A 69,969-nucleotide genomic window follows, 5' to 3' on the forward strand; every position below is an offset into this window, starting at 1 on the left:
CTTTGTCTCGGTCACGGCCATTTCCCAAATATGGCATAGCACTTGTTTTTAGTTGATGCCAAAACAACAGTAGTGACAGTCCATCCATACTTTATGGGTATGTTTGATTTTTTGTACGAGGTTTTGTAGAGATGTATCGTATAAATAAACTATGGTAAAAATAGGCTGAACGAAGTTATATTTGTAAATATTTGGTTGATTATATCTGTTTAGATAGGCTAAGCTGAGTTTATATTTAGTTGATAAGACCTTATGAGTAGATGGAAAAATTGATATTGTAATTAGTTACTCTTATAAAGATAGTTTTATGACAATAATACGTGGGCTCACTACATAAGTAGATACAAAGCACATATCTAGCGAGCCAAGATGAGATCGTATATTTATATTTATTGAGTCAGATTAGAACAATAAATACAAACAACTAAACATATTTTTTTCTAAAATTATAGATATCCACTAAATCAAAATAAAAAAATTTGAATAACCAAACACACCTTATACAAACATAACACGTCACGCAGACACCGCACACTTCTGCGTTTTGTTGCGTGATATATGGCCCCATCACACAAGCTACCAGTCGGGCCTTGTGGTGACGTCACGCTACGTTCGCATGCCAGGCCCGGCCCGGCCCAGCCCGGCCCGGCCCCGTCTCATCAGCCTACACCTCCTCTCCCCCGCCTCCTCCTCGGCTGCTCCTCCTCCCCCCGTTTCCTCCGCCCCTCGCCGCGGCAACTTCCACCGCCACAGCTCCACTCCCCTCACCTCGCTGCTGTCCGTCCCCTCGCTGCTGTGCGTCCCGCCTCCCTCGCTGCTCCCCACTCCAAACGACTCGATCGCGCCGTGCCGCTTTAAACCCTAGATCTGCCGCCCTCCCCCACTCCCCGCTGGCCGTTCGCCGCGCTTCAACCGATCCCAGGTAACGTGCAGTTGCTTGCTTTGTACTAGTCGTCGCGCCACTTAGTTCAACCTTGCCCCGCTTCTCCCAGAAGCCTCGTGTGCCTAACAACTGATTGCTCTATATGCACTGTTTCCATCCATTCTGCTGTTACCGATTGAGTTTGATTTGATCGTGCTGGGCTCGCTACTCGGGCTCACGTGGGAGTGGAATTGCCAGCTCCCTAGTGGTGCAACGATTGCGAATTTTTTACCTGCTTCTTATCGTGAGTGGAAGCGTTATGGGCATAGACTTAGATTGGTGGAGCCTTTTGAGTTGAACTGTTCATCCACTGGATGGTACCGTTTCTATTGTTTTCGGTGATGTTACAGTATTTCATCTGGCTTGCTCGGATACATATGGTATCTTTAAATTTTTGGTTGACGAATTTTAGGAAACCTTTGATTTTGACATTAACTCTTCTATCAATTATTGGAGGGGACACAGTGGCACCCTTCCCGTGTTTTGATCTCCGAATTGCCTGTGTTTAACGTGAGGGGTGTGTGTGATTGGTTTGGAGGGTTACCAGATGCTGGACCTTTAGGCACAAAATCGCCAAGAATATATTTGCAGAGTTATTTCTACTTGTGCTATGCTGAAGCTTACTGGCATAATTGATATTTTGTGATCCCAATTCCTTATGAAATGTTTATCACTAGTTTGTAGGTTTAGCTGCTCCCAGTTTAGATAGGCACCCTTCAATGCATCGTGTGGGAAGTGCTGGTAACACGGCCTGCTCAAGTCGACCGAGAAAGGAGAAGCGCTTCACATATGTACTCAATGATGCTGATGATAAAAAGGTATGTTGTACTTAAAATAAACCATTGTTCTTAGGTGTTCTCTGTAGGTTTGACACAATCCATGTTCCACTGAATGGTCTTGCTGATGCATTTCCTTTGGTTTGTTTTTCAGCATTGTGTGGGGATCAATTGCTTGACGTATCTAAATGGTTCTGCATTTGGTACAAGTGATTATCTTTTTAGTGGGAGTCGTGATGGTACCTTGAAAAGATGGGAACTAAATAACGGGGATGCAAGCTTCTCAGCAACTTTTGAGTCACATGTTGATTGGGTATGCCTTTGTCTGTTTTTATTGTAGCTGATTTTGCTGTTTGAAATAGCAATCAGTGCATGGAATTGAATTGCCCCTTGGCCATTATGTTTATGAAAGGGCCCCTCTAAGATTAAGCTTATCACATCCATTATTGTGTCTATATATTAAATTTAGCATGGCATCATCAGAGGTTTACTATTTGGGGCCAAAGGCTTATTGCAGTCGTTCTCGTGTCTCAATATAAATTCCAGCATGAAATCATCTGAGGCTTACTATTTAGGACCAATATGGTTCACATTTTGGGTACATTTTATCAACATGTATTTAGATTGATGTATTCAAGTTGGTTTGCATTTATTTCTGTTCATTCTTATGCCCATTTCCTAACTGTAGTGTTTAAAACAGAAAACTATTGTGCTGCTTGTATAGGGTGAGAGGTCACATGGGACATAAGTGCTGTGATCCTTGGTGTATTTGCTAGATTCTTTGTTTCTTTATTTGGATAAAACAACATAAGCTAGAAAGAGACTGACTGCATGTTTTATTTATGTTTGTAAAGTAGAATGGAGGCTGGATATTTGGATAAAACACTGTGCTTGAAAGTTAGGAAATGGATTTTGGCAGTTGATGGTGGATGCTTCAGGAGCTTGAAACTAACGCTTAATTTCTGTTAGTAAAGTGGAATATCATGCAGTAATGTTGGATTGTTTAGTGTTGTTCAAGCTGTTCTTTATTGTGCAGGTTAATGATGCCATTATTGTTGGCCAGAAGCTCGTTTCCTGTTCCTCAGACACCACCCTAAAGGTTTGTTGTTTCAGCATTTTTTCTTTTCAATCATTATTTACTGAGCCTACATGCCTTCTAATTTCTAGTTTTACAGGTGTGGAATTGCTTCTCCGACGGTGCTTGTACCAGGACTCTCCGCCAGCATTCTGATTACGTGATTTGTCTTGCCGCCGCTGAAAAGAATGTAATATTACCATGGTTTTGCTTTTCTGTAGGACTATTAACTTTTTGTCAATTTTGGTTTTACATGGTTTTTGCACCTCTGTATTGCAGAGTGATATTGTAGCCTCTGGTGGGCTTGGTGGTGAGGTCTTCATATGGGACCTTGATGCTGCTCTTGCTCCTGTAGCCAAATCTGTAGATGCAAAAGAGGATGAGGTTCCTAATGGGAACTCTGGACCTGCTTTGACAATGTTGTGCAATGTTAATTCTAGTAGCAACATTTCTTCCTCCAACGGACAATCACATGGGTACAGTCCAATTACCGCCAAAGGTCACAAAGATTCAGTTTATGCACTGGCTATGAATGATACAGGAACCCTTCTTGTCTCTGGTGGCACTGAAAAGGTATTGCACTTTTCATCTTTGAGAAGCATGGGGTTTTTCCTTGTGATCTGGAGACCAGATAAACCGTCAGTTTCTGTAGACTTTTGCTAAAAGACCTCTTTTAGAATGTTTTCTTATATTAATTGGTTTTATGTAGGTCGTCCGTGTTTGGGATCCCAGGACAGGTTCGAAAAACATGAAATTGAGAGGGCACACTGACAATATCAGGGCTTTACTTCTTGATTCTACAGGAAGGTTAGTGTCTAGGGATCATGAAATGAGCTTTTTTAGATTCATCTAATCTATACTGTTCCAGTTCCTTGACAGCATCACTTGAAAATTGCATTTCACCTTTCCTATTTCACCACACACTTCACTGTCACCAAACCTATTGCTCACTGTTTGCCATAGTAATGTATCAGTGATTTTTCAGTTTCCCGAAGTTACTTTTTTCATCTGGTTGCAATTAGTACACATAAGTTTACATCTGTTGCAATAACAAGAGATTTGTGTATCCTGGTCTGCTATGCTTATACTTGGATTACCAAGTTACTGTTCACTGTTAAAGATTTTGGCCTTCTATTACATTGTTCGTCCAGAAACATTCTTTTGTGTCGGTCAGCACTCTTCACCAACTGTTTAATTTCATCAGTCAAGTCATCAGTAGTTCAAATCAGGGATTTAACTGTTAAGATTATTGATTAGTGTTAATTTGACATTAATTGGCAGTCATTGTTCCAGTTACCATCCTAGTCAGGGTATTGTGCCATGTAACTGTAAGTGAGTTGATGACATGGAAATGGCTTATGTGACACAAGAAATGACTGGGATGGTGATGCCATAGTGGTGGGCCTGGAGGCACCTGATTTGTCTCATTTAACTGGAATACGTTATTGTGGATTAAGTTGTTATTTTTTATGAATTAAATTGCTGATTTTGGTTATATTAACTACCAAAAAGCTGGTTTTAGTAAACAAAAAGCGCTCTCTCTCTCTCGCTCTCTCTCGGGTGGAGGCTAGGGGTACCATTTGAAACTGTTTAAATCCTGTCTGTTTTCATTGAACCACTTGCTAATCCTTTTTGTAACATTGTTTTCAGGTATTGCCTATCAGGATCATCTGATTCGATGATAAGGTAAATACACAGCAACATTCCTGCTCTCTCTCTCTCTCTCTCACACACACACACACATATTTCTGACATAGAGGCCGTGAGTAGTTTTTGACATCTTAGATGCATATCTCTATATACTTTGCAGACTATGGGATCTAGGACAGCAGCGTTGTGTTCATTCTTATGCTGTGCATACTGATTCAGTTTGGGCACTTGCAAGCACACCTTCATTTGCTCATGTGTATAGTGGTGGAAGAGATCAATCTGTGAGTAAAATAATCTCTCATGCATTGAGTAGTCACTTTACTTCTGTGTTATGAACTTTCCTGTTTTCCTGTATTTGTAGGTTTACCTGACAGATTTGTCCACAAGAGAGAGCATCTTACTCTGCACAAATGAGAATCCGATTCTACAGTTGTCACTGCAAGATGACACAATATGGGTTGCAACAACTGATTCTTCTGTTTATGGATGGCCAGCTGAAGGGCGCACACCCCAAAAGGTTTTCCAAAAGGGTGGCTCATTTTTAGCTGGGAATTTGTCATTCTCAAGAGCAAGAGCTTCTTTAGAAGGATCTGCACCTGTAAGCATGATAGTTGTCTTCTTTTGTCAATTAAGTTTCTTTGTTGAAGACTGTTTTGAGCAATGATTCTGCATGCTGTATAATAACTTTATTCAATATTCACGTAATATGTGGTCCACAACTAGAGTTTCAGCTGCCATAGTTTATGCCATACTTGCACATATGGAAATTAACTTATCTATGCCATTTTTTGGAGAGTAAATTTCATAAACCTACAACTATTTGCACCAAAGTATCACAAAACTACAACTTTTGAGTCATATTTCACAAAACTACAACTATTTGTGCCCTGAGTAACACAAAACTACAACTTCTCGCTTCGGGTCCACCCGTCAGCCAGACATTTTCACAAAACTACAACATTTTCAGCTCGTGTGGCTGACGGGTGGGCCCAGAGTGAAAAGTTGTAGTTTTACGTTACTCAGGGCACAAATAGTTGTAGTTTTGTGAAATATAACTCAAAAGCTGTAGTTTTGTGATACTTTGGTGCAAATAGTTGTAGGTTTGAGAAATTTACTCTTTTTTGGAAGACTTATTAGTGTTGGAACTAAGGTGTTCTGTAACAGAAATCTTGTAAGCTTAACCTTGAGATCAACCGGTTTTTCTTAAACTGCCCGCTAAGTCTTTCTTCTCAGTTTGGTATTCCCAGGATCTCACCTATCTTCTTTCTCTTCTTCGATACTATTGATACTTGATGCCTGATACAGTCAAATTTCTTTTTGACCCTTTGTTCTATTATCCTCATCTTTTGAGTCTTCTTTACTCATGAATCTTCTTCCCAGCATCTTTTCACTTATCTGCATAATGCTGTAATTATTTCACTGCCTGATCAACAGCAGTTTTGTCCACTCAGTTCTCATCTGCTAGTGAAATGTTAACTAATTGTGATTAATAAGTACTTGTGCCTTGTGGTCTATTCCATGTTAGGTCCCTGTATACAAAGAGCCATCTTCCGTTATTCCAGGAGTTCCAGCAATAATTCAGCATGAGATCATGAATAATAGAAGGCATGTGCTGACTAAGGTGATCACAAGATTTTTTTTTTTTTTTGGGTGTCCTGCTGTTACTAAACTACAATGAGTGGCATCATGATATATGCACACATCTCCTTTTCTACAGGATACTGCTGGTTCAGTCAAACTATGGGAGATTACCCGAGGAGCTGTCATTGAAGACTTTGGCAAGGTTCTTGTTTCTTCTCAATTTCTTGGATTTTTTTTCCTCTCATAAAGATATATATGCACACGTTAAGAATTAACATTTCTTATTTGAAACCCGTTTCAAAAGCACACAGTTCATACTGGATGCTCGAACAATCTAGATTTTGTTATAATGTTAAGCCACTTCATTTTGTTTATGCAGGTTTCATTTGAGGATAAGAAAAAGGAGTTGTTTGAGATGGTACTACCATGTTACTGATGAAGTTGTGATTCTACATTTTCTAAGAAAATTACTACCTATTACTATTTATTTTGTTTCGTAATTATTAGGTAAGCATACCTGCCTGGTTTACTATGGATGCTCGATTGGGATGCCTATCTGTCCACCTGGATACTCCACAATGCTTTTCTGCAGAAATATATGCGGTTGACTTAAATGTTGCTGGAGCACAGGAAGATCTTAAGGTTTGCACAGGAACATATGATTATGTGTACTAGTTACATCTGTTTTAACTCTTATTCATTCTTAAGAATTTGGTTGAGCTAATAGTTCAGTTCTGTTGTTAAGTTGCACTGGAAAGATCCTTTTCTTTATTGATGAGATTTTAATTCTTGTTATTGCTGAAAAGCATTCATGATACTTATCAGTAGTCACTTTGCCAAAATATGATTGCTTCGACCTGCAAGCGACTGTGCCCAAGCTCATCTTCTGAATGATTCTCCCAATAATTGTGCAGATTAATTTAGCCCAGGAGACCCTTCGTGGTTTGTTAGTTCATTGGAGCAAACGAAAGCAGAGGTCTAGTTCACACAGCTTGTCGAATGGTGACAGTTCAACAGTGAAAGATGTTCCATTGAAAGACTTACCCCATCCAAGATCTGAGGTGGATGATGGAACGGAAAACCATGCAACTCATGTGCTTCCTTCATTTGAGTTTTCTACGGTTTCACCTCCGTCAATCATCACGGAAGGTTCTAGTGGAGGACCATGGAGAAAGAGAATTACTGATTTGGATGGAACCGAGGGTGATCTCCCATGGTGGTGTGTGGACTGTGTCACACACAATCGATATCCAAAAGAGAATACAAAGTAATTGCTCACTTCAACCCCCTCTTTCTCCTGAAATGATATTTTCCCCTTGATATATCTTGAGACTTTCTTTGCTTTCAGTGGGAGATAGATTAACATGGAATAGAATAGCATCTTAGAGGGTCAAGCAACATTTAATAGCTTTGGCTAGTAAGACAAAACCTCTATGATCATCTGTTTCTAAATTTTAAGCTACTGCAGTTTCCAAGTTCTTCATGGTGCTTGATATGTCTCGGAACAGTTCAGTTATGGTATACTTTCATATTTTTTCCATCTAGCAGTGTTCTATCGAGTATGCTAGTTCACGCTAAGCTTCTATTTTTGAATGATTATTTATCCTTGAGTTCTGGTGAGCATATATTACCTTATTTCCCGCTGTTAGTTTTTTCCTTCACTATATCTTAGTAGGGAGAATCACATACAGACTTGCAGCAGAGCCAAATTTTATTGCAAAGTCCAAACAGGAGGGGCTACTGAAAAAATGCACTGAAAAAAGAAGTGTGCACGCATGTTGCATCAGCATGCATCAGTCTTAGTCTTACTGGAAAGAAGATATGAGCAAATGGAAATTTATGTATAATGCTTTCTGCATATATTAATGTGATAGTGCCCTAGGTAGCATAATTTTCATGAGGTAATTTTTGTCCTGATGTTTTCTTTTATTCAATGCAGATGTGGCTTTTATTTGCATCCTGCTGAAGGCTCACCTGCACCAAACATAACTCAAGGGAAACTCAGTGCTCCACGGATATTGCGGATTCACAAAGTAAGATGTCCTCAAAACCATTGATCCACAACAAATGCAAGATATTAAGTGTCGAATGGTGAATCCTCCATCACATAATGAATGATACAAGCAGCTATGTGGCGATGGATGGAAGAATCAGCTCTGCACGGGGTGCAACGTGAAAACTTCTAACTACTTACCTGTTTGCATGTCACGTTAAAACAGTTAACTAGATACTATTTTGCATGCGACCTTAAAATAGCAATCCTTTGGGATCCTGGATTTGCATGACTCGATAGCGTAGAGTTATATTATCGTTATGAAGAAATTTTGTTATTGTATAGATCACCTTTTATTCTCTCAAAGTTTACATCTATTCCATTTCGTTGTACAGGTAGGTAACTACGTGGTTGAGAAGCTCGTTCTCGACAAACCATTGGATGGAGGCTCTGACAGCACATTTGCTATGGGATTGACTTCTGGTCAATCACAACTCTCGGTGCTAGATAGTTCATCACGGCTTGGACTAAAACCATGGCAAAAACTGAAGCCATGTGTAGAGATATTGTGCAACAACCAGGCAAGCACTTTTATATATAGCCAGTGCATTCTATATTTAGATGTACCTTTCACCTACGTTAGGAACAAACGGAACAAAGACCCTGTTTCTGTGGGAAAATATTACAGAGAATATTTACAAAAAGCTTGTATTGCAACATATAAAAAGGCATCCATAAATAATTTTGTCAGGATCTTTTCCAGTTTTGTCCACTCTTTCATGCTACACCTACAAAAGGTACTACAAAAAATCTACTTACAGCTGACGTGGATGGCAATAACCTTGTCCAATGTGTCCACGTGAAACCTTTTAATTGATCATTTCAAATCAGCATGTAAAGTTTTTATCATCCACATCAGCAAGTAAAATTTTTGTAGACATTTTATGTAGGTGTAGCGGTACTCCCCCCTCCCCCCATCAATAGCTTCCTATGATTATGGTTTTACTTTTAGTTCCCCATTTTTTTTCAGTTCCATATTTAAAAAAAAAGTTGGCTGCAGTATACAAACAAATCATACAAATGCTCCTTTTGAACAGAATCCACAACCTCTCTGGTCAAACTATTTAGGGTTATTAGTTATAAGTTCTGCCATATACATATATGCTCTCATAATTGAAAAATCTTCCATTCCAGTTTGACCACATTAGTAATACAGACTTTCCTGGTACTTTATTTTGCGCATCATCAACATCTTCTGCTTGATTCTGTTCTTCACCTATAATTTTACCTTCATAAAGATAGTTACTATAATGTTTGAGGTTTTACTCAACTAAAGGGAAAGGCGCATGCTAAAATCTTGATTATGTTTGTGGCCTTCGTGTTCTAGAGCAAAGTGTTGTATAGTCTGAGTCTGTCTTGCTCAGTTTGCGCTAAACAGTACTCTGTGAAGCAGGTTCTATCGCCTGAGATGAGTTTGGCCACAGTGAGAACATATATTTGGAAGAAGCCGGAAGACTTGATTCTTCATTATAGAGTGGTCCAGTTGAGATGATTGCGGCTTCAAATGTACATGCTTACTTGGTTCACCAGATGTGTTCAGCATGTCTGTGCTGCGCAGATGGCGTTGTTGAAGATATGCATGGCTTAGAGAGGAAAACCATCATCTTACAGAAGGAAATATTTCGCTCATGTGCCGCCTTTCCCGGAAGTTTGCTTCTTTGTAAAGTAACTGATTTTGCTCTGCTAGTGAGATGTATCATATAGCACAGGTATAAGGTTCTCTGCTGGCTGCCAAGCTTGTAAATGTAGGGACTGGGTGCTTAATAATTTTTTCCTTTTCTTTTACATATAAGTTTTGTAAGAAAAGCATCAGATGCTCTGCTCAAACCGTTCCGCCGTCAATGATTGGATTTCACCCTGTTGCATCGTCTTGGACCTGTTTGGTCCAGACGGAAAGAAAACGGGAACAATAAATTGGTTTCGGAAATTTTCTAGGGGGTGCAGAGGGTAATTTGTTTTGAGTATTCTGTTCTTTTGATGCTAGCCTAGCCTGCTTGTAGTGGCGGATTTGGAAGCAGTGCTGAGGAGCATGTCTAGAGTTGTCCTGACACTTTGCTGTCTGAAGATATTTTTCAAACAAAGTACAGAATCATACGAGGCATGTACAGCGATGTAAGTTTTTCCTAAAAAAGAGTTGAAGACAGGTCCTCCTGTGAGTATACAATATATTTAATTCCCTCTAAACTAATCTCAATCTATGAGCATCCATAAGTTGTATAATTGCTGCCTATAATATACGTAATAAAGCTTGTCCACTCCACTACATTATGGCTGTGTTTAGTTGGGTTTCTACCGGCTTGTGCTTGTGAGGAAGTTTAACTAAATAACTAGCTGTTGAGTTGATTTTTAAAAAATTGAAAAGCTGGTTTATAAGAAAATGAACTAAAAGTTGATTTAGAAATTTTTCTGATTTTTATTATGCTCAAAAACTACCATTTTATTAAAAAAACCATCAGCCAAAAGTTAAAAACAAGAAGTCAACTTTTCAATCCACCCAACATTCGTGGTGCGGGTCCTCTCCACCCAAATCCCGTGGCCACCCTCTTTCTTTGGCCTTTTGTCACTGGAACTGGGGCCCGCGGCGGAAACGCTGTCAGCTAGGGCCCACCGAGAATGGGGATTCCGCTTTGCAGGTTTACCGCTCGACGGTCGCTTACAGGTGGGCCCTGCGTAACAGCCCGCCCGCCTGTACCAATTATAGTATTAATTAATTCCCCTGGCACCACGTGCTAGCCACAGCGCTCAGACCCACTGACGAGTGGGACCGAAAGAGTAACGGTGCTGGCCCACTCCGCTGCGGTGCCACCTGTCAGAGAGACGAGCCCGCCATTAGAACCCGTCTCCTTCCTCCTCTCGCCTGCCGCTTTCCCGCTCCGCCTCCGATCTCCGCACCCGAGGCCCACCGGCCATACTCCAGAGAGCGGGGCCCACCCCCCTCCTTCCTCCGCCGCCTCCCGATCTGCCAACTAGCGAAGCCCGCTGACGAGTGGGCCCGTCCCGCCGCTCCGGCACCCACGTGTCATCCTCGCGCCGCCGTAGGGCAAGTGGTGAACTCCCCGCGCTTCTCCGCCGCCGCATCCTACTACCGCGAGTCCACGGAAGCTCCCAAACCCTAAGGGTTGGAGAGAGATGGAGGGAGCAAAGCGCTCGCCGGCCGCGGGGATCGAGGGAGAGATGCGCGGATCGGCGCGCCGCGGATGTTCCGCCGCATGAGGTGCCTCGTCGTCGGCGGCGGCGTCCAGGACAGCACGCGCGCAGCGGCCAAGAGGGTCTCGCCGGCGTCGTGGCGGGTGGACAACGCCGCCGCCGCAGCTGCAGCCGCTGGTGAAGGGGAGAAGGGAGCGATCTGCTTCAGGCCGCCGGACGTGATGGAGACGGTGCACGAGGTGGCCATTTACATCCACCGCTTCCACAACCTTGATCTTTTCCAGCAAGGGTATGGAGGCGCGACAATTCTCGCTTTTGGTCATTGTTTTTTTCTGTCAAAGTATTCTCGGGTTTTTGTTGCTTTTTTTAGTGAAAGCATGAAAAGTTCCAAGTGGTTTGAGGCAAAGGTTACATTCTTTTAGTGGCAGATGAGAAAAAAAAATCGTGAAATTTGTGGTAGATTTCGATTCTGGTACAACCACTATGCATCTCTTGGCGAAGATTTCTGCTTTTTTATTTTTTGTTAGCTCGCATTTGGCTTGTTGTTAATGTTACGGACATTTTTTTCTCGCAGCTGAGGAATTCTTATTTCGCCCATATATTCGTTCACCTCACTGCAAACTTTGTCCTTGAAGTGCAGTATTTATCTGCAGACCATTCTCGCTAGATACCTCATTTGAAGCTTTTGTCTGTGTGAAGTGTAAACCTTTACTCGTTGTTTTTTTATTTTTTGTGAGACGAGTTTCGGATTATGTGCAGATGGTATCAGATGAAGATTAGTGCAATGTGGGAGGACGGTGGCAACAAAACACCGGCTTCACCTGCCAGGGTCGTGCAGTATGAAGGTGCGCGGGCATCTCTCTGGGCACTGAATATAGTGATTTCTGATTTGACCTTCTTCTTATATCTTGCATTTTCAAGATGTTTGTAGTGGAAGTGAATGTTTAAATTGGTACGTCTACTAGCACTGAATTGGTAACTGTTTGGTTGTTGTCAGTAGTAGTACCTGATAATATCCACAGCGTATGATACTGACAATAGAAACCTACCTATCTACATGGGAGTATTCATTATGATTTTCAGTGGCACCTTGTTGTGAATAAACTACAATGCCATCTTGTTTTCATCTAATTCTACTTAGATAATGCCAAGAAATATGTTGTGTGCCTGGAAACGGAACATAGTTGTGGGAATAAATACAGCAGGGGCCAGACACACAAAAAAACCAATGGATTATGTACAAATTAGCTGGCTATTTTCAAGCCTAACCAAGTAATAATTCATACACCTAATGGGCATCAAGAGGGGGGGGGGGGGGATACTTGCCACGTGTCACTTAGAGCATACCTATCAATCTACGTGGAAATGCTTATATTCCTTTCTATGTCAACTCAATAGTCAAATTGTGCCAGCTCAGGAATGCACCTCCCTATCGTGTTAGAATGGATGATGAAAGGCTGAAAACACAAGTAAAGGATTACCATGAGTGAGCTCATGTCAAACTTTTTTCTATAGTGCTCGTGGAGAATTTTACACATTTGTACTGGATCATCTCTTTAAGTTGTATGATAATTTTGTAGTGATTATACTTCTGCTCTCTCCAGATTGTTTATATATCGTGCTCTCTTGTAAGCTAAAGAAGTATCTCAGGGTGTTTTTGGTTGCCGTTGATTGTGAGATTCTTTTGTAAAGTCCTCTTAGTTGCCAATCTTTTAGCTAATAGATAATGACATGGTAGGTGGATTGTGCAGCTCCTGATGTTGGTGCGGACGATGGGTTAGGCATTTGGAAAATAGATGATGTTGATAATAGCTTCTACACACAGCCGTTTCGAATCAAGTATGCTAGACAAGATATTTATCTATCGGTTATGGTGTCTTTCAGCATATTCAACAGTGAAGAGGAGGTTGGCATTATGACATATCCCTTTTGTATTTGAATCAACATTACTGTGCCCTTATCAGAGCACCTACTTTATTTGTTCAAGGGCCCAGCAGCTTCCGCTGTGATGTTGAAGTTTGAGCTGATATATGCCCCAACACTGGACAATGGGTGAGTAAATATTATTTTCGATCCTATTTGTGCCGTCTCTTCCGAGAATTTGCACATACTTACGTGCACGTCTATCTAAAGATTTCATTTAGCAATACTGATGATGATGTTGCCTTTCTGAGTTCTAGGTCTGAGCTTCAAGCTTCTAGTGTCACATCGTCAGCAGCTGTGCATGAATTTAGGATCCCACGCAGAGCACTCCTGGGTCTACACTCATATTTTCCAGTTTACTTTGATGCGTTCCACTCTGTGCTTGTTGATCTGACATTACATCTAGTGTACCTGAAAGCTGGTGCAACTAAATCATCATTGAAGGTACACAGGTTTGTGAAGCTTTAGCTTTAAATTTCTTTGAAAATGGCGGTCCAATGAATGCTTCTTTGACGTGTGTACTAAGTACAGAAAAAGTTTGACATTCGCTCCAGTAGTTATGTTTATGGTGCATCATTAGTCATGTAAATCCTGTCGTCTTTCTATACTGAAAGGACCAGCATTGATTTCTCATTAATTGGCTCCTGCAGCATGAAGTAGTCTGATTGATTGTTATATTTTTATTCTTTTTTTTTGGTCGAACGTTTGAGTAAAATGGCACCTAACTTGCAGATACCAGACCAAGGTTTAGGTCCAACATCATATCACATTGTAAAGGCACTATTAACTTCAAGGAAAATGTTGCTTGAAGAACTGAAGAAAATCAGTGATTCTATTGGTAAGACAATCGAAGATTTAGATGGTACTGAATTAAATCTTGGTAAATACGAATCAGTTAATCCATCAAAATCAGGACTATCTAATTCTAGTAAAGTGTTCCCTACAACTGGCAAGGGTGTCGGACACTTGGCTGGAATTTTACATGACTTCTTGGAGGTATGCTTCATTATCTGCTTATGATGATCTAGGAATGTCTTAATTATTTGCTGATTTGAAATATTTGTGTTCAACTTCTGCAGAGACCCAACGATGTGGTTAATGGTACAGGAAATTCTATGCTGTATACTCTTTCAAAGGAAGAGCTGTTAGAACTGTTTCTAACTGTGAGCGGCCAACTTTCACTTCTATGGAATGCATTCTTGAAATTTCATAGGTGACTGTTCTATTGATTTTATCCTGTATCTACAGTGTCTATAGAGGCTATGGCCATGGGCATGATTATCTCAGTTGCTCCTATTTTATCATGACACCGTATCCATTAATGATTTCTTGGTCTATTCAGGATAAATAAAACAAAGATATTGGACTACTTGCGCGAGATTTGGGCTATTGATCGGAAAGCAGAATGGTCAATATGGACTGTTCACTCAAAAATCGAGATCCCGCATCGCTATTTGCGTAGTATGAGTGATGACTCATCTCACCGCCATTCCCTTCTTCGAGTTTCTGGTTCAAGGAAGTTCCACGATGATGTAATTGTCCTCTCTTGAATGTCTACAGTGAATTGTCAGGCATTTTAGGCCAAGAAATTCTATTTATAACTAGTACTTATCACTTTTTATCTCGATTTAATAGTCTATATGTATGTGCAGCCTGTACAGAATTCTGCTTCACGTGCTGAACTACACAGGAAAAGCATAGCACAAATGAAGGTTTGACACTCTGTTTTTTAGGGAATAGTTTACAAGTGCAGACTTGTTTGAAACATTGTTACTGATTTGAAGCATTATACAGATCAACACACAGTCTGTTCAAGATATGCACATATATGCTGATCCTTCACGTGTTCCTGTTGTTCTTATAGAACAACATGTCATGGTTGTTCCGCAACATGGTTCTAGCAAGGATCTGGCTTCAAATGCTTATGAACAAAAGGATACTATTGTGCTACCTAAACTACAAGGAGAATCTTTGGCACTAAAAAGTAGTGTTGGTAAAAAAAGTGGACGCATCTTGCGGGCTGTCATTTTTGTGCATGGTTTTCAGGCAAGCCCCATTCATCTGGTTTAAGTTTGATTGCTGTTGAAAGTATAGTTATCTGAAACTTACTCGGATTTAAATAAACAGGGCCACCATTTGGATTTACGTCTTGTTAGAAATCAATGGCTTCTATTGGATCCTGGAGCTGATTGCCTAATGTCTGAGGCTAATGAAGATAAAACATCTGAGGACTTCAAAGAAATGGGTAGCAGGCTTGCTGGGGAAGTAGTTGCCTTCCTGAAAAGGAAAGTGGATAAACTTTCAAGATATGGAGGGTGCAAAGAGTTGAAATTAAGTTTTGTCGGTCATTCCATTGGGAACATTATCATTAGAAGTGCACTGGCAGGTCTTTTCCAACTTTCCTGACAAATTCATTTTAAGCAGTTTATCTATATCTGACTGATCCCCCCCCCCACCCCCATGTTAATAGAACCTGCAGTACAACCATACTTGAAGAACCTATACACGTACATATCGATATCAGGGCCTCACTTGGGTTACTGGTACAGCTCAAATTCTTTGTTCAATTCTGGCCTCTGGCTTCTTAAAAAGCTCAAGGGAGCACAGTGCATCCATCAACTCACTTTTAGTGATGATCAAGACCCACAGAATACGTATTTTTATAAGCTTTGCAAGGTACAGCATCAGCCTGCTTTGTTCTAGAGTAACTTTGGATTGACTTTGGCAATCCAACTTTTTGTGAATTTATGTCAGATTTTATTTACATTAAGAATTTATCATGAAATATGTTTTTATCCTTTTCAGTTGAAGACACTGGAGAACTTCAAAAATATCATATTGTTATCATCACCACAGGTTACCCTTTCTCATTTCTAATAATCCAAATTACTTGTGGATTGGAATGATCAGTTGCCGCAAATCATTCAGCCTTTGTAATCCTGCGTTGCATGTCATGAGTAATGACACATTTTATTGCTCTGCTAGGATGGCTATGTACCATATCATTCAGCGAGAATCGAACTCTGCCCAGCTGCGTCATCCGACACCTCAAAGAAGGGGCAAGTCTTCACAGAAATGCTCAACAACTGCTTAGATCAGATCCGTGCACCCTCCTCTGAAACCCGGATATTCATGCGTTGTGATGTGAACTTTGACCAGTCCAACCAAGGACGAAGCCTAAACACCATGATTGGCAGAGCAGCTCACATAGAGTTCCTGGAGACTGACATTTATGCCAAGTTCATCATGTGGTCCTTCCCTGAACTGTTCCGATGACGATGCTGCTCCTTTGTGATGCCTTCACATACCAAACCAATAGTGCACACTACTGAGTACTGACCAAGCAAAGAAAATTAAGCTTGCATAAAGGTTCCGCCAGAATTGAACATCAGGATGGGTAGCGCTGTAAAGCTCCTAGCAGTAATGATTTTCCAGCTTGCAAAATTCCATTGTATAAGTAGTTGATTTTTTGCATTTTTATTCATAGTGCTGTAGATGTTCACCATTGCTGTGAATTTATAATCCCTGTTGTCTGGTGTATTTAACACTTGAGTTTAGGAGCTCCTAACAAACAGTGAGCAATGTCCAAATAAGCGTCCTGTGCTTGATTTTAAATCATCTTCATTCTGTGCTGGAACCTGCTAAGGTGCAGATGGACAGCCAGTCCGATAGAACAGATGGTCCCAGGGTTCTGTTTCTGTTTGGTGAAATTGTTTGTTCTGGCAGCTCGTTGGCATGCCGTCCTTTCCTGATACAGTCATGCGCACATCAATGTTGCATATGCTCATGACATGCTGGCTTTTCAGTGGCAGTGGAGACCACTATGCTCTGGTGATGTTGGCTGCACCTCCAGAACCGGTGGACCAATTTCGGTAAGCAGTTGGACTGTTCAAAAGCGAATTGATCCTTTCAACACCGGGTCAAGGCAGCAGAGCCTGGTCGTCGTGCCGACCTACGGTGATGTGAGAGGACTGGCCCGTCTCCCGCCGACGCAAACGTTACGCTAGGGACGGCGGGGGACGGCCTGTTGCTGTTGTTGCAGCTGAAACAAGCTCTGACCTAGACAGTTCTGAATGGGCCCATACAGCTCAGGCAGCACAGGTTCACAACTCTAGAGCTGGATGCTGATGCCCAAACAAAACAGAAACTTCTCCATCCTCCTCTCTGGCAGGAAAAGCGATTAGGGAGTGGCCAGGGTGTCGCAGAGAGGCAATATTAGGTGGAGAAGGCTTTCTGCATTAGCAGATGATGGTAGAATCTTTAGCTGCATTTCAATTAGTTACAAAAGGTGTGGCAATTAAGCAGGAAGCGGCCACACTAGCATGCTGTCATTTCTTCCAGTTTGCTCCAAGCATTGTGCCAAGGAAAATGAATTTACAACAACACACATCTTATTGGATCCATGCTACGGTGCACAACCGAGGATCATACGACATTTCTACTCTCCCTGGTTATTGTTTCGCAACCAAAGCAAAGCTGCAATGTTTTCTTTAATCTTCGGAAAGCAATATACGAGAACAATCCCAAACTGCAACTGGCCAGTTCAATTAGAAAAGAAAGTCAGGGTTCCTCATTTTCCCTGACTAGATCAAACAATCACATCTCTCAAGTGATCTTAGAGTATAGTTTTGTTAACGTTCTTTGCAAAGCAAGTTCCCCATTCAATGGCATCCCATGCTCGTGTGATAGTGTGTGATCTTTGCAAAGCAAAACACACCAACAATCATAGTTTAATAATAGAAGGAAGTTTTTCCCCCTCTTTTTAAATAGACCAAAGACAACATTCCTGAAGTGATCTTGGAGAACTCTGGAACATAGTAACAAGTCAATCATAAATTAGTCACCACGGCTAACAAAAATTCGATGAAATATATACCAAATGCAGCATCAAAACATGGGAACTAAGCAGCCATCTTTACATCATGATGGCCTCTTTGAAATCCCTTCTTTACACGAAGATACACATTTATACTCAGGGTATACGATCAGAAGGTAAACAAGCAAAAACCAAGAGTAAGAAAGCTACCTAGGATCACCACATTGCCCAATGGAAGGCGGAATTTTGATGGACAGATCAATCGGCATTGTGCATGGACGAATCGAGGCCGTCCACACGGCTGCGCACAATGCGGTGGAACACCTCACGCACCTGCCTTTCCAGTGGCTCGAGACCGTCCCTCATGGCTGTGCACACGGCAGCGAGCTCCGCCGCAGCCTCCCGCACATCAGCTTCCCTGTCACCGAAGAGCGGGATGGGGGCTGCGTCAATTGCCTCGGCGAGCTTCTGCGTGGACTTCTCAAGCGAATGGATCTCCTTGAGCAGGCCGCTCGAATGGCGCCTGTCCTTGCGCTTTCCCTCCTCGGCTAGGCGTTCTTGCAGGGTGAGGAGAGGCGGCGCCCAGGGGAACGCGGCGCGCGGCGGCGCGGCGGGCAGGTGGTGCGCCTGGAGCGCGCTGGCACGGTCGGGGCACGGGACGGCGGCGACGAGAGCCCACGCGGCGAGGTGGAGGACGCAGCCCATGGAGTACACCGGCGCCGCGAGGCCCGCCTCGTGCGCGCGCGGCGCAGCCAGGCCCGCCCCGATGGCCTGCAGCTGCCGCGCCGCGGACCACGTGCGGGACACGCTCCACGAGAGGGAGCGGAAGTGGGAGGAGGAGGCGGAGGAGCCAGCGACCGCGGAGCGGGACGGGGACGCGCGCGCGCGGCCGAAGGAGCGGTTGCGATGGGAGGCGAGGAAGGACGCGACGCCGCCGCTGGCCGAGGCGACTGTGTCATCGACGAGGAGGACGGAGAGGTCGGACAGCGCCTTGCGCGCGCGCCGGAGCTGTCCCTCGTGGATCTCCCTGGGCGCGAGCAGCACGGACGCCGCGATGTCGGCGAGGCGCTCCCAGCGGCGCACCTGGTCGACGCCGTCGCGGGCGGCGTTGCAGACGTCGAGCGCCTTGACGGCGCGCTCGTGGAACTCGGCGACGAGCCTCTCCGCGGTCGCCGTGAGAGCCCCGCGGCGGCGCGCCTGGGCCACGACGACCCGGAACTCCTCCTGGCACAGGATGAACGCCTCGAGGAGCCGTCGGATCCACGCGACGGAGAGGATCTCCTCGCCCCCTCCCCCCTCCCCAGGGAGCAGGTCGGCGAGGTTGGCCGCCACGTGGCGCTGGAACGCCTCGAGGTCGGCCTCCTCCCCGGACGGCATGGCGGTGGTGTCCCTGCGGAGCGAGAGCAGCGAGCGGCCGAAGGAGGAGAAGTGCGAGGGCGAGGAGGACGAGCCCTGGTAGTCCATCAGCGGCATGGCCTGGGCTCCGGCGATCTCGCCGAAGCGGATCTTGTTGGGTTGGCGGAGCGGAGTTTGCGATGGGGGACCGCCCCCTGGAGGACTTTTATATGAGGTCGTCAGATTAGGGGGCTCATTAGTTAAATTAAGGTATAATTAACTAGACTAGTTATTTTTTTGCAGTAATTAGACTAGTTAATTTTAGGAGGCTGGCAATGACCCGGTCGGTGCGGGTGCGAGCGTAAATCTGTGCCTATGGGTATGACAGGTCAGATCAAGGGTGGGTTTAAGTTTTGATCTGTGAGTGTCCATCAGGATCCCAAACAAAGCAATTGGTCCACTCTAAATATCACTCCCTCTCGAGCTCTCTCTCCCCACTGGCTCCCCCTCCCATTCCCCCTCTGCCGAGCTGCACGGTGAGTTAAGTATAGCACCACCGCCCACTAGATCCAACACATCGTCATCAAAACTCATTACACATTTCTCAGATCTGACGCACCTGAGCCCTAGGGAGAAGGGGCAAAGTTGCACTGAGCTTCTTCGAGCTCATCTCACTGTTTCCCCCTACCGAGTCGAGCACGTCGTCACAATCTTCTCCAAGTCTAGTGGCTTCCTCGCCACCTTACCAATGCACCACCACCTCCAAGTCCTCTCCGTCCAATTCCTCACGTTATTGGCCGCGTCGCCTCTTCACTCTTTCACGCTCGGCGTCGTTGCATCCTCCATGCCCGACCGCACCGGCCCCGACGCCTCCCCCTTCGTCGTCCGTTCGCATCCTCGGCTCCTCCTCTAATAAGACCTGATGGGTCCCCACCGGATTCAGATGTGAGGACACAATTCAACCTGATTAGCAATTCGAATGCGGGTTAGGTTTTAACTTTCGAGTTTTCGTTACGCCGCACCCAATCTGAACCGTTGTCATCCCTACTCGCCTCCTAAGATGCAAATGGAGACTTTTTATTTACTATTTTATAGCCACAAAATAAAATCCTTGTGCGCTTGGACCGGATGTTTTTTGCTTATCGGTACTTGAAAAAGGTTTCTACATTACATTACATTACAATCAGGTCCTTTTATAATATACCAGCACTCCAGTACAGTAGGCAAAATGGTAGAGAAAAGCTGATCCGAAAGTGGACGCGTAACGCTGACACGTGGGACCGGGTCAGAAGACAGGGGCACACGCGAGGGGCAGTTTGGGGACGGACAGCGGTCGCGGTCGCTTCGTTGGTATCAACGGCGACCGCTGGGGCAGTTATGCCAGTTGCAACCGTCGCCGGTAGCTCGCGGTTCTGTGTACGGACGGACGTTGGGTTGGTCGGCCCCACATGCTAGTGAGCCGTATTCTATCTATCATTTGCTTTCTGGTGGCGAAGCACAAGAGCACGGTCCATCATTTTGGTTGTCCTTCAAAATTTGTATTTGTTCGTTGGTTGATGCCATGAGCACGATTGAAATTATGTAAAACTGAGGTAATGTGGTCTTGAGGAACTGATCTAATAATATTTTAATTAATTATCAGGAGAATTATTATTTATAATCATAATCTTGATAATTAATTAGAATATTATCCTGATAGTCTCGACATATGTTTTGTGCTAAAATCAGAACACATGCTTTTTCAACATAAGCAATCATAACCAAGCTTAATAAATAGCGAATAATTAAATTATATTACAAGTTCTTAACTATTTACAAAGTTAACAATTTACAGCAAAAGAGATCTAGGAGGATACTAACACTGATCAACTCTAGAAAAAAAAAACTACGCAGCGGAAACAAAAGCTAAAGATAGCAAAAGATGGGTGAAGCCATATGCCTCAGGCCTTACCTCAAAAGCACGACATTCGAGTAGTTGCCTACTCATTCCGCTGCTAGCATTGGTGGGTGTGAAGTAGCCAAATACCATCTCATCCTCACCTGTAAAACCTGTAGTGCAGTTGAGTATAAAGGTACTCGTAAGACACTTCAATATAGTACATATAAATAACTATTAGCAAGAAAAAAAACCACAAGATTAAGTAAAACATATGCGCCCGCAACCTAGACACATATGTGTGAGCATCTAAATATAACCAACAATAATACAAATATAACTTTCAATAACTAGATGTACATAAAGGTAACTAGAACCAATATAAACATATATGTAACACGAACCATCTCCACCATGACTAACATATCCAACTATAATCCATAACTTGTGACTCTATGATGGTGCGCGTGGACAGAAGGCATGCTCATGATCGAGAGCGTAGCAGTTCGAACTGTTTTTACACCATACATGGGATACTCCGTTACCCACACGACACGAGGACCATTTAGCTTGTGCCACCCGCTAAAGTGGCCATAAGGGGTACTCATGACAATCTTTCCCAATAAGCTCCAACTATTTGGATCATACATCGCTCGGTGCGGGGACATCTAGAACTACTCCTAAAACAAATTAGATATCGCTACAAGCCTGCCCACTCACACCGTCGATGTTCAGGCCCAAATGATCACAACTACAAAGGTATTCGGCTCGTCTTACCATTAGATCAGCATGTGGTGAGTACGATAAGTGCTAAAGCCAACGGCGACCAACGGTTAGTACTTAAACGATGCAAAGCGGTCTACGGTGTCCGAGTTCATCTCCCAAACTGCCCCAAGGACTCCTCCTGAGTAAAAAAAACACCCTAACACCGCTCATCCAACCATCTCAACATCATAAAAGTATTTGTAAACCATAAGTGAGCCCTATGCTCGTGAACAACGGTATCACCGTCGCTCGACTTCTACCGAGGACCTATGCATTGCTAAGCATGTCGAACAACTCTTAAGCTAGACATCAACAACATTACCGAGACGACAAGGATGAGGATAATCAACAACTCAAAGTAGAAGATACGTAATTCAACATAGGTTCTACCCGAATAAGCCTGACACTTGACTCAATACATGGAAACATACATAAAGCATAATTTATCAATTTAGACTCCCTTCAATAGAATAGAGGGTGCAATATGCTTATATGTTTGTCTTGCTGCTCTATTTGTTGCTTGATACTACCTGCACAGAACTCACAGAAGTGCAATAGACCCGTGTCGTCTTCGCTTGCTTGAACTGTCGGATCGACACTGTCGGAGGGTGAACTCCTGTCGCAGGGATCCCGAGAGACCCCTTTTTAGAGATTCGGCCGGGGGGATGATCCTGAATAAGTACGTCGGAGAAATAAATGGAAGTGGAAATAAATGCAACAGCCGGTGGTGGGGGATGATCGACCTAGTGCAAAGAAAAGTAAATGCACCGGAGTTTAGACAGGTTCGGGCCGCACGGGGGCGTAATACCCTATTCCTGTATGGATGCAATAACTTTCCCTGGGGGGATCCCTCAAGGAATATGTGTGGTTACAAGAATATATTGTCTAACTAAGAGCTTGAGGCTCCTTGTTCTAGCTCTGCTTAGGCTTGCTTGCAGTGTTCTTCGTCTAAGTGTGGCACGGTCGATTGCTTGGGCTTGTTCTCTCCTCCGATGCTTCGAGTCGATCTTTTTCCGATGTTCTCTGATTTTTTTGATCTCCTCCTCTTTCTGTATGCCCATCCTTTTATGCACTCGCCAGCCACGACATACCCCGAACGGGAAAGAAAGGGCACAAGTTCCCAGACGCCACGACTGAGAAAGGCGTCATCATTTCCTCCGGGCGAAGTGATAGGGGTGGTGGAAAAATGCGGCGCGCGTCCGGTCACTCGTCACTGTGGACGCCCTAGCGTCGGGCGCCGTTGAGAGGGCCCACCGAGCAGCCATAGAGGCACCCGGCGCGCCCACCCTGTCTTGTTCCTCTGCCACGGCAGGGTGGCAGGAGGAACGCCTTGATCCTGGCAACGTTATTCCGAGATACACCGAATGATATGGGACGGGACCCGTGCAATTAATGGCCCCACGCCTCTCTGCCAAAGCATGGCAGGGACTGACACTGCGGCGGGAGCAGTTGGGGATGTCAGGATGTCAAGCCGCGCACGCCCATTAAATGCGGCCTTGGACCTCTGACTGGTTAACACCTCGTCGGCGGGTCCCTCGGGGGCCCTTCTGGGTCGTCGGGGCACCGAGTGCTCAGGGGTACTGTTCACCTCCCCGAGCACTCTCTCCCGGGCACTCTCGCACGAACCTTCGGGGAACCGAGTGCTCGGGGGCTGCCACGTGCAACCCCGGGCGCTCTCTCCCGAGCACTTTTGCGCTGACCCTTCGGGGAACCAAGTGCTCGGGGGCTGCCACGTGCAACCCCGGGCACTCTCTCCCGAGCGCTTTTGCTCGAACCTTCGGGGAACCAAGTGCTCGGGGGCTGCCACGTGCAACCCCGGGCACTCTCTCCCGAGCACTTTTACACTGACCCTCGGGGAACCGAGCGCTCGGGGGCTGCCGCACGCAGCCCCTCGAGCGCTCTCTCCCGGAACTTAGCTCTTCTGATCATCGGGGGACTAGGGTGCTCGGGGGCGACCGGGCACCTCCCCGAGCACTTTCTTCCCGGCACTTGGACTCTGCGGGTCATCGGGGAAATGGGGTGCTCGGGGACCAGAGGCTGTGGCCCCGAGCACCTTCTCCCGGAACTTAGATTTTCCTCATCCCGCAGGAGGGACCTCGCAGGATGGTGACACGTGGCGGACGGCTGGCCTGGCTTCGGGACTCAGGGATCCCCGGTTCCTGATACCCCGACAGACACTCTCTAAAAGAAACATGAGTGCAATGCATAAATAAACAAGCAATGCAAAAAGGATGCAATATGCATGCTCAAGTAATAGTAGAGCGCTACAACTTGAAAACATCTTCAAAGAATCGCTAAAGGATTAAGGTTTTGAAGTTTGAAAATCCAGACAAGGTAACCTAAGTATACCTAGCTTTAATAGGCTAGCGATCAGACTCCTGTATAAGTTTTCAACTTAGATTCTCCGTTCCCTAACTGGTGGTCAGACCGGCCCTAGCGACTGTCAAACCTCCAGACCTTACCGGTAGTGCCTTTGCGGGGTCGCCGGCGAGGATTCCGGCGAGACCTTTGACAATGAAGGGTATCAAAATGCTGTATGGGACTAGTATAGTGTTTCTAAAGTGATTAGGACATCGTTCACTGAGCTAAAATTAAAATACCCCATGAATTGGATCTAGGCTAGGTTGATCTTAGACCTAAACAACACAAGGGTCAAATTGAGCTCAGAAACAATGGAGAAACAGTAGGAGATAGCTCACCACAACTTATGGAAGCTTTCTATTGGATTACAATACTTTAGGAGGCTCCGATTCGCGGATCGGCTTCTGGAGTGGTGGTGAAGCTTGCAGTCGATGAACGGGTCTCTGATGAGGGAGGAGAGGGGGAAAACTTGGGGAAGTCCTCTGGGAAGCTCGTGGGAGTTCCCACCTCCAATCTCTAGCCTTTTAACGAGGGCCTGCCTCCCTTCAGATGAGACCCCGGCGGAGTTCCATTGGAGGACTAAAAACCCAATAAAATGCGTACCAAATCGATTGGAAATGTACGCTCCTGTGGGAGTCGAACCCACCGCATAGGTGCCTTGTTCTACCGAGAGGCTTGGCCAGAACCAGCCAATGTCAGAGAACTCCGAGGGATTGGTTGTAGCTGCTTTCGAAGAAAGGACCTAAACGCCCTTATTTTCGAAAAACGTTTTTTTATTAGATTGTCTACTAACACAGGCTGAAGAGGATGACCTCGAAAAAGAATACAATTAAAGATGTGGCCTGTAGGCTCGGTACCTTCCCGAGCAACTGGTCGAAAGGAGATAAAAATCTTTAAAGAACACTTGTGGTTTTTTTTGCAATAAGAAGTTTGGGGTTCAAATGCCACTTCTAGAACAAACAACTAGCAGTCCAGTTAATCAGTAGTGGAAGAATTCCATGACATTAGTCATTCAGTAGTAGACCAGCCTTTTAGTAGCACACTAGAAAAGCCGAGTAGTCAAAAGCAAGGACTAGCCAGAGCTCTTAGTATGGCCACTTTTGCAGGATGAATCCGTTCACTGCCTGCTTCTCTATCGCAGTTTCCACGCCCTTTTTGACATGAAGCTGGATATGAGTAGATGTTGTTGGTCGAAAACGTCTTTCATTCACAATGAAACAGAATGGTCTCGCTCGATGATTGGTTTTCCATCCCATCGCTTCCGGAGCGAAAAATATTTTTTTTAGACGCCTTCGACTGTCGGGTTCTAGCTAATGAACGCGACGAGTAAAGCTCTATTTCTCTCTCTAGGGTCGGGTGGAGAGAGGGAGAGTGAGAGAAAAGTGAGAGGAAGAGAGAAAAAGGAAGTGATCGATCTACTTAACCCGAGTCTCTGTGTGCTGGCGGTCAGACCGAGAGCTCGAGAAATCAGACCATGGAAAATCCACGTGGCAGCCCACCTGGCGGCGCATCCAGCGATCAGACCGCAGGTGACACCGGTCAGACCTCGAGGGGGTTCTTTTGCTGAAATTTTTCCTAAGTCTCCCCTCATCCTCCTCCTTCTATTCTTTTTCTTCTCCAAGGCATGTAAGGATTATCCGAAGTGCTCTAAACCATCTCTAAGGTATTTGAGACATGTTTAACCGGTTTTTTATAGATAAACACGTGCAAGCACATGCGATGATGATTATGCATGCCTAATTACATAATTAGTATTTTAGGATGTGACAAACCTACCCCATTAAAAAAATCTCTATCCGAGATTCGGCAAACATAGGGCGAAGGTGATGAGGACAAAACGGAAAGAATTCTCCCACTACTGGAAAAGAATCATGTCGAACATCACCGACGGAACGAAAAGATAGCCAGCAGACTCTCTGTGAACTGGCGGTCAGACCGAGATAGTCCCGGTTAGACCGCGGCTCAGTTGGACCGTGTGTTCTATGGTTAGACCAAAATCTATACAGATAATTTTGAGCTCTAACGGTCATACTATAAGTCATTTTATGGTCAGACTGCCCACCACCGGTCAGATCGACAGAAGCACTGGTCAGACCGTGAGCCAGCAGAGATAAAAAATAAGCTCATCCCGCTTTAGGTTGGATCGACTTCCAAACACAACTCTTTGAAGACTTGACTTCCATTCAACATGGCAGTGAACACAGACATGCTAAACGTTCCAAACGTGTAATATTGCAATGACTTTTACAAACTCTCAAAGAGTTCGGGATACTCAGAGCGGATTTTATCCTCCCGCTCCCACGTCACCTCGGCTTCTAAATGGTTGCTCCATTGAACCTTGATGAATTTGATGGATTGTCGCCGTGTCTTGCGCTCGGCTTCATCCAATATTCGGATTAGCTACTCACAATATGATAGATTCAGCTGCAACTCTTGGTTTGCAACTTCGATCACTTCCGTTGGAACTCGGAGACATTTATTCAGTTGTGACACGTGGAACACATTGTGCACGGCGGAGAGAGATGGAGGCAAGTCTAATTGATAGGCTACCTCTCCACATCGAGAAACGATTTGGAATGGACCAACATAACGAGGAGCTAGCTTGCCCCAGACTTGGAAACATCGAACGACCTTGAGAGGCGATACCTTGGGATACACATAATCTCCAATGGAGAACTCAAGATCTCAGCGTCGGTGATTCGCATAGCTCTTTTGTCGGGACTGAGCCATGTGGAGGCACTTGCGAATGGCCAAAACGTGCTCTTTAGCCTCTTTGACCAAATCCAGGCCTAGAAAAGCCCATTTGCTAGATTCGGATCAATTCAATAGTGTTCAGCATCTTTGGCCATAAAGAGCTTCAAACGGGGATATCTCCATACTTGATTGATAGCTATTGTTGTATGAGAACTCGGCAAATGGTAAGCAAATGTCCCACCTCTTCCCATATGTGAGAACATAAGCTCGTAGCGTATCTTCAAGGATTTGATTCACCCTCTTGGTTTGATCGTCAGTTTAAGGATGATATGTGGTGCTATGGAAGAGCTTGCTTTCTAAGGCCTCATGAAGGCTTCTCCAGAAATGAGAAGTGAATTGAGTGCCTCGATCAGAAACGATCTTCTTCAGAATTTCATAGAGGTAAGCAATCCAAGTGAGATACAACTCTGCATATTGCTTGACCAAAAACGTGGTCCTGACAGGTAAGAAATAAGCGGACTTTGTCAATCGGTCCACAATGACCCAAATCGAGTCATAGCCTTGAGAAGTCCTCGGCAATCCAGTAATGAAATCTATTCAGATCTCCTCCCACTTCTACGAGGGAATATGAAAAGGCTAGAGTATACTGGCTGGCTTGAGATGTCCGTCCTTCACCCTTCAGCAGATATCACACTCAGCAACATATCGAGCGATCTCCCGCTTCATGCAAGTCCACCAAAATCTAGGCTTGAGATCTTAGTACATCTTAGTACTTCTTAGATAAATAGATAGCAAAGAGTCATAAGTTTCATCTAGAATTTTCTTTCTCAATGCATCGACTCTCAGAACCACTAGCCGATTTCCAAACCACAAGACACCTTGATCGTCCTAAAAAAAACAGATAGCCTTGTCTTCCTTTATTTTGTCTTGGATTCAGGCCATGCCCTTTCATCCTTCTGAGCTACTTTGATGTCATCCAGGAGGGTGGACTTGATCTCTAAATTTGCAAGAAATTCCTCCAGAACCATTTTGAGTCTAAACCGTCGAAAATCATCACAAAGTGTGGTGACCCTGGGATGGAGCGAGAGGCAATTGCATCAAGCCTTTCGACTCAACGCATTGGCGACCACATTCGCCTTGCCAGGATGATAATGCACATCTAGCTCATAATCCTTGATCAACTCAAGCCATCTTAACTGTCTCATGTTCAGATCGGCTTGAGTGAAGATGTATTTGAGACTTTTATGATCCGTATAGATATGACACAAATTGCCCAACAGATAATGGCGCTAAATCTTCAAAGTGTGCACCACTGCCATAAGCTGTAAGTCATGGGTTGGGTAGTTCTTTTCATGGCGCTTCAACTGACATGAGACATAAGCCACAACTCTACCCTCTTGCATAAGGACACATCCGAGGCCTACACGGGAGGCATCGCAATAGATGTTGAAACCTTTGTCCACTTCAGGCTAAGCGAGAACATGAGCTGTCGTGAGCAGTTTCTTCAAGGTTTGTAAAGTTGACTCACATTCACTTGACCACTCAAACACACTCCCTTGCTTCAATAGCTCAGTCATTGGCTTAGCAATCTTGATAAAATTCTCGATGAACCGGCGGTAATAGCCCGCAAGTCTAAGAAAACTCTAGATATCAGTGACATTCTTAGGTTGAAACTAATTGAGCACATCCTGCACCTTGCTCGGGTCAACTACGACACCATTTTCAGACAACACATGACCCATAAAAATGACCTCCTTGAGTCAGAACTCACACTTGCTGAACTTGGTATAGAGTTGGTGATCTCGAAGCCGGCCAAGAACAACATGGAGGTGCTCAGAATGTTCTTTTTTAGTCTTGGAGTATGTAAGAATGTCGTCGATGAAAACCACGACAAACTTATCAAGTTCCTCTATAAACATAGTGTTCATCAAATACATGAAGAATGTTGGCACATTCATCAAGCCAAAGGACATGACAGTGAACTCATAAAGCCCGTCACGAGTAGAGAAAGTTGTCTCTAAAATATCCTTCGGTCAGACCTTGATTTGATGATAGCCCAGTCTCAAGTCAATCTTCGAGAAAACCTAAGTATCAGTCAACTGATCGAACAGAATATGGATCCTGGGAAGCAGATACTTATTCTTATCATGACGTCATTCAATGGATGGTAATGAACACACATCCGCAGAGTAACATCCTTTTTCTTCATAAAGAGTGCTGGGCATCCCCAAAGTAAGGAGCTCGGGAGAATGTAACCCTTTGAAAGTAACTCTTGAATCTATTTCTTCAACTTGGCTAGCTCATTTGGCGGCATATTATAAGATTTCTTAAAAAATAGGGCTATTCCGGAAAAAAGATCAATTGAGAAGTCTATCGCTCGATCGGGCAACATTCCTAGCAACTCTTCTAGGAAGACATCAGGAAATTCATAAACAACCGGAATACTCAGAAGATCCGTGGCTGAGATGACTTTTAGGGCATAAAAAGCAAATATAGATCTCCTTAAGCTTCAAATGGACTTGGGTGCCGAATAGATTATTAAGGGTGATGGTCCACTGAGCACAATCTATGATTGCCTTATTCTTGGTGAGCCAATTCATTCCTAAAATGGCGTCTATCCCCTTGGAGTCCATTACCAACAAATTTTCATCTTGTTGATAACAACCGACGCCTTGGTCACATACTGATTAATATGAATCTTGACTTCGGGTGCATATATGAGATAGGGTGTAGGGGTGGTACTAACTTTTAGCCTATGTCGCCGAGTATAACTCATAGCTATGAAGGAGTGAGAAGCTCCAGAATCAAATAGAACCACTGCGGTAATGACGACAGAATTAAAACGCATAAGTAATGTACCCATCAGTACGTTGTCACCCTTGTGAGCCTCCTCGGCGGTGGTGTGGCATGCTCGGCCATGCTTGGGGACGTGTGTAGCCTGGGAAGCGTGTGGAGTAGACTAAGCAGGTGGTGGCCTTGGAGCAGTTACCACAGCTCCCGGTTTCGGGTATGGGCAATCTCGAGCATAGTGCCCAACACAGCCGCAGTTGTAACATGGACCGCCGGGGCCACCTGTCACACTCCCCTGCGAACTGGTAGGTCATGGAGGTTGTCCCTATGAAGCAGAGAAGGACAGACATTGCACTATCCACATCATCCATAGAGCAGTCGAGGCCGACACATGAGATGGTGGAGAATGACTCTCCGTGTGGGCGCGTTGAGAGCTCCCGCCCTTGGAAGGTGATGGAACCCTTTTGCACTTCTCCTCCTCTAGTGGCTCTTTAGATTGAACTCCACCGTGAGAGAGATGCTCATAAGTTTGTTGAAGTCGGCAAATTCATGTGCCAACAACCTATTTTGCATCTTGGAGTTAAGGCCGTTCACAAAATGGCATTGCCTCTGCTCATCGATGTTGACCTCACCCTGAGCATACTGTGCAAGGTGGTTGAACACCTGCACATAGTCCATCACCAATATGCATCCTTGCTTGAGGTCCATAAACTCTCGCCTCTTGATCTCCATAAGACCCTTAGGAATATGAAAGTCGCGGAATGCTTAGCGGAACTCCGCCCAAGATACCCGGTGATTGGCGGGGTGCATGGCTAGAAAGTTAGACCACCATGCGCCCGCCGCACCTTGGAGCTGATGGGTGACGAAGAGTGCCTTCTCGTGGTCCTCGCACCGAAGGAGCGCAAGTTTCTGCTCGATGGTTTGGAGCCAATGGTCGGCATCCAGAGGATTCTCAGGTTACGTGAAAGTGGGCGGCTGAGTCGGCAAGAAATCCGAGAAGTCGTCTCGGCGCCCGGCCCCACCTCATCCTTGAGGGGCCATGTTGCGCATGAGAGCCTTGAGAAGCATCGTCTGAGCCTGATGGTTCTGCTCAATTTATATGAGCATATCCGTCATACTTGACGATAGAGGCGGCGGAGGGTTTTTCTCATTGGAACCCTTAGGAATATCACCCTAGTTTTGACGGGTTCTCATATGTTTTAATGATAAGATGGGGAGGGAAAAGTCAAATTCTGACATAGCCTAAAAGCATTCATCGGATAACATTTGCTTAGACCCGTAATACCGTATATATGGAAATATGCATGCACATGAGCAACTGGGAAAATGAATGCATGCTCGACTCCTGCCTACCGTTTTTTTCTCGAGCACATCTCTCCATAACAAACATTACCCTTCGCGTGAGAAAGAATAAGAGGTGTGAACGGTGTGAGTTGCACAAGCACCGTTTCATACGTTGTTACCAATATATTCACTTCATGTACCGTCATTTTACAGGACACCTAATATAAACACCATATGAGTAGACGACCATATCTACCATCGTATGGTGGATCTTCATACGTTATTATTAACATATTTACTTTTCGTACCATCGCCGTATGGAACACACCGGGCCCCTGCCTCGCACCGATTGAGCCTCCAATATTATCCGCCATCGGGAGGCGTTCCTTACCCCCTTTGCCAACAGAAAAATAAACCATAAATACATCAAAATGTGGAAACAACACTTACACACCACTCATATCAATGTATTACACTTATGGGCATAATATAGCATTTTCATACATATTGGCATCAGGAGGCATAAAAGAAATTTTCGTGGGTTGCTTATTGGAGTTAACACACTTACTAAATAACATCTTAGTCATGTTTAGGCTACTTAATTAAATTAGGCTTTGATACCATGCTTGAGGAACCGTCCAAACAATATTCTAATTAATCATCAGGAGGATTATTATTCATAATCACAACCTCGATGATTAATCAAAATACCATCTCGGTAGTCTCGACACGTGTTTGGTACCCAAGATCAGAACACATGCCTTTCCAACATAAGCAATCAAAGCTTAATAAAGAGAGAATAATTAAATCACATTACAAGTTCTTAACCATTTACAGGGCTAACAATTTACAGGAAAAGAGATCTAGGAGGATACTAAAACTGAAGGAGAAGAGGGGGACAACTTAGGAAAGTCCTCCGGGAAGCTCGTGGGAGTTCCCACCTCCAATCTCCAGCCTTCGAACGCGACAAGTAGATCTCTCTTTCTCTCTTTAGGGTCAAATGGAGAGATGGAGAATGAGAGAAAAGTGAGAGGGAGAGAACAAAAGGAAGTGATCGATCCACTTAATCCGAGCCTTTGTGTGCTGACGGTTAGACCGCGAGCTCGGGCCGTTAGACCACGGGAAATTCACGTGGTAGCCTATGTAGCAGCGCACCTGTCGGTCAGACCACGGGTGAGACCAGTCAGACCACGAGAGGGTTCTTTTGCTAAAAATTTTCTAAGTCTCCCCTCATCATGCTCCTTCTATTCTTTTCCTTCTCCAAGGCATGTAGGAATTCTCTAAAGTGCTCTAAGCTATCCCTAAGGTGTTTGAGACATATTTAATTGGTTTTTGATAGACAAACACGTGCAAACATTTATGATGATGATTATGTATGCCTAATTACGTAATTAGTATTTTATGATGTGACAGTGACCTTCTACTTTTTTCCCTTTTTAGAGATGGAAGTCGTTTAAGACATCGATGGGTCCGAAAGGTGATACTTTGACCAGTATTTTTTATAAAGATACATTTTAAATAATAAATATTATATACTATGATGTTTTTATGATTAATCTTGTAACCTCAATATTATATTGTCAATCCACTTTATTCTTTATTTAAAGATGGTCGAAGCAAAGAAAGTTTGATAGGCGAAATCCTAAACAACTTACATTATGGATCGAAGTGAGTAACGCAAACCACATTGGCCGCTATGTGATTCAAAAGCTTAGAAAAAGTCTTTACCTAATTATTACAAACCACTGTTTAAAAAAGCAATGACTGGGGTTAAATGGAGCAGCACCACTTCGCTTACACCTAGACTTTTGGTCTAGATGTTTTACTCTATTTTACTTCTTTTTATGACTTAATATGTAATATTCTCCCTATTGTCTCTATTTTGTATATTCATTCACTAAAGATACAAACACCTAGGGTCGCCTAAGCGCTGCGGCCAACACTTTATGATCCCTATGGGAGATGTCTCAACCCTGAGAACACCAAGCCACTATGAGTGGCTACTCCAACCGAGAGAGCCGCTAAACAAAACAGGACACAAAGAAAACTGAAGTTTTCTTCCATCTACTCCAGGTGTTGCATTCAAGACTAAGAGCAAAAGAAAATACCCATCTTCAGTTTAGGGTATCGTCCTCTTCCTTAATCTATACTTCTATAAAATGAATGAGTTATGATAGATCCAAATGATTCTATCATACATCTTATATGATCAAACTGTCCATAATTAAAATTGGTTTTCCATCTCCTCCCCTCTCATGTAATATTAAAATTCATAGTCAATTAGCCAATTAACAATCAACCTACTCTCCACGCATTGCCCTTGATGGCCTTTCTTGATTGCAGTGTGCTCTCTTTCCTTCTGTCACTAAATTTTCAAAACTTAAATCAGGATAAATGATCATCACATAATGAAAGGTCAAGGCCAATCAACGGTGTGTTCTTTTCTTCCTTTCTTTTAAAACTACGACAAGATCTCTAATGAGTATGCTATCTTTCCTTCTATATACACATTTGTATGTATATGAACATATGTATAAATGATATGATTGTATAGCCATATATGTATGGGCTTATGTATATACGAGTTTGTGTCTATATACACATTTTTATGTATACCTATACGTACATACTACTTATACCTATGATGCTACTAATTAAACTGTCTACTAAGTAACATGTCTATTTTCCTAATTAAACTTCCTTAATTAGTCCATAAAGTTGCTACGACTAGATCGTTATTTATTTTTTAAATGGATATTAATATAAATCCTAATTAAATAACTTGTGAAACTAATTATCAAAATTGTGAAATGCTTCTATGCATGTGGGCTAAACTGGGCTTATTTTCTCTTTTTCCCTCTCTAGGTCGGCTGCCTTTTCTTTTCCTTCCTTTTCTCTCTGTCTAGTCGACCACATGAATCTTGGCCCATTTCCCTATCCTCTTCGTTTCTCTCTCTCCTACCCATCTCTTTGTCTCTCTTGTGATCTCCTCTCTCTTGCGTGACCTCCTCTCTTTCTCATGCACAGAGACGACGACGGTGGTGAGATGGCTAGTCGGAGGAAAAGAGGAAGAGGATGGGGCTCACCTCAGTCAGCAGCAATATGGTTGAGATAGTGGTGGTGGCGCATGTGAAGAGGTGACGACGGCGATGGCTTGGGTCGGCGTGGATACAGGCAGCAATGACTCTCCCTAGGCCTAACTTAGCTTCCACGGGTGAAGGCGGCTCGGTTCGAGCATTGGTGGCCGTGGTAGTGTGGATCGGAGTAGCGACCTTGGGTTCGGCTCCATTTATAGATGCGTGAGGTGGACAACTAGGGATGGGTGACGACATGGCCAAAGGGCAGCAAAGGACGAGCAGTAACGGTGGTGGCGATATGGCTCTAGTGCGCTGTGGGATTCATGGGGACATATATGTATGGGTAGAAGACGAGTCAACGCCATTGGATCCGGATCTGATAGTCGAAAAATTCGGGTGAAAAGTTTGGCTAAAAGGCCCATGTGACGTATAGACATCCCTGAGCAAAAAGAGGAGCATAAGCCAAAAAAATAGTCTTTAAATCCCAACCTTATACATTACAAGAGGGAGTCTTAAGATCCATATTATTATGATCAATGTTTAAGCTTCAGATTATGCCTCAAATAATAAAAAATATATTTCTATATCAATTCTGCTCTCTTGTATCCACCACTTGCCAACTACTACCATCTGCAGCCCCGTGAAGATTTTTTTATTTTCTAGTAAGATCTACCTTAAAGTTTAACGTTCATTGAAACCTTAAACACTAGCGACGCTATGCATATCATGTTAATGGAATTCCATAGCAGTAGCGTTGGACTAAATCGGTTTAACATACAAGATAGCATCGAAATAGAGCTAAGGCCATCTCCAACAGAATCCTTAAAACTTCATCCTCTAAAATACTATTACAGCATCCCCTATCACTATTGCAGTATCCCTCATTCCCTTCATCTCCAACAGAATCTCCTTTATTTCATCCTCTATCTTCTCTTTCCTATTTTGGTATGTACTGAGCATCGTGATGACATATACTGAGCATCCCGTTGCACTGGTTTGTTGCAACATAAATATTGGTGTCTTCCAGTAGAAGGAATCGTGTGAAGGAAGGATGACGGAAGCTTGCGGGCGAAGGCTCCGAGAAAGTGGCTTGCAAGGGAAGGAGCACAAGTGGCTTCTCTTGGAAGGTTCGGCCGGGCACTATATATAGGTGCAAGAGGGGCTCTCATTTGCAAGCCACGAAATGGAGCCTCGTGCTGCATGGAAGCAGTACATGAGAGAGTTATGCTTCTCCACCGAGGAGTCCGATGAGGAAGATGAGTTGGTCCTAGCGACGCTTGCCGCATGGCATGCCGACGTCGAAGCTTCGCGCAGAGGGCCGTGGGGAGGCTCCGTCCCCGGGCACCGGCGCATCCGTATGAATCGTCAGGAGGGACACAATCGATTGTACAACGACTACTTTGCTGAGTCCGCAGTGTACCCCGACTACATCTTTCGGCGCAGGTAACACTATTCTATGGTGTACGAACGGACGATTTATGAACTAGTTCTGATCCATCGCCGTGCAGGTTCCGGATGAATCGCGATTTGTACTGCAAGATTGTGAGGGAGGTGGAGGAACATGACCCGTGGTTCAAGCAAAGGAGGAACGCTGCTGGAGAGCTTGGGCTGTCACCCTTGCAAAAAGTAACTGCCGCTTTCCGTATGTTAGCTTACGATGCTCCTGCAGATTCTCTCGACGAGTGCCTCCGGCTAGGGGAGAGCACCATCATCGAGAGCATGCGGCGTTTCGTGCGGGCCATTGTCGAGGTGTTCGGTGACGAGTACCTCCGGGCGCCGACCGAGGAGGACACTGCTCGATTGCTGGATATGAACCAGCGTCGAGGGTTCCCCGGGATGCTTGGAAGCATCGATTGCATGCACTGGAGGTGGAAGAACTGTCCCACGGCGTGGTCCGGTTCGTTCAGGGGCCATGTCAATGCACCGACTATCATTCTAGAGGCTGTGGCATCGCAGGACCTATGGATTTGGCATGCCTTCTTCGGGATGCCAGGTTCATTGAACGACATCAATGTGCTGCACCGGTCTCATCTCCTTGACAACCTTGCTGGGGGAGTAGCACCGAAGGTACAATACTCTATTAATGGCCACCATTATACAATGGGGTACTATCTTGCAGACGGGATCTACCCAGAGTGGGCGACATTTGTGAAACCCATACCATCTCCAGTAGGCCCGAAGCATCAACACTTCGTGGTGCAGCAGGCGGCTGCACGAAAGGATGTTGAGCGGGCATTTGGAGTGTTGCAGTCCAGGTTTCCCATCGTCCATGGCGCGGCGAGGTTGTGGGATCAAGAAATCCTCAGCGACGTAATGACCGCGTGTATCATCATGCATAACATGATAATCGAGGATAAGAGAACGGAAGGTGCTGTCGACTACGTCTACGAGGGTTCGGGCGAGGACGCGGTGCCGTCTCACGAACCAACCCCCCCCCCCCCCCCCCCCGCTTGAAGCATTTATGGAAAGGTACGGGCAAATTAGAAGTCGACCAACGCATCATCAACTCCGTGACGACATTGTGGAGCACCTGTGGCAGGTCGCAGGAGGACAATAGACCTCATGCCACCTTAAATAAATGTAATATCGTATCGCATCACATCGTGTTCAAATAAATGTAATATCGTATCGCATTACATCGTGTTCAAATAAATGTAATATCGTATCGCATTACATCGTGTTCAAAAAAATGTAATATCGTGTCCCAGTCCATGGTTCCATTCTGTCGCTTCCATGGCTTCATTAGGGTAATGTGAAATATGGGACAAAGGCTATGAAATACATGAACCATGCACTTTACTCGACAAAGACAATACACAAAGACAGTAAGCAACATATGGTTTCGTTATATCAGTACAACACAACACTACGTTTATTACCACTGCATTAAAGCCGACTACATAGAGCAATTTACTGCATACGCCACGACCTATCGGATTCTATTGACATAGAGTCCGCTGAATCTCCACACAACAGCTCATCGCCGCTCCAATCCACTGGAACAATGTCGTTGCAGTCGACATCCTGTGAACCGGACCCATCCTCGAGCAAAGTGGTGGCCTCGGACACTTCCTTGCGGCCATCACCAGTCTGCAGCGCATCTTCCACTTGGAACACGAGCATCTCCAGTTCCCCGGCAATGTTCTCGACCTGAAGGAGAGCTCGGTTCAGGTCCACATCGGCGGGGGTGCCCTCCGTACTCAACTTGTCTTTCACGACGTTCTTCAGTTCTACCGCCATTTGTTCGACGTGGTCCTGCATTTTGGAGACAAGGGCGGCGAGCGAAGCGGCGTCCATCTACAACCAATGAGACCGATGGCTCAACTGAGAATCTGTTACCTACCAATCATGCATGAATTCTGTACATGTACCTAATGTTCCTCTCCATACAGTTGCAGTACAATAGCAGTACTATGCTGACACTTGCAGTAATAAGCAGAAAAATAAAGATGAGGCAAACACATGGCATTCTGTGTCCTGCAGCAGGCAAAATTAACCAATAATTCTGGTACATTACACTATATATGGACCATTATTTTACTATCTAAAATGAATGAAGCATTCTGGTTCATTGCGCTATAGAATATGCCTGACACAAACAGATCATATGGACAAAATAAACAGGTCAACAGGTATTTGCAACTGGATATGACTACTGTGGCCAACAGGTAGGAATAGCTATGTGTATATATACCAAAGACAGTGTGTATCCTCAAAGAAAGACAGTGTGTATCCTCAATTCTAGACAGTGTGTATATATAAGAAATACAGTGTCTACATAAGAAAGATCAGTGCATATAGCTCAATCAAAGCCACACTAGCCACACCAGCTAGGCCAGGAGAGCCCTTTATTTCATCTCAGGTTTCTCAGAAACAATTTGGTTTCAGCCGGGGAAACAGTTTGCACACATTAGCTATGTGTATATAAACCAAACACAGTTTGCACAATATTAGGGATAAGAAAGATCAGTGCATAATACACATAGCTCAATCAAAGCAACACTTTTACTAATACACATACCAAAGACAGGAGAGCACATGACTCCATGATGTCAGATCCGCAGCTCAAATGCAAGTCTACCACAATTTTACTAATCTTGAGGTCTAGCACATGAATGCAAAGGGAGCAAATACCAATTCTTCAAGCTCGGCCCCTAATTCAACTACATTGCTTATCATCACCAATGCCTTCACTGTGTGCTTTCCAGATCAACCAAGCAGTGTTCCAGTTCATAAACTCCTCAACAAACGCATCGGTAAAATGGCTCAATATTACTTCTCCTATGCTTGCGGCCGAACTACCTGTGGCCACCATGAATCGCCGTCGAAGCTACATGCTTTGCGTCTACGCGCTTGCCACAACCACAACCGAACCGAGGCGTGAACAAATCCCTAATCCCTAGCGCCGTGGACAACCCAATCCCTAACGCCGATGCACCCACCTCGGTCCCCCCCCCACCAGCGGCCACCGCATGGACTGGAAGTAGCGCGAGAGGACTTACGTTGCTGCCGACGTCTTCCTTGGTGCTGTAGCCGAGCCGGCGGACGGCGGGGACGATGGAACTGCCTCTGCCGGATCTGCTCCCCTCCTCTCCTCCTCCGCAGGGACCGCCGCCGAGGGCCCCGACCTTCCGCGCTTCCGCCCGAGTCCGCCCCCGCCGTCCTCACCGCCGCGGCGCCTCGCCAGATCCCCTTCCACCGCGTCTCGGGAGCTGGTGGCTATCCTATCCGCTCGCCCGAATGCGGCCTCCAGCGCCATCTGGTTTTGCCGAACGCGTCGCACCCCGCATCCCTGTCGCACGCGATACCGAGTCCGTTGGAGTCGCGTCCGGGCGCCCGCCAGCCGCAACAGGAACAAAGCCGAGCCGATACCGACTCGGTTGGAGACGGTCTAAGATCATGCTTGTTTGTTTGAAACGAAGGAAAGGAATTTCATTCGAAACAATTCTGTTCTGGAAAAAAAACGGGGCCATGTGGATGTGCAAAGACAAAGTCAACCGAGGGCACTCACACTCAGTTTCGAGTGCCATGGAATTGGAATCAGCGATTCCAACTGAATTCCGAGTCTCCCCGCGTCATTCGCCTCCTCGACGCCGTCGTGTGGAGCCTCTCGCCCCCACCCAATCTCTGGCCCCTCGGCTTGCTCCCATCCTCACCTCCGACGAGGTCTAATCCCCAGATCTGGCCTAATCATCTCACGCTGTTTCACCTAATGAAGGTTGGCCAGATGATTTGCAAACAAGGGGAAGCATCTGCGAGAGCTTGTGCATACTGAAGAGGGCACCGCTAGTGCCTCATCGCCGGCGACCTTACCGCAGGCGACGGGACACAGCAAGCCAGGCCTCCTTCCTCTCTCGTCGAGAGGCGTCTCCTCCTCTTCCCTGCCTTCCACCGCTAGCGGGCTGTCGTGGAGTGGAGATCCATCCGGAGTACTTGGATCGATTTCTTCGTGCGCTGGTAAGCGACCCAAGCTTGCTTAGACCGATTGCTCTACGAGTTCGTTTCGTTCTGCGACCTTCTCTTTGCTGTGACCGCCCGCAATCGAATCCATATCATTCTTTCTCTCCATTTGTTTGCTTTGCTTCGTGATGGAGTACTGATAGCACTTCAATTTTCGGAATTTTTGTGGGTTCTTGGAAGCTTAGCAAGGCGGACTTTAAGCGCGGGGAAATGGGCTTAAGCATGCTGTTTAACTCTAGGTGTGCTTGTGCTTAAGGTATAAGGCGCTCTTAAAGGAGGCTATTTTTGGCAGGATCGCGCCGGCTGGCTCAAGCCCCGCCGAGCTTGTCCGTCACCGTCACGAAGAGTACAAGATGGGGGGTGATCTCCTCGTGATGCGATGCATTGGCTATTCTTTTTTAGGAGTTGGTAGAGATGACAAAATCGTGGCTTAATCTGTAGTTTTTGTGCCGAAGTATGCGTTGAAGCAACTCACTGTTTCTGTTTAGTTACTCCTGCATTTTCAGTGCATATGGAATTTTATTAGGCTTCTCGTACTTCATAATTTTTTCTTTCTTTTGTGCGATCAAGCTCCTAGATTTTGCACCCCCTTCTCCTTTTTCTTTTTGCTAAAAACTTTGAGAAAATCATGGTGGCGCCGGTGCGTGAGTCTGCTGTACAATTTCGTCGAACGCACTTCATCAATCCGTTGTATCCATTTGCAGTGACGTGCTCCAAGCATGTACCTTTCCTACCAAACTTACGGATGCTTTCAAAGTAGATTTTGTCGAATGCACAGGACCTTCCAATGCACAAACATTTTCGTAGAGGTGCTCTAAGTGTGCAGAAGGCTATTGTGCATGCGGCAAGTTCTACTTTTGAAAGTATATGAAAGATGGTAGAAAGTATACCCTGACCACGTGTACATCGCCCTACTGTCACTTGGACATAGCTAATTAGGCGTAGGCTAGAAGAATCCCATATTTGACAAATTCTATCTTTTGCTAGTATTTGAATGCTGGTACAAATGTATCGTGATTCGTGAACACCCCTAGAGAACCTCAAGGGACATTGATATAAAGCAAAAGGATCCTGTGTATTCAACAAATTCTACTTTTAAAAAGTATTCAAAAGTTGGTCGAAGCGTATACACCTAATGAAGTTCAATGTATGTTCGCACGATATACTTCTACCAACTTCCAAATATTCAAAAACTAGAATTCATTGAATAAGCACGTTCCTTCTTGTTTCCAGTGAGGCACTCTACGTGTGTTGATACTTTCTACCCAACTTTCGAATACTTTCTAAAAGTATGTTTGTGGAATTCACCCGACCCTTCTAGTGCTTACTATTTCCCATGAGGGTGCTGTTCGTGTGTTCTTGATATACTTTTCTAACGTCTCCAAAACAAGATGTACTTTTCTAGCAACCATCAAGTACTTTCTAGAAGTTGATCTTCTATTTAAGTTTCAGTGGGGTGACCCCACGGAACCCAGAGCAGATCCGCTGTATCAGGAATGGAATCTGGGACTGTGTTCTACACAGGTGAAGGTCTCTCCATCAATCCCAAGTGGCTAATCGACCCTAAGCTTCTCTTTGTTGGGCCACGCATTGGTGAGGGCGCACATGCAAAGGTCTATGAGGGGAAGTAAGGCTTATATTTTTGCACTATCATCTAAAGTTTGGTCTGATTTGTTTGAACGATTTTCTCTTAACTTGGCCGTTGCTTGATGCTGAGATTTGTAGGTACAAAAACCAAAACGTTGCCATCAAGATTGTGCACAAAGGGGACACCCCTGAGGACATAACCAAGAGGGAGGGGAGGTTCTTGAGAGAGGTGACCATGCTGTCAAGGGTGCAGCACAAGAACCTCGTCAAGGTGGTTCTTTTTCTGAGTCTTTTTGTTTCTTTCCTTTGGTTGGGGGGGGGGGGGGAGTCTAGGATGCTTTTGGATATTGAAAACTATGTCTGCTTCTTGTGCAGTTTATTGGGGCTTGCCTAGAGCCTGTCATGGTGGTCGTGACTGAGCTACTAGTGGGGGGCTCTTTACGCAAGTACTTGGTCAGTCTCCGGCCTAGGAGTCTTGAGCCTCGTGTAGCAGTGGGGTTTGCATTGGACATTGCCCGAGCTATGGAATGCTTGCATGCACATGGAATCATTCATCGTGATCTTAAGCCTGGTATGACTTTTACAACCTGTTTACCTTGTGCCATCCATATTTTTCATTATTTACTGGGTAAACTTCTGCGAATTGCAGAAATACTTTTCCACTTTTCGTTCTGTCCATGTGTACCATGGAGTGAGGCTTTTGCAGTTTTTTCCTTGTGTGTGTGTTGTGATTTAGGGATGTGCGTTTTTTTTTTGGGGGGGGGGGGGTAAAAATAGTCTACTCTTGCACTATCACAGGTTACAGTATCTGACGCATTATTTTGTTTCACTCAAATGTAAATAATGTTGTAATTTGGCACATGTTTCCTATTGAATAAACAGTGCATAAGCAATAATTTCATTAGCGTCAAATTGTTGCTCTGTTAAATTTTACATCTAGCATTTTTATATATTGTTTAAGTTTATGTTGAGTTTTGCCATCACAAATTATCGAGATGGTAGGAAGTTGACACAAATATCATATGTGGTGCATTACTTCCTTGCTCCCCTGTTCATGTGTTCTTTTGCGCCGGCCATAACTGCTGTTGTGGCTAGTCTTATGGAAATCACACACTGATTGAACAATGCATTGGGCAATACTAGAGAATATTAGTGTATTTTAGCTTTTGAAGAATTTAATTAACTATTGCTAAATTAGGCATGACTGCCAAATGGTTATCGAGATGTTGAAGCATTTTATAGGTTCCTCAATTTAGTATATGCATAATGGAATCAATTGCAAAAATACAGAAGAATATATTGAAATATATATTCTTGTACTTGGCCCATTCCTTCTCTCTTTAATACAAAGATGCACAATTCTCCTGCATGTTCAAGAAAAAAAAATTGAAATGTATATCCTTGAGGTGCAAATAAAGGGGAACTATGTGCAATTACATGTTTGTGCTGTTCTTGATGTACGCAACAGTTCTCTGCCGTTTCTAGGTGAACACTGTTCTTGGCAGGTGTTCAAAGGTGGGCAATGTCCCACTTTGTAGTCAAAATCTGGACTACTTTTAGTGACTTAGAAAAGATCTTATTGATGTGCACTTGTGCATATCTCGTCTTCAAATGATTTAGTATGGCTGGGGGTTAGTACAACAAAGCAAAATCAAATGAGCATCATTGTAGCGGTATACTAGTTTCTAGAATAGTTATATCGGATCGAAGGTGTGGATTCCATAGTTATTGTTAGGTGTGCATGCCTGTACAAATCGTTAGGTCCCCGATCCTATTTATAATTTTGTTGTCATTTGTAAGTTGTAACACCTTGAGTTTTTTTTTAAGAAGAACCACCAATTCAACTTGGTACATGATGAGCACAGTGATGGGTTAAATGCTTCCTTCCTTGGATCTTGTTTTCAAGAAAATAGCCCATCTGATAAATATTGTTTCATGTATTTGACTTTTTCCTGTTTTGACAAAATTGAATATATGTCTTGGGATCTCAGGGAAAGTGGCCTGATTTTCTATATAAAAAGTGGATGCTAAGACATTCATCTAATTTTATATTTATTTTTGTATGCGCAATTTCTTCCTGTCTGTTGGATAAACATAGATTTTAAACAATCGATGAATCTAATTGCCACATCCAGCAGTCATTATCTCTGCATGGATCTGCCTCTCTTTCAACACTAATTGGAACACTAATGTTTTAGTCAAGATCTGTGACCAAAAGTGTCAGGTTGGTTAGTGCATAAATTTCATAGTACAAGATAGCCAACTAGAAATGGATAATCATGTAATCTTTCTATGGTTATTTCTATCTTGGAGATGTTCCTGTTGATGTTTCGGTGAGAAAATTATCATAAAGTAAAAAAAAAAATTGCCTTATTCAAAGGATGTTGTTTTTGGTCATGACTGAGTGCTCATAAAAGCAGTACCTTTTACTTTTTTTTTTGGCATATGCTGATTTGTTGATTCCTTTTTTTTTATTCACATCAAGTTTGTTTTCTGATTATGTGCACTGTGTTATTTTATTTCGTATATTGTGATTACTATGCGTTTATATTTTTGAAGCCACCTTTCTCTTGCAAGATGCAGTTTTAGATGGTAGCTGGGATGTTGACGCAGTACATTTCTTTAGAAATTTTGACAACCTAACTCGACAAGCTTGATATTTGCATGTGTCCTTATCCATATTAGTTTGGGTGATGTGATAAACTGGTGGTTCCTTTTCAAATTGTTCAGAATAATCTGCTAAGTTCATTCAGAGTAAACTGAATATGTTCGGTTCGAGTGATGTGTAAGGTTTTGAGTCCTCCAAGAATGAGGACCAATCTACAAAGTCAGTGACCTCTATTCTGTCCAGACCAATCTACAACTTACACTTCAGCTTTCAAATATCAAAGTCACCAAGATTCAACATAGTCAAATCAGTGGACATTTCTAACTTATAAAGGATGCCGTATGCTGTAAATCATTCTTGTGCAGTAAGTAAGCCAAGTGGGTCTAGAAGCTCAATGCCTAAACATATTTGCGTTGTTCCCAACTTGTGCATCATGGTGATGTAATATACTAATAAGTAATATGCCAACAGAACATATAGACACCGCTTACATATCAACCAGATAGTTTATGTTTAGCATAGATATAGTTCAATATGGTAGTCTCTAGTGCATAGTTTTTCGAAGATAAATGTGTTGGCAATTAGGATGTCAAGGCTATTTTATTGAAGAAGATAGTGGTGCATAACAGAGGGGAAGATCAATATGTTATTCAGTAGAAGGCGAGTGACAATTGTTTCCCATTGAGTTAGTATGTGTCAGTGAGCTACAGCTTGCAAGCTGCAATGTGTGCCATTAATTAATTGCATAGTTTATCGAGTCACAACATTTAGAGCAAGACATAGCTAGAGCAATACTTTCTCAGCACAAGGCAAAGCCTACTGTATTCTCCTGTTTTTAAAAAAGCATCGGGAGATATAAAATTAGAGATGGATGATTAGTTATGCCACAGAGCATAGTTTGAAGATGTGTACTTCAGTGTAGATATACTCATGTTCATCAATAGAAAATACTTCTAATTATTCTGTCTTTCGGACCAGATATTTCAATCAAACAATACATATTAGTGCTTTTAGTTATTTGACTTCCTTCAGCATCAGTGATGTCTCGTTATACTGTTAGTTTCAGTCATTTCCTTCGTCTGTATGCATATTTCGGATGCTGATCTTTTTCTCACAAGTCATTCCCTAATGATTTTCCTGAGGAGGTGTCTATTCAGATAAAGTTGATCCTGAGTTTATTGTTTTTGCCCTTCCTTTCACGCAGAAAATTTGTTGCTGACTGCAGACCAGAGAACAGTCAAACTTGTTGACCTTGGTTTAGCAAGAGAGGAGACACTAACAGAGATGATGACTGCTGAGACAGGAACATACCGATGGATGGCTCCAGAGGTTTCTACTGCTGCCGTTTCATATTTGTCAGTTACTGAATCCTTCCTTTTCTGTGTTATTATCTGATTAATCCCAAAATATCTCAACAGCTGTACAGCACGGTAACGTTGAGGCATGGAGAAAAGAAGCATTACAACCACAAAGTAGACGTTTACAGCTTTGCCATTGTGTTATGGGAACTCCTTCACAATAGGCTGCCCTTTGAGGGCATGTCTAATCTCCAAGCTGCGTATGCTGCTGCTTTCAAGGTAACACCTGACACTTCAAATCTTGAATTGTTCAAGAATTGTTGGAGTTCATCCCTGATTTGTATTTGCGTGTGTATGTTTGTTCGTGCTTTGTTTCATTTAAGACTTTTGTGCTTGGTTTGATTATATTTGATTTAGGAATTGGTGTAGCTTTTTGAGGCTCTTGAACCTATTTGTCTCATGTGGTGTTCCAAATATGTTTAATCGCATGCGTTTCTTCCTCACGCATACACTGGTATCATGCATTTTGTGTTTGTCGAGATGACAGCTTCATTTTCTGCAGAACATCAGACCAAGTGCAGATAACTTGCCTGAAGAGTTGTCAGAAATTCTAACATCCTGCTGGAAGGAAGACCCAAACGACAGACCAAACTTCACCCAGATAGTGCAAATGCTTCTACACTACTTGTCCACCCTTTCGCCACAAGAAACGTTGCCCCCTCATCGCACATTCAGCTCGGAGAACACAATCCTCCCTCCTGAGTCTCCTGGGACAAGTTCACTAATGGCTTCTCGAGGCGACCTCGGCGACACGCCAAAGGGCAAGATGGAAGACAAGCCAAGGGGTTTCTTTTTCTGCTTCAGCGAGTGCTATTAGCACAAAGCAAGGGAGCAGCAAGAGGATGCAAATACCGACAGAGCTTCACCCCCTGATGCGCTGGGATTGGATCCAGTCTCGGCACCCGTAGTCCATACCCAAAGGATGGCAGAAGTTCTTGTAGAACTGCTGTTTCTGCTAATCAGGTCTCCTGCAACTCTGACATATTGACATATCATCAGGGTAAATCGAGTAACCTTTTGACTCCAGATAGCAATGATGAAAATAGTATTATGGAGTTACTCCGTGCCCAGATTGCCCGTCTCGCACATCATCGTATAGAAGAAATAAACCAATAATAATTCACATTCACCAGTTTCTCCTCTGTCGCAGAGGATACTGCAAGCTGTGTCAGTTCTAAGTTGTCTGTAGCTTTGTGTTCCTTGCCACGTCAGCGCTGTTATATCGACTGCTAGGTAAATGGGTTGATCATATGTAAGCGGAGAACCAGATATGTTTCCGTTACAATGTAAAAGCTATTGGGTAGCGCTCTCTCCCTCTCTCTTTCTCTCTCTGCCTTTTCTCTTGCATTCGACAAACATCTCCATAGATAGATGCATGGTACATCCTTAAGTGGATTTTCATTACAAGCAACCGTCACAAAAGAATATGAAAAAATAGTCTAGGTTTTGGAACGGGCTTTTCTTACGAGTGTGTGATGGTGAATTTAAAAATATTAGGAGTTATTTAGGTTCATACTTTTTATAGGATAATAACTCTACGTTTTGTATATTTTCTTATAAAAATACTTGTCTACGTACGTCCAGAGCGATAAGACGTTTTGCTGGGCCGGCCTATGTGTTTGAATCCAAAAATATAATTCATTTGACTTAATTTTTGTGTCCTCATATCTCCAATGTTTCAGATGTTCAAGTTTAATGTTCTACACGTTATGGAAATTTGTTACTATAGTTATTTTCGTATGTTGCATTTTGGAATCTCTTGCGTACAGATTCGGACCTAAAAAATTATCCATTCGAGTTAATTCTTATATTTTCGCATCTCCAATGTTTCAGACGTTCAAATTTAATGTTTCAGACATTATAAAAATTTGTTGCTATAGTTATTTTCGTATGTTGCATCCCGGAATCTCTTGTGTATAGATTTGGATCGAAAAAAATATCCATTCGAGTTAATTCTTATATTTTTCATCTTTAATGTTTCAGAAGTTCAAATTTAATGTTTCAGACGTTATGGAAATTTGTTGCATAAGTTCTTTGAGAATGTTTCACACATCGTCTGATGAAATTAACTCAAATGGATAATTTTTTTGGGTCCGCTAATTACTTTTTTGGTGTATGCATTTTGATGTTCCAAAAGTTGATTTTCGATGTTGCGGAAGTATCTTTTAGATGTTGCAGAAGTTCTTTGACAATGTTTTAAGGAACCGTCCGACGCTACGCCCGGATCGGACGTCCGGGTGCTAGCAGTCTTGATTTTCTTATGATGGGGATCAACTTGGTTACCCAAAGAGTTTTCTACTTTACAAGTCTAGTTCTTCCTTCTTTATATAGTAGGAGGAGATACGTATGTACAAACATTACATATTAGAATTATAGTAGTCCTATTTCTGCTGAAAACCCTACTACGAGGCTATTATTATAGAGAGTGGGCATGCTCGATCTACCTGATCATCTTATGCGCCCTGTTCCATCAGCCACACGTCGTCACGCCCACTTGCCAGATAGTCGCCTCACCTGCAGGGCCGTCCCATAGTATTAATTGCTATGAGACGGGCCACTGCACCACTGTGTCGCCCATGACTTCGCTCGCTGAAAGGAGGTATCTGGGGAAGGAAACACTTGAGTGGGTAGCATTAAATAAGATTAGACTGGTTATGTGAATATCTGCTCCACTACCAGCAAGGCCTGATTGTGGGGTTTCCTTCCGCGATTAGGGGACTGGTCGTGCAAGCCCTATCAAACGTGTGTGCCGAAGTTAGCTTTTGATAATATCTATTGCTAGCGGATCTTTGCTAGTGTGGGCCCACTAAACAAGGGACCTCCTATTCTTTACATCGACAATAGTCCCTAAGCTCCCCTGGGGATGCGAGTGACTAAGTGGTTTTGACACGTGGTCGTAGTCGTGTTGTACCACTTGAGCCCAGGTGAACATAAGTTTTAGCCCAAGGGTTGGTCATCGACGCCGCCTCCTCATGTGGTTGGCTCAAGAAACCGCTTCTTGAGGGGAGGTTAAACGTCCAAAGAGAGAGACAAAAGATGTAAGTGGGAGAGAATAGTGGGGAGAGAAACATTAACTACAACCAGACCCAAGAGAATTTTGGTTCCCCATGTTTGACCCTTCGAATTTCAAAACAGGTGGACTCGACGACAGTTGGGATATCGCGTCGACCCTACAAATTGGAAAGTCAAAGGTTCCCCACGACCTTTCTCCAATCTCTCCTAGCCTCCACGCCTTGGCACCCAGAGCCCTTTTTTCGGTCATCGTTTGTGCTTCTAATGCCCCCTCCGCCGTATTCTAATGGTGCCACGCACAGGTAAAGAGCCAGACTTTCTCAAGTCCAAGTGTAACGTGGTGAGGATGAAGTAGATGTGTGATAGACATCAACTCCCTCATTGTCTATCTTCGGGGTACTGCCCTGAGGAGGACGCCCCTGCTTCCCGCGAGTGGGAAATCGTAATGTTCGTCTCCTTCTTGGTCAACCTCGTTCCTTTCTTTTCCAAGTTCCTCACCACTAGGCATGTTCATGGGTAACCCGCCCCGAGGAACCCGACCCAGCCTGACCTGACTAGTGCATGGGCCGAGCTCAGGCTTCAAAACATAGGCCTGCAGTTCCAGCCAGGCTGGGCTCGGGCTTCAAAATAGGCCCAAAACCTGAAAAAAAAAACCCGAATTGACCTGAAAAAACCCTGAAAAACTCGAGCCTGACCCAAAAAATCTAATGTTGGGCCGGGCTCGAGCTTAGTAACACTGTCCAATGTCGGGCTCGGGCCTACGAGTTTCCTGTCAGGCTTTTCAAAGCCCGACCCGAAACCTGACCGACTCTACGTTTGAACAAGCCTACTCACCACTGTCATTTCCTTCTACGATATCAGCCACCTTCATCTCAACCTAATTTCATCATCATGTTGAGTGTCTTTGCTCATATGCGTGAGAATTTTATTGGGGTCGAGCCGTGCCTCGACCTCTTCAGGTTCTTCTACATGGCTAGGTTATAGACCAAGCTGGCCACCGAGAGCTACAAATTTTGCCTCCAGGACAGAGTCGTGTGCTCCTACCTCGAGATGAGCCTTAAGTCATCCTGGTTAGGCTATAGAGAGGAATGGTTCTATCTTGCGACAGAAGTTTCCTTAGACAACATTCGCATTCTAAGTCGGTCGACGCAGACCACCAAGCACTAGGGGAGCGTTCTCGTGACAACTTCAGAGTTGCTGGTTCTCACGTCATGGGTTAAGCGACTTGCGGATGTCGAGTTGTCGAGGTCGGATGTTGTTCGCGACTACATCAAATGCCGGTTGTGTCCTTTGCGGAGGAGAGCACATCCGGCATACAAATACACCTGGAGTGATGGCGTCACGCGGGAGAGCTTTGCTGGTAATTCCACAGCTGCATCCTGAGCATTTTTTGTTTTAGCCGTGCAGCATCTTAAGTATCCCCCTCTTACCCAAATCTCCCTGACGAGGCGATCGATTCATAGGTTAAATTCCTAATGGCGGCTACCCCAAGGAATGGTGGACCTCCGCGTGATGCTCCTATGCTATGTGATTTCCCTTCATCGGAGAGGGCTCGGATTAGACTGGTATGTTTAGCATTTTTCTCGAAATTTTTACCTCCAAGCTTTCTCCTGGGTGAGGGTTTCATGGTCCGCATTGCTGCAGGGTCTCTCTGAGGTCGACGTCCTATGTTCGGTGATTGACAAGGTCATGTGGGTCATCCGGGAAATAAACTCTAGTGCCCGCTCGACCCCTCCATCGCCCAATACCGCTTTGGTCAGCAGTCAACCTGGTTGCGGTGATGATCAAGATGCCTGGAGCCGGATATCGACCACGGGTGGAGGTCTTGCATGCGGTGCCGATCATAAGAGGGTTGAGTAACCTTGCCCTGACCAAACTCACTCTGACCAGGTCCGTACCGACCAGGTCCGCACTGACCAGACCCACCCTGGCCAGAGTCGCTCCGACCAGACCCGTACTGACTAGGTCCGCCCTGACCAGAGCCACCCTGACCAGAGTTGCTCTGATCAAGCTGGGGGGACTAGACTGCTGCTGGCCAAGGCTCTGTGTCAGCAGGGAAGAGAGTGGCAGAGGGCTTTGCTTTCGCGAAAGTGTCCAAACGTGCCCAAGGGACACCAGTCATAGGCAGGTTCACAAGGACAAGGCTCATGCTAACCCTTCGCCCACACGGTAAGCTTCTTGGTTAGGCTTAGGTGCTCTGATTTATTTTTTTCTTTCTTGACTCAGTAATCTGTTGCCGCCGCAGGTCCTTAAATCCCCCACAGACCCTGGTCGCAAATCCTTCGGTACCTCAGCAAGATGCTCCAACCCCCCTAGCCTCCAATAGCTTCAACACAAGGATAACTGGTCGTGACTTCCGCGCCCGCAGAGCTAGTCGTGGAGCCCACTCTAGCCTCAAACTTGCTTTCCTTGGTCGCCAGCCTTCCCACCTCCATTTGAAGACTGACCGCTGAGAAGGAGGTGACGGACAGCAGGTGCATTGAGCTGGAGAGGCTGGTGGCTGAAGAGAAGGAGGCGAGGCACTTACTTCAACAGGAAAATGCCAAGCTTCAATAGGAAAAATGCCACGCTCATTGTTGAATGTTCTCAGCTCAAGGAGGGTGAGTGAAAGACCCGTAGTATTCTTGAGGAAGCCTTTAAGGTGATTCAACATCCCTTGAGGAGCGCCAGACTGGACTCCCTCGCCCCGAAGGATGATTGAGCTACTCAGGGCTGGGCCTACGCTATCCATATCCTGTTGGAGAGGTTTGCCCAGCTCCCGAGCATCCTGGCGGCGAGGACCTCGGAGGGTGTGATGACAGCGGTGAAAGCTACGGTGGCGTATGTTCTTAAGTGATGTCACTGTCGTGATCCCAACTTCAACCTCGAGACCGTCTAAGAAGGGGTTGTGACCACTGGTCCTGTAGCCATGGAGAGGCTCTAGGCGGAGTGCCAAGGGTCGATGGATTTAATAGGGTCTATCTTCTAGGTGGGGGCCGTCGAAGAAGAGTACACCTCGACTTGTAATTTAGGCTTGCATTATGTATGAATGAAGCTTGTGATTTCTCTGATGAGCTTGTGTCGCTGCTATGGTCGTAGAGCCCAAGAATTTATCACCCCTCTTGCTTGCTCTGTGCCCTTGACCATGCCTGTTGATAGCGCCGACGACTAGCTTAGGTTTGCGGTCGAGCGAGAGGTCCTGCAAAGAGATCTTCGAGGTGCATCAGCCCTACCCCTATTGAGCCACGTGTAGTCCCTGGCTAGCCAAGTGAGCCTCAACCAGTTGACTCCTGCGTGGTTTGCGACCTGTTTTCGTGACCAGCTTGTCAGGAGGAGTTGTTGGTGGTGAAGAGAGACTTGGAGTGAGTGATGAGGGAGGACGACTAATGGCAGGTGCATTTCTACGATCGTCTCAGTCAAGCATTCACCCCTTTGACTCATTGCTCTGGGCCATCGGCATTCAGATCCGCCCTACTCCTAGAGACACTGTAACTGGTCATGTCGATTGGTTCTTGGCGGCCTCCGAGGAGGCAGGTGCGCTCAAACAATGGCTACGTGGAAACATTAGCGACCACTTGTTTGCAACCGCACTCTGTGTGGGGAACCGTCCAAATAGTATTCGAGCTAATCATTAGGACGATCATTTTCCATAATCACGCCCACAATGATTAACCAGAATACCATTCCGGCAGTCCCAGCATGTGTTTACTTTTAGGTTCGGAACACACGCCTTTACAACAAGCACATCATCACAAGACATAATAAAGAGCGAGTAATTAAATTAAGTTACAAGTCTTTAAGTAGATTAGACTTTTGCAACAAAATATATAACTCGAACATTTGCTAGACTAGCTACGCAGCGGAATAAGTTACATGACGACAAAAGATGGGTAGCACCTTTTGCCCTAAGGCGCCACCCCAAAATAACAACACACAAGTAGAATGACACTACTCTCGCCTGTCGCCAACATCGGCAGGTGTAAAGTAGCCAAAGACTGAACCTTTCTCACTTGAAAAGTAAACGAAGCATGTGAGTACGAATGTATTCGCAAGACTTAATCCATAATGGACACTTATAAATATCCTGACTCTAAGGAGAATGCAATTTGGATAACTAGTAAGGACTCGGCCATAAGGTTAAGTGACTTTCATATGCAAAAGCAATTTTAACTCAAGTGTAAGCATCTACACCTAACCATAAACAACCTTATATCCTGATATCATTACCATACCATAATTATAATTTGAACTGTATCAAAACTTCAACAACATCACCATACATTTCTCAACATACCATCACAACCACAACCGAAACACTATGATTGATGCTAATGGACAGAAGCGTGCTCATAACCGAGAGCGCGACGTACTCCATTATCCACACGACTTGAGAACCATACGGTTTGCGTGACCATACAGGTCCACACAAGGGGTACTCATGTCAACATTTCCCAAATAAGCACCAACCGTTTGAATATACGCCTCGGCATGTGGTTGTCATCTAGAACTATTCCCAGAGAAAATTAGATACCCCTTTCAAGCCTATTATGCTGACAACACCCGAGACTAGCACGCCAAAACATCATAGCTACATAAGGTATTATGCTCAGCCATCCTATATACGAATATGTGGTAAGTACGGACAAGTGCTAAAGCCAACTGCAACAACGGGTGATGCTTAATCGATTCAAGTGGGCTTATAGCATCCGAGACTCCCTTCTCCAGCCATCCTTATTGCCCGCCCGAATCTTGGCTCATCCTCACTAACTTACACCATCCTCCATCATCATTATCTTTGTGATATAAGGTAATCCCTAAGCTCGCGAATGATGGCCGAACCACCGCTCGACTTTAACCGAGGACCTAAGCCATGCTAAGCATAACACATTCCTTTTAAGTTAGACCATTATGTAACATGAATAACCCAGGTTACAAAGGATCAAGCGATAAACAATGTCAAGAGGGGGTAATGCAACAAATAGGATCTAACCCAAAACCCGATATAAGACTCATTGACATGAAAACATAACTTATCAATTGACACAATATATAATCCAAAATAATGGGATGAAAATGCTTAGATGCTTACCTTATTGATCAACTTCACAAGCAAGGAAAATAACTTCCGGATTGCCCTCGATCATGCCCGCGTTACCCTCCGGTCCTTCGTTCACTAAGAAGAATGCATGCAATAATGAACATGAAAGAGATGCTATAAAAATGCTACAAATTTTAATGGGGATGTGATACTAGGTAATGAACATAATGCAGCAAGAAACACTCAATTGAAGCACATAGACTCATGGTATAATTAACCATGATTTAATTAAGCTGAAACATATTTAATTAATTTATTAATTATAAAAAGTATTTTCTTGAGTTATAATATTTTTAACATGTATTTATACTCATATGAAGCTAACACAACTGGTTTCATGATTTTTGGAGTTCGTATGAATTAATTATGAAATTTACAAGCTATTAGCAAAGTAAACAAAAAAGAAAAACGTCTGATAAAAAGTACAATCCAGATGCTCCGATTTGAACTTGAACCCTCGGGGTTCCAGAGTCTTCGGGTGAACCTCTGGGTGAGGGTCCTTGGGTATTTTTGGTTAGGATCACTTGGAATCTCTAGGTTGAACTCGGACCCTCCGGGTTCCAGAGTCTCCGAGTGGAGGTTCTCGGGTATTTTTGGTTAGGATCATCCGGAACCTCCAGGTTGAACTCAGACCCTCCGAGTTCCGAAGTCTCTGGGTGAACCTCCGGATGGGGGTCCTCGGGTATTTTTGGTTAGGATCACCCAGAACCTCCGAGTTGTGACCCGGAATCTCTGGGTTTTTGTAGAACACAAGTTTTTCGATGATTCTTCGATCGATTCGACTTGCAGTTAAAATATAAACCATATAAGCATGTATAGGCACTAAAACATAGATTCTAAACCTAATTTATCCACTCCACCAACTCGAATCACTAGCTCTACTCATCCAAACCTTCCTTCTATCTCCAATGCCTCAAGAACACGATGCTACTTCGCTATTCCTCGATTGCCGCCCGCAAATCCCATCCAAATGCCAACTAATTCATGCATCCTCACATGGAAAACCAAGGAGACTTACCCAAGGTGTTTTCTCAAGGTTTGTGGCCGTCGATTTGAGGAAGAATCGAAGGAAAAGCTTAGAGAAGGGAAGACAAGGTGCTGCTGAAATTTAAGAACAAAGTGGTGACAAAAATGAGTTGCAATCCTTCAAACCTTCATGCATGCAAAAGATTCTTCGATGGAAAGGAAGCTAAGAAGGAGGGGAAAACAATGGTAACACATTCACACCTTGTTTCTTGCTCCTTGGGTGGGATTTTGGGAAAGAAATGAGAGCTTGAGAGAGGGGGATGGCTGCTACTGTCTTTTGCTCTTGGCTGTTGGAGAGGGAGAGAGTGAACTTGAGGGAGAGCGTGAAGTGGAGGGGAGGGGCTGCTGCAGCCTAGAGAGAGGAAGGTGAAGGTGGTGGGGCCAGCCAGCTAAGTGGGTCCCACATACAAGAGAGGCAAGTATTTTTGCAGAAATTCTATTTCTTCTCTCCCCTTTCTATTAGTCCAAATGAAGTGACTTAAGCTCTAAAAATTCTAGAAATTTTTGTGACGCAATTACAAAACGAGGGGAAACCTTTCTAAAAGGATTCACCCACAACACATAAGCGAAGGTTAAACTAAAGAACTTTTACGTCGGGTATTTTCAAAATACATAGCAATCATCAAACCACTATTAAAAATAACAAGTACCCAGCCATGCTTAACAATTAAACCTAATGCTTATGATGCTCATGATGCATGATTATGCTTAATGACGTTATTACGGAAATTGGGATGTGACAACGGTGTCTGCCTTGCCTTTGCTTATGTCAGCAAGCACTTCCCTGACCTAGACCTTGTTCCCACAATCTCCGAAGCCTTCGTCGGCGTCCGGAAGGTCACGGAGGAGCTTCACGACCTTACATGGTCATTTTATTTTATGGCTCAATCTTTTCTTTGGTCCATCCAGTTTGACTCGAAGAAGGGCATCTTAAAATCCTAGGGATACTGAGTAAAAACCGTTAGAAACAGCCCTCGGGCATTACCCGAGCGGTTATTTTGTAAAGACCGGATTTGCTTTTATGTAAACTTTCCCTATGTCCCTCTGGCGAGCAAGTTCTGAGTGCACATTACATTTAGGGGGGACCAAAACATTCCGTGCTACTCGCTAGTTAGGTCTGCAGTGCATAGGATAGCCCTTGGCGCGACAAGCCCTTTGGTGGCGACCAGCGCTCGACCCGGGTTAGGGCTTGTGGCATCGTGGTTCACTACGTGAAAAAATGTCATTGGTGACGGGTGATAACGGGCATTAGTGATGGGTCTCGTACCAGTCTATCTTATCGTGTCACTATGATCCATCACTAATGAGATCATTAGTGACGAGTCATAACTGTGACCCGTCACTAATGTTCAATCATTAGTGACCCGTCACTAATGACTGAACATTAGTGAAGGGTTGTAATCTTGACTGTCACTAATGACCGATGAATATCTTTCGTATTTTTTGGACACAAAAAAAGTCAAAAAAATATTTTTCACCCGAGCCATCCTAACGCAGGCCCATACCACATATGCCTCACAAGTCACACTTTTTTCACATTATTTTCAAGTTTGCGTTCCATGGGAATAGAACCCGCGACCTCCTCCTCGCATGTGTAACCACCTTATTACCTCTGCTATCATGTAGTTGTGATAGAAACCGGATATTTTATCCTTTTAACTTTCTGTACCGAAGGTCATTAGTGACGTGTCATAACTATGACCCGTCACTAATGAATAATTTTGCCAAATTTCGTCGAGGGTTATAATTCGATAGGTGACCTAAAAGTACATTCGATAAAATGGGCATAACTTTTGCATACAGACTCCGATTTCAACATTTTTTACTCTACGGACATCTACAGAAAAAGTTACATCCGTTTCTCTTCGACATTGTCGATTTCAGAGAGTTTTTCGAGGCCAAAAATGGCTTGGAAGATTGAGTTCTCACCCTTAGAAGTTTCTGCACCGTTTTCGGAACGCGTATTTGTATCCATAGCCGCCACACCTTACATCAAACTTAAGCAGAAATGTACAATAGTTAGTATTCTAGTGCTGATGAGGTGAGAAAAAATAAGAGAAAAATAAAATAAAAATATTAAAAATATTTGCGAATACCGTCATTAATGACTGGAAGTTGGTCATTAGTGGCGGATTACAAGTTGACCCGTCACTAATAACTGGTTTAGAACGACCCATCACTATCATTAGTGACTGATCACAACTTGACCCATCGCTAATTATTGGCCAAGGACGATCCGTCACTAATGACCTTATCATTAGTGACGGGTCACAACTTGACCCGTTACTAATTACTGTTCTAGGATGACCTATTATTGATGATCTTATCATTAGTGATGTGTCACAGCTTGACCCGTCATTAATGACTGGCCTAGGACAACCCGTCATTGATAATCTAGTTATTAGTGACGGGTCACAACTTGACCCGTCACTATTATCATCAGTGATGGGTCATGTTACGACCCATCACTAATGACCACTCATTAGTGACATGTCTATATCTGGTCCCGATCAGAAGGGATATTAGTGACACGTCCTTATTAGACCCATCACTAATAGGACATTAGTGGCGCGTGTTGAGCAGCCATCACTAATGTAGTGTCTCATTTGCTGGTTTCTTACGTAGTGGTTGTTACTGTTACTCACCAGCCACCCATATCCTTGAAACTGTGCAAGTGGCAACTTAAATCCCCACTAAAATGGTTTGGTACTCACCACATGAGTCAACAGGCAAAGTAACTAGCAGCATGGACAAACTGGAAAAAAACAAGAACAAAAGACTACATAATCTAAACAGCTATAAAGCTTCCGACCACTTGATCAGCAAAAAAGCTGCCGACCAGGCAATCAAGCCTAAGAAACCAAAAAACTTAAAAGTTTGCGGGAGATATTCCTTTCTGAGAAATTCTGCAAAACAGAGAGTCTGATTCTTTTGAATTCGAAAAACTTACAAGCCATGTTCCACGCTTGTCCAGAAGATCCTTCAAAATAGGAAAGCGGGCATATCTTCGAGCAACCCTAGACATAGAACTTGCACAACTAGGCTATTTTCCAAGAGTTATGCAATTCACGATCATCCTTCATGGCTAACTTGACCTCACCAGACCGGGTGACATCGACCACCTTGTATGGTCCCTCCCACTTGGGGGGAAAGCTTATTCCAGCCTACCTTATTCTGGACCCGCCTAAGGATGACGTCGCCTACGACTAGTGTCCGTTCCCGCACCTTGCGGTCGTTGTAGCTTCTAAGGCTCTGCTGATATCGGACTGCTCGAATTAGAGCACGATCGTAGAACTCTTTGATTAGGTCTTGCCACACCACTTGATCGTCGTCCGAGTAGTTGGTCACTCGAGGAGATTAAAGGGAAATTTCAGAGGGGAGCATTGCCTCCGCACCAAAGACAAGGAACAAAGGGGTTTCGGATGTGGCTCTACTAGGAGTCATTCTCAGTGGCCAGAGTACTTTGGGTAGTTCGTCCATCTAGTATCTTAAATAACTCTTAAGTCGATCAAAGACTTGTATCTTGATCCCCTGCAGTATCATCTTATTTGCCCTTTTGACATGTCCATTGCTTTGGGGGTGTACCACTAACGCATATCAAATTTTGGTCCCGATCTATTCACAGTAGTCCCAGAAAGAACTAATGGTGAACTGAGTCCCGTTGTCTGTAATTATGCGGTTTGGACTACTAAACCATACTACCAATCATCGTATGAACTTGATCGCAATTGTGGCGATGATCTTCCTAATAGGCTCGGCCTCGATCCACTTAGTGAATTTGTCGATTGCCATGAATATGAATTCAAAACCTCATGGGGCCTGATCCCATGATATCGATCCTCCAGACAACGAAAGGCTAAGAGAGTGGTATGGTTTGCAGTGTTTGGGCTGGTAAATTGATATGTCGGCCATGGTACTGACATGACTCGTACTTTTTCACCATCTCGCAAGTATCCTGGAGGGTCGTGAGCCAACAGAATCCTTGCTATAATGCTTTTCTAACCAGAGTATGGTACAAAGAGTGATTGTCACATATGCCTCCGTGGATATCAGAGAGAGTTGTGCTACCCTCTTGTTGAGTGATACATTTCAGTAAAAAACCACTGCCCCCTCGACAATAAAATCGTTCCTCTACCAAGGAGTATCTACAGGCATGTCGTGTGACCCTTTCTGCTAACGCATCATCTTTAGGGGCTGCTTGATTCTGAAGGTAGTCCAAGATTTGATCTATGCAGGTCATACCCGAATCAAGTAGGGTGACCACATGATGGGCACCTGAGATCAACGACACTGAAGGAGGTGTTGCATCTGGTGCTCCGTTTTCAAGCGGAGCATCCCCTTCACATGCGACCTATGGGGTAGCGGTGGATGGTCATGTGTCTTTCTTCAAAGACTCTGATCGGGACAGTTTCATGAGAAGAAGCTAGACGGGCCAGCTCATCAGCTAGAAAGTTGCCCTTGTGAGAGACATGCTTGTCCCCTAACTGACAAAGCGTCGCTCTAGTCTTTTCACTTCCTCGAGGTATGATGTCATTATCAGTTTAGAGCACTGAAATTCCTTTTGCACTTGGTTTACAACCAGTAGTGAGCCCCCTATCGCTAACAGCCATTTTATCCCAAGTGTGAAGGCTGCTCGCATTCTGGACAAGAGGCCCTCGTATTCTGCAATATTGTTAGTGACCAAAAAATATAATTGAACTATGTACCTAAGGATGTCACCTGTTGGTGAGGTCAAGAGCACTCCAGCCCCTGCCCCCTTCAACGTGAACGATCCATCGAAGTGCATGGTCCAGTGTTCATTTGTCTCTAGTCGTTGTTCCTGTTCAGGCTCAAAGGACAACCACTCGACCATAAAATTAGCCAGCGCCTGGGACTTGATAGCCGTTCAGGGAATAAATTGAATATCGAACTCTCCGAGCTCTACTGCTCACTTTGTAGTTCTTCCTGCAACATCCCTATTGTGGAATGTTTCTCTAATGGGAAGTGAGGAGATTACCTTGATTTTGTGGCCCTAGAAGTAGTGTTTAAGCTTGCGAGAGACCATCAGTATGTCGTATAGCAGCTTCTGAGCCTATGGGTATCGAGCTTTCATGTCATGTAAGACCTCATTGACGTAGTATACTGGTCGCTGAAATCCTTCTCGTTCGACGACCAGGACCGTGCTCACGACCTATGAGTAGCTGCAACATAGAGCAAGAGCTCCTCGTCTAGTCGAGGAGCAATTAGTATAGGAGGGGAAAAGAGTTACCTTTTGAGTTCTTAGAAGGTCGTCTCTACTTCTCTTGTCCATGAGAAGTGGTCACTTTTCTTCAGGAGCTTGAAGAGCGGCAGCCCTATCTCTCCTAGCCTTGAGATGAATCTGCTTAAAGCCATCACACATCCTGTTAGCTTCTGGACATCCTTTAACCTGTTTCGGGATTTAATCTGGTCGATGGCTCTAATCTTATCAGGGTTTGCCTCTATTTCTCGACTAGATACGAGGAACCCAAGCAATTTCCCTGATGGTACTCTAAACGGGCACCTCCCCGGGTTTAATTTCATGCGATACTTCCAAAGGTTGTCGAACGTTTCCTGGAGGACCCCGACTAGGTCGTCATTGGTTTTACTTTTCACGACCACATCATCAACGTATGCCTTGGCATTTCTACTAAGCTATGGTTGGAAAACGAGCTAAATGCAACTTTTGTAACTGCACAGGTATTTTTCAGACCAAAAGACATTTTTACATAACAAAAGACCCCAAAGGGTGTTACAAAAGTAGTCTTCTCTTCATCTACCCTACACATGCTAATCTAATGGTACCTTGAGCAGGCATCTAAGAAGACTAGTAGATCACTACCAGTCATTGAGTCAACAAGCTGGCCGATCCGAGGCAAAGGAAAGAGATCCTTCTGGCATGCCTTGTTGAGGTCGGTGAAGTCGACACACATCCTTTAGTTACCATTGTGTTTCTGGACCATGACTAGATTAGCCAGATATTATGGATACTGTACCTCACGGATGAAGTCCGTTCTAGGAGCTTGTTGATCTCCTCCCGAAGTGCTTCCTTTCGGTTGCCGGAGAACCGACGCGTCTTCTGCTTTACTAGTTACGCATTCGTTCGTACAAACAACTTGTGCTCGATCATGTCCCTAGGGATTCCGGGCATATCAGATGGACCCCATGAAAAGACGTATGTATTCGTTTGGAGGAAAGTGATGAGAGAGAGTTCCTATTTGAGGTCCATATCGGCCCCTATCTGAACCGTACTGGACGGATCGACGTCATGGCAAATTTCTTTGAGCCGATCGTTTAGGCTGGCGACGATGTAGACTTTCATCAGGTGACCACTAGGCCCGACGTCCTTGGGCTATGACTCAGGTGTCAGGTCGACCATGTCGAGGCTCCTCTTGTCGCAGTGTAGGGTCATCTACGTGTTGCCAAAAATAGTGATGCCCCCCGTCAAACCAGGGATATTGATTGCTTGGTATGCGTAATAGGCAACGACATGAAGTGGGCCATTGAGGGTCGCCCCAAGATCGCGTTATAAGTGGTTCCGAAGTCTGCCACATCGAACAAGACCCTTTCGGTCCTAAAGTTATTCGAAGAGCCGAAGGTGACGAGTAGCTCGATTTGCCCCCGACAGTTTGGCCGAGGAGCCAGAGGTAATTCCAAAAAAAGGAGGAGATGACCTCAACACACTCCTCATAATCTGCAGGGTGTCCAGCATGTCGGCAAAGAGGAGGTTGATGGAACCTCCTCCATTGACCAGTACGCAACCCAGTCGTATGTTCTTGTTGACGCAAAAATGTGGCACGCCAACACACTGAGCACCTCATGTGCAATATCCGACGAGCAGTACCCAGGATACCCTGATCATGGCACTGTGTCGTCGGACCTTCGTCGTCACCCACGCTCGGGAGGAACCCCGTCGGAGCGCGGATGGCCGGTGGCTTGTCTGTGGTCGTCGAGATCAAGAACAAGAAGCAATATAGATGAAAAAAGGGGACTATGGGAGCTAGGCAAAAGACGAAAGATAATGTAAATTGTGTTTGATCGATTGATTGATCTGGTCGCGGGACTGTTCATCTGGTCGCCCATTAAGCTAAATCTTGTCGGAAATAAGAATCCAGTCGCGATACCAGTCGGAAATGCCAAATCTTGTCATCAACAGTTTTGTACCGTGGGTTCGACCACAATAGGGTAGCAACCAGGGTGCTTGACATACGCAAGATGGTCCACCTGGCTAAAGGTGAGGGGTACCTCCGACCACTTTAGACAAGAGCTTAGGCCCGATGTGGTTGCCCACACCTTGCGGATCACCGACTTGTACTCCCTGTTCGAGAAATACATTGCAGTGCCTCTGAAGATATGATGGACCATGTGGTTGACCTACTAGAACCCTAGCACTGACTGGTAGGGGGTGGCCCCATCCTCGCCATCATTATCGCGCCTGGGTTTGCGTTCCCCAAGCTCCATATCGATGATGCCCCTCACAACCTTGCACTAGGTTAAGTCGTGGGCATTTGTTCGGTGGATTGGGTAGTAGCCTCTGCCCTTCTTCCTGTCCTTTTTCTCAAAACATCGGTGTTGTTGGCCGGTCTGCTCGACCGCTATGACCTCGGGTGGTCCCACCTTACACTTGTTCTTCTTTTTCTCCTTTCACCTGACCCCTTTGGAACAGACAGGTCGATTGGAGGTCGGTTGTGGCTTCACGCCGCTCTGGCGCTCTCAGGCCTCAGCGGCCTGCACGCACTTGTCTGGAGCTCGGAGAGCTCGGTGGTGTTCCAAACTTGTTTGGTAGCCAACTTTTCGTCCATCTTTTGGTCTCTAACCCCCTCCGGAAGGATATGACAATGGATTCACCCGTGATCTTTGGAATGGTGTTCCGACGTTCGGTGAAATACCGGATGAAGTCTCACATCGACTCATCATGTCGCTACCTGATTTTGTATAGGTCATCCTTGACCCCTAGTCGGGCATAGGTCCCTTAGAAGTTGGCGATAAACTGGTCGCACAAGTCCTCTCATGAGTGAATTGACTCATAGGGGAGGTTCATAAGCCAGGATCAGGCTGAGTCGGTCAATGCGGTCAGGAAATATTTCGCCATGACCTTCCCATTGCCACTTGCGGCCTACACCATGGTGGTGTAGATTTGTAAGAATTCCTCCGGGCTAGGAGAGTCATCACACTTTTCAGCTGGGACCAGCCGGAACTTGTCTGACATCTCTCTCCAGCGCACCTCTTGTCCTGTAACAGGGAGCCACCGGCTGATGGGTGGCCGCACGTGCTCAGGGAGAGAGACGACGCTCACGAGGTCCTAACGACAGGATGAAGGAATCTGACGCCTTCCTGCGAGGGGGATACGAGCGATAGGGCCGCTTGCCTTTGTCTTGCCCTCGCCGGGTGTGGTCCTCCTGCCCTCGGTTGGCCCTCTGGCCCTGGATCATGATGCGGAGGTCTCATCAGCCGCACATCATCACACCTACTTGTGAGACAGTTGCCCCCGCCTATAAGACCATCCCGTAGCATTAATCACTACGTCGGTCATGACTTTGCTCGCCGAAAGGAGGTGTCTGGGGAAAGAAAACACTTGAGTTGGTAGCATTAAATGAGATTAGGTTGGTTAGGTGAATGGTTTCCTTCTGTGATTAGGGGACTGGTCGCGCAAGCCCTGCCGAACGTGTGTGCCAAAGTCAACTTTCGATAATATCTACTGTCAGCGGACCTTTGCTAGTGTGGGCCCACAAAACACGAGACCCCCTATTCTTTACATCGACAGATAGCTTAGGATAATCAATGGCCTGGCTATACTATTACTGCCGCAACAAATTCAAGAACTTAGAACAACGATGTTGACTCATTAGAAAAGATTAATGCCATGATAAAAGGCGACAACAAGACATGAATAGAAATATATAGAAGTCAGACTAATGCACTCGGTTCATGCAGTTCTATATATCTCATTATTTTGGGATTCGAAGCCTTCATCAATCAGCTTGAAAAGGCTAGAAAGGTAGAGACATATACTAAGATAGGTAAAAATAAAAAAGGTAAAGACTTCTTTCAGGTGTGCATGCGCTCGCTTGCTCGGGCGCACACTTAAATCGGCCGTCTGCCGTGCATTCGTCGATCCACGCGTGGTAGATGAAGTTTCAACACGGTCTGCATCTACACGGTAGTGACACAAACATCCCACTCCATGCCTGGGCCCATGTAAGGGTGGCCAAATATTTTTTGGCACATGTTGCAGTCATACCCATCCTTCTCCCCAGTGCTTGGGCCTAGTGTCATCGGTAGTTTTCTCGTAGAAGCCAACAAGCTGTGAAACACCAGCAGTTTCTAGATGGCCTTATCTAATCTCAGGAGCACATTTTGTTGCCTCCTCTTCTCTCCAAGTCTCTCTCTCTCTCCTCACTTGCAATTTGGTTCCTTGTTCCCCAAATCAATTCAATTAGGGTTTTGGCTTGGGGATTCTGTGTTTGATCTAGTGGGCATTAGGAGGTGATGCATGGGAAGTGAGTTCACTGGTTCTGTTTCTATAATAGATTATGTTTCTCTTCCCCCAAATCGATTTGGGTTTCTAAATTTTTTTAATGTTATTTTCATCCAGCATGATTGGACTAAGGTGAGAGCTTCATGCAAGGAATCAAAAGTGGAGAGCTTTGCGTACGAAGGTGCGCTCATCGGCTTTATGTTTGGTTTTGATTCCGTGTGCCCATGCTCGAATCTGTTCATGTGCTAAGCGGTTCGTATGCTTCATCTAGTTGGGCGCTATTCCAGTTTAGATCCGAGAAGGATTTGGGACAGAGAGGTAGATTTGGACAATGACACAGATGGTGAGTGCAGATGCCATACCCCGTTGATTTTCGTATGCCTATGGTTCCTCTTATCTAGTTTACTTTAGTTTTGATCATGATTTGTAAGATTTTTCTGGATCTCTGCGTGTTATATTTTTTTATTAGAGTTTTACTTAAATCATGATGTTATTTGGTGTTGCTAAATGCCAAGGTTGTTATATTAGCATCAGCAGTACCATTTGCATCTCGAGAGCTAATGGTATATGTATGAATTCCGATCATCTATTGTTATAAGTAACAGTATGCGAATTGCTTATCGTTAGTGCATGATGCTGTTGTTTGTCATATTTTTTGTTGTAACACACAATGTTAGTACATAAACATGTAAATATTTTTATAGATCTGCAATGGAATGATTCAAGATGCTTTTCTAGTATAGCTGTGGTGGTGTTTCAGGTTTCTTTTGCTTCAGTTTTTGCCCATGAATAAATATTGAGATGGTCTTACTACTATCAAAAGCTATGAAAGCATGCCAAGCAACATCACATCATATTTGGTTACTTTATTAATGTACAAAGTTTGCGTCATAGTCAAATTTACTTGCATTAGTTATGATATCACTCTGTTTTTACTTCTGATGATGGATGTTGTTGTAGATGACCGTGAACTTTTCTATGTTTGTTTTTTATGATGAACTGATATTTTGCCTTTCTAGTAAATATGGTTTTGTGGAGTTACTTGTGGAATCACGTTATTTTTCATTGTTTATCAATCATGTTTTTACCTTCTCATTTAGGTACTCTATATATCAATCCTGCGATGTGAAAATGCATATCTGCCTCTTGTGATGATGAAAGGCATTTAGTAATTTTAAGGATAACTTGCTGCTAGCATTAATGCACTTGTGATGTGAAAATGCATATTTGCACTTTGTTGATGTTTTTTGTTTGTGATATATGTACAAATAATTTGCTGCCAGTAGGAAGTTTTAGAGTATGGTTAGGAGTTCACGTATATCTTAGAAACATTTTATTTACTTATTAGAAGCAGTTCTCACTAGTAGTTGTCATTTTTTACTTCTTAGAATCATTATATTTATTTGGTATGAGCAATTCTTTGACTTCTTAGAAGCATTTCATTTACCTATAGAGCAGTTTTTTGCTTGTAGTCAAAAAAAAATTTGTGATGTTATCAATGCAAATGATGGCTCTGCATGATCGAAATTCTAACTTGTATAAGCATTCAGACTCATGTTTATTGCATCCACCACATCAAGTTGTGTAAATACTAAAATATCAAGGCAGAGAGTATATACACTAAAGCCAAGCCTATAAATTGCTATTAGTGAGTATTTCCCAGATATATTTTTGGTGCAACCATTTGTTCTTTTTTGATGCATCCATTTGACTCAATAATCGAACCAATTCTGTTCTAGCTATTCCTGAGATTCCATATTTGTTTATAAAGAACACCACCGATTTTTCCTTTGAATATTTCTAATTTGATCTCCACATTATTTAAATCACTTTTGTATGCTAATTTGCTTATTATATTGGATATGCAGAGATAAATTGAGACAAATAATGGTTGAGTTAAAGCAATGATACATCCATTTGGTCTAAATTTCACACTGGTATGCATTCTTGTTTTTTTTTCTGAGGAATACCACTGATTTACTTTTAAATATGTTCTCACTTGCATAATTTGCTTTTAAATATGTTCTAACTTGTACATATTTTTTTTTGCTTTTCAAATGATGATGATTTGCTTTTAAATTATTTTCTTTTTAAATGGATCCATAGAATGCAAAAATTAATTTAATTTCTTTTTTTAGTCATGAAATGGTCAGTAGAATGCTAAATATGTGAAGATTTTGTGAATGGAGAGTCACAAGGTTCACTACATAGGTGAGTCATATGAGCCTGCATATTTTTGAGTAATGAAGAGCCGCATGTGGAGCACAAAGCAATTATATATGAACAAGGGTATCACCTAAAAGGCAGTAGTGATAGCATGCACTCATTTCATCTTTCTAATATCATTTTGTATTTCAATTTTATGAGGAAATGTGAAATATTATATGTATACTTAATTATTTCAAAGAAGAAAATATTTGTAAACTAATAAGCAATCATTTGTTTACTGTCAGTCATATATATTTATTCAGCCAGAAGACTTCACTATTTCATAGAAGCAACATATTGTGAACTGCTAAGCAAAATTTTGCTCACTGGCTAGCAAATCTAATGTTCAATAATGCTACTTGACTATTATAGAGAATCAAAATTCTATGAGCTCGTAAGCACATATTTTCTTACTGGTGAGTAAATCTAGTTATTCAATCAGGCTACTTAACTTGTTTTGATAAGCAAATTTTTTGTGCCCTGATAGGTACAAATTTGCGGAACTTAATGCACAACATAAATGAATCATTACTGCTATCTGCCAGGCAAATCTAGTGATTCAGGTAGGCAATTTAACTATTCCAGAGAAGCTATACTTTGTAGACTGATAAGCACAAAATAGTAAAAAAAATGCGTAGAAGAATGCAAAATTATCAGCATACTGCAAAGTTAACTGCAAATACTTTATTTTCCTGTTTTTGACTCTAGATACTATAAATGGTCAGTTCAAAGAGAATACAGTATGCTCATATGGGATGAAGCTTGTGCAGAATTTTCATTAGCTATAATATGTCCTATTTGTATATGTGATCTGTGCACTTATATTCTTATGTGTACAATATATGTGTTTTTATTCTAAATCTATCTGGTAGCAAAACTGTGGTGCAACTATTTTGAAGTTTGTGCCAAATTCATGTACTCTGTTCCTAGGAAAAACAGATTACCATGTTGATATGTGATGCATAGCACTAGGGATCAAAACTTGCAAAAATTTGCCATTTCTATAATAGTAGAAATGATATATCATGTTCCTTTTGTATAGCAATTTTCTTCTTTAAAGCTGCAGTTATTTTTGGGCCAATTTATGTTTAGGTCTGAAGTTTATTAACATTATGTGCTACTCTTTTTTTTTGGGGGGGGGGGGGGGGGGATGGAACAACAAAAAGTAGATCAAAGATGAATGCATGTAGAGATGGACGTGGGAGGTAAGTTCTGAATGCACACATTTTTTTTCTAGTCAATACCTGGTCCTGCGATCGCGCTTGGCCATGAACGCGCTCCCTCATGGTGATTGCTTAATTGGACAGGGTAGCCTGATTATAAAACTCCTAATCAAATAATTTCCTAATAGAGGTTTGCGGACAGATTGGATTTAGCATACACGTGCATACCTTAGCCGCGTCCAAATAAAAAAGGTGAAAACAAAATAAGTTAACGCAGGATGTGTCTGGATATGATTTCATGCAACAGAAGTGAGGACTAGCATTGGCACCAATGTCCACAGATATGTATACCTTATGACTCAGTAAGTCAGTATCGTCCAATATTAAGATCTATCATCATATATTATCCTAAAACTACCAAAAAAAAGTTTCCCGTACCAATGATCTAGATCATGGGATGCCAACAATCGCAAGGAACGAAGCATCTAAACCGTATCAACCGCATTTATCAAGAAAATGAGGACGCAAGAACCAGCAACACAAAAATAGGGGGCAAAAAAACACAGTGCAGAAAGGAAAGCAGAAACTAAACATATCAGCTTCACGGAAGCTTCATGAAGAATCGCACTGCTCCACTTTATTCCACAGTAATACGACCTCGGCAGAGAAATTGGTGAGTTAGTTCAACAGTTCTCAAACCAACCAAGACAGCAGCAAGTTCCTATCGAGTGTCGAGAATTCCCGCTAGCTTGTGGTCGTCGGTACCAGTTAAACACGGCATCATAAACATGTTCTCTTAAGTTGAAAAAGGACTGAGAATGATACTCTGTTAGATAACTCCCGTCAATCCATGCAGCGCCAAAAGAAGCAAATTTGAGCATTTTTGCATATAGAAAAAATTCAACTGTGCACCTTTGAGCCCTGTGCTTTCTGCAGACTGCCCAAGACGCTCTCAACCAGCTTATCCTTCTCTTTATCTGCCTCAGAGTCCGACACAAAAGAATATTGTTTATGTGATAGCCTTGTAGGCCTGTGTGCGCTTCTAGAACAATCCACAAGCTTATCAATGTCCTGAGGTTCCTTGCTAGAACCACCATCCTTGCTACTGTTCCAAGAATCAATAATTTGGAGAAGTGAGCTCTGCTCAGCATCTCTTCTAGTTTGTTGGTCGGATTGATTATCGTTATCTGAGAATTCATCATCCGAAGGAGTGGGAGGACAGTAGCATGTTTCCTTATCATTCCCTGCAGTAGTTTCTGTAGTGGCAGACACGGGACCAAGTTCCTCCCAAATGAAGTCATCACCGTTGGTTTGAATTCCATTTCGCTTGCTGCCAGCCTGTCCATTTCCATTTTCTGCACGTAGAACCCTTGGAAATTTTATCCTCGCATCAGGCATTATCTGCAACAGTGATTCCAAGTCTGGATACCCAAGCTTCTGGTGATCAAGCTCATATCCATGCTTCTGAGCAAAACGAAGCTTGAAAATGCTGATGTTAAATCCATATTCATATTGTGAAAGAAGCTCCTTCAACAACTTGTGGCAATCTGATAGTATTTCCTCCCTAGTGAGAGGCCTGCTCGTCCTACTGTTATCATTGACATGTTTACCCTGCTGCGACGACTTACCATTAGAAAAAATAGAACTGAGACCATTGTACTTGCTGGAATTCGATGGAACACATGTCCTCTTGTGAAGGAGGGTAAGACGAAAAGGGAAATGTCTGGGAGGAGTTTCTTCAATCCATTTCTTTTCAGAAACTAACAAATGTACCAGCTGATGCAGATCGTTCTCACAGAGGCCTTTGAGAGGCCAACAACCTAACTTCTGCAATCCATGCACCAACTCCTCCCTGGCCAAGAAAAGTAATCATGTAAGAACTATTCTCCCTTAAAACAATCAAGCCAAATACAATTTTGCGTCATCTCATAAGCCCTTTTCTACTTGCAAAAAAAAAACATATATAAGGATAATTATATACTGAATGCTCAAGTAAGCAACAATTGATCAAAAATTTCAAATTGTGAGGAAATGCTGACTTTATAAGGACTAATATCCAGTGTTAGACGAGTAAGGATAACTGTTGGAGCTATCAGGTGTTATGTGCTAATTTCAAATTATAGAAAAAAAGCGATGAGTTGATGGAACAAACTACTAGATGAAGGTCTGAGATAGAATAGTTTATTTTCCCCTGTTATAAAATTTACACTAGCAAATGTCTTGGTGCTCTGAAAAGATTCAGTTTCCACTACTGGACAGTCTCAGTTCTATTTTTTCTAATGGAAAGTCGTAGCGGTTGCTCTCAGTTAAGCAAGTAATGTTGCTCTGGCACTTGTGGCAGACAAGTTATTTTGCATGAAGTTACAAATTACCACCAGGTAGCAAGCCGCAACCAGCATACAACAATTTCAAAATTAGGAAAGTAAACCACAGGACCAGGTGCCAAATTTGTAACATAAAGCCAGCCCATAGTGAAATCATTACATGCACCTCATTTATACTCTTCTCATCCTGCAACTTATAAAATATGAGATGCTACAAAATAGCCATTGGTGGAAGTAAAAGGGAATTGCAAAAGAGAATATATGATTAGTTAAAAATCAGGAATCTGGTGCGAACCATTTGTTTGCCCTCAAATTAGCTCTGGAGGAGACATGCTCATAGGAAGTAATAAATTGTACAAACACATAGTTACCCAGTCCACACATTTCCACTGCAAATTTTTGTGGCATCTAAACTCCCATTAAAGATCAAGATATCCCTTTGGTATTTAGGAAGAGGAGTAATCTTGACTAAGGACAATCTAGCAAAGAGAAACTGGAATGGGAGTCAGAAGTGTGTTTTTTGCGATCATAGTGAAAGCATACGAC

At 43.9% G+C, this 69,969-nt stretch overlaps 7 protein-coding genes across 12 annotated transcripts in view; 4 read left to right on the plus strand and 3 right to left on the minus strand.

The window, feature by feature from the left end:
* The first annotated feature begins 665 nt into the window (after positions 1–665).
* On the plus strand, positions 666–10,000 carry LOC133905933 (uncharacterized). 2 transcript variants are annotated; one of them, XM_062347743.1, is made up of 18 exons: positions 666–922; positions 1,600–1,740; positions 1,853–2,011; positions 2,735–2,797; positions 2,874–2,963; positions 3,053–3,346; positions 3,483–3,580; positions 4,424–4,459; positions 4,584–4,704; positions 4,785–5,021; positions 5,949–6,044; positions 6,141–6,206; positions 6,384–6,422; positions 6,512–6,646; positions 6,919–7,271; positions 7,944–8,037; positions 8,393–8,578; positions 9,451–10,000. In XM_062347743.1, exons 2-18 carry the CDS (start codon positions 1,642–1,644, stop codon positions 9,547–9,549), a joined length of 2,265 nt encoding a protein of 754 aa, XP_062203727.1. In that variant the 5' UTR covers positions 666–922; positions 1,600–1,641; the 3' UTR covers positions 9,550–10,000. The 2 variants fall into 2 exon arrangements, with proteins under 2 accessions (XP_062203727.1, XP_062203728.1); XM_062347744.1 differs by having other exon boundaries at positions 1,607–1,740.
* An 847-nt stretch (positions 10,001–10,847) lies between these two features.
* Positions 10,848–16,745, plus strand: LOC133906110 (uncharacterized). 2 transcript variants are annotated; one of them, XM_062347893.1, is made up of 14 exons: positions 10,848–11,493; positions 11,964–12,049; positions 12,956–13,110; positions 13,192–13,256; positions 13,385–13,571; positions 13,860–14,123; positions 14,207–14,340; positions 14,470–14,659; positions 14,780–14,839; positions 14,922–15,173; positions 15,255–15,513; positions 15,598–15,803; positions 15,933–15,983; positions 16,113–16,745. In XM_062347893.1, the coding sequence occupies exons 1-14, from the start codon at positions 11,255–11,257 to the stop codon at positions 16,401–16,403; spliced, it is 2,439 nt and encodes an 812-aa protein (XP_062203877.1). In that variant the 5' UTR covers positions 10,848–11,254; the 3' UTR covers positions 16,404–16,745. The 2 variants fall into 2 exon arrangements, with proteins under 2 accessions (XP_062203877.1, XP_062203878.1); XM_062347894.1 differs by having other exon boundaries at positions 11,451–11,493; positions 12,943–13,110.
* Positions 16,746–17,954: 1,209 nt separating this feature from the next.
* Positions 17,955–19,619, minus strand: LOC133906111 (protein BYPASS1-LIKE-like). Its single transcript, XM_062347895.1, has one exon. It carries the CDS (start codon positions 19,414–19,416, stop codon positions 18,202–18,204), a length of 1,215 nt encoding a protein of 404 aa, XP_062203879.1. The 5' UTR covers positions 19,417–19,619; the 3' UTR covers positions 17,955–18,201.
* Positions 19,620–34,925: 15,306 nt separating this feature from the next.
* On the plus strand, positions 34,926–36,781 carry LOC133906478 (uncharacterized). The gene is made up of 2 exons (XM_062348401.1): positions 34,926–35,568; positions 35,634–36,781. The coding sequence occupies exons 1-2, from the start codon at positions 35,309–35,311 to the stop codon at positions 36,577–36,579; spliced, it is 1,206 nt and encodes a 401-aa protein (XP_062204385.1). The 5' UTR covers positions 34,926–35,308; the 3' UTR covers positions 36,580–36,781.
* Positions 36,782–37,024: 243 nt separating this feature from the next.
* LOC133905701 (uncharacterized) lies at positions 37,025–39,005 on the minus strand. Its single transcript, XM_062347462.1, has 2 exons — positions 38,628–39,005; positions 37,025–37,422 (listed from the first exon to the last, which is right to left on the minus strand). The coding sequence occupies exon 2, from the start codon at positions 37,420–37,422 to the stop codon at positions 37,036–37,038; it is 387 nt and encodes a 128-aa protein (XP_062203446.1). The 5' UTR covers positions 38,628–39,005; the 3' UTR covers positions 37,025–37,035.
* A 139-nt stretch (positions 39,006–39,144) lies between these two features.
* LOC133905916 (serine/threonine-protein kinase STY13-like) lies at positions 39,145–46,441 on the plus strand. Of its 4 annotated transcripts, none has more exons than XM_062347723.1 (7): positions 39,145–39,582; positions 39,878–41,212; positions 41,311–41,443; positions 41,548–41,743; positions 44,985–45,109; positions 45,199–45,357; positions 45,641–46,441. In XM_062347723.1, exons 2-7 carry the CDS (start codon positions 41,082–41,084, stop codon positions 45,953–45,955), a joined length of 1,059 nt encoding a protein of 352 aa, XP_062203707.1. In that variant the 5' UTR covers positions 39,145–39,582; positions 39,878–41,081; the 3' UTR covers positions 45,956–46,441. The 4 variants fall into 4 exon arrangements, with proteins under 4 accessions (XP_062203707.1, XP_062203705.1, XP_062203706.1 ...); XM_062347721.1 differs by having other exon boundaries at positions 41,032–41,212; XM_062347722.1 differs by having other exon boundaries at positions 41,038–41,212.
* Positions 46,442–67,710: 21,269 nt separating this feature from the next.
* LOC133906807 (uncharacterized) overlaps positions 67,711–69,969 on the minus strand; it is a 6,507-nt gene continuing 4,248 nt past the window's right edge. Inside the window, exon 3 of the mRNA XM_062348823.1 lies at positions 67,711–68,951. Coding sequence (XP_062204807.1) covers positions 68,000–68,951 — 952 coding nt within the window. The 3' untranslated portion in view covers positions 67,711–67,999. The remainder of the gene's footprint in view (positions 68,952–69,969) is intronic.

The sequence above is a fragment of the Phragmites australis genome, chromosome 23 (assembly GCF_958298935.1).
Source record: "Phragmites australis chromosome 23, lpPhrAust1.1, whole genome shotgun sequence".
NCBI lineage: Eukaryota > Viridiplantae > Streptophyta > Magnoliopsida > Poales > Poaceae > Phragmites > Phragmites australis.

What these genes read in the sequence shown, in the direction of transcription:
- LOC133906110 (XM_062347893.1), top strand. Translation starts at nt 11,255, where the DNA reads ATGTTCCGCCGCATGAGGTGCCTCGTCGTCGGCGGCGGCGTCCAGGAC. An exon ending in TTTTTGTGCATGGTTTTCAG is followed by an intron (nt 15,174 to 15,254) that starts GCAAGCCCCATT and finishes TTAAATAAACAG; the next exon opens with GGCCACCATTTGGATTTACG. An exon ending in TATTGTTATCATCACCACAG is followed by an intron (nt 15,984 to 16,112) that starts GTTACCCTTTCT and finishes TTGCTCTGCTAG; the next exon opens with GATGGCTATGTACCATATCA.
- LOC133905916 (XM_062347723.1), top strand. Translation starts at nt 41,082, where the DNA reads ATGGAATCTGGGACTGTGTTCTACACAGGTGAAGGTCTCTCCATCAAT. An exon ending in AGCACAAGAACCTCGTCAAG is followed by an intron (nt 41,444 to 41,547) that starts GTGGTTCTTTTT and finishes CTTCTTGTGCAG; the next exon opens with TTTATTGGGGCTTGCCTAGA. An exon ending in CGTATGCTGCTGCTTTCAAG is followed by an intron (nt 45,358 to 45,640) that starts GTAACACCTGAC and finishes CATTTTCTGCAG; the next exon opens with AACATCAGACCAAGTGCAGA.
- LOC133906478 (XM_062348401.1), top strand. Translation starts at nt 35,309, where the DNA reads ATGGAGCCTCGTGCTGCATGGAAGCAGTACATGAGAGAGTTATGCTTC. An exon ending in GACTACATCTTTCGGCGCAG is followed by an intron (nt 35,569 to 35,633) that starts GTAACACTATTC and finishes ATCGCCGTGCAG; the next exon opens with GTTCCGGATGAATCGCGATT.
- LOC133906111 (XM_062347895.1), bottom strand. Translation starts at nt 19,416, where the DNA reads ATGCCGCTGATGGACTACCAGGGCTCGTCCTCCTCGCCCTCGCACTTC.
- LOC133905933 (XM_062347743.1), top strand. Translation starts at nt 1,642, where the DNA reads ATGCATCGTGTGGGAAGTGCTGGTAACACGGCCTGCTCAAGTCGACCG. An exon ending in ATGATGCTGATGATAAAAAG is followed by an intron (nt 1,741 to 1,852) that starts GTATGTTGTACT and finishes TTTGTTTTTCAG; the next exon opens with CATTGTGTGGGGATCAATTG. An exon ending in GTGGTGGAAGAGATCAATCT is followed by an intron (nt 4,705 to 4,784) that starts GTGAGTAAAATA and finishes CTGTATTTGTAG; the next exon opens with GTTTACCTGACAGATTTGTC.
- LOC133905701 (XM_062347462.1), bottom strand. Translation starts at nt 37,422, where the DNA reads ATGGACGCCGCTTCGCTCGCCGCCCTTGTCTCCAAAATGCAGGACCAC.